The sequence below is a fragment of the Lepidochelys kempii genome, chromosome 13 (assembly GCF_965140285.1).
Source record: "Lepidochelys kempii isolate rLepKem1 chromosome 13, rLepKem1.hap1, whole genome shotgun sequence".
Taxonomy (NCBI): domain Eukaryota; kingdom Metazoa; phylum Chordata; order Testudines; family Cheloniidae; genus Lepidochelys; species Lepidochelys kempii.
In genome coordinates, this window is record NC_136392.1 from 37983325 (window position 1) to 38054059 (window position 70735).

Genomic DNA, 70735 nt, shown 5'->3' on the forward strand with positions numbered 1-70735 from the left:
AGGCCTTTACCGACAGGCCTGAATATCTATATCCTAACACTGGGGTTCCCCCCTCCTTGCTATTCCAAACAGCACAGCGTGAGAACAGGGGGATCCTCACTCCCTGAGACACCCCTTGCCCCCGTGAGCAGCTCTTCAAGGACAGGAGACGTCGTTACCTGCGGGGGACGCCAGCCTGGGGAGCATCTGTAGAGAGACTGGAAGAGAAGAGAAGAGAAGAGAAGAGAAGAGAAGAGAAGAGAAGAGAAGAGAAGAGAAGAGAAGAGAGCTCCGGGGAGGGGATGGGGATTCAGAGGGATGGAGGGATGTGGGGCAGGGTGGAGGAGGAGTCTCCAGACAGAGGGGTGAGGGCCGAGGGAGGTCACTTATGCAGCAGAGGCAGAAGGAGAGTTAGCGCCATGCTGAGCTGGTCGCTCTGGGCTGGGAGCTGGGTTCTCGGCTCAGCCACTGGCCCCGTCTGGGTGCAAGGAGGGGGCGGGGCCCCTCCCCTCTGATGGAGGCAGAGGAAGCCACATCCTCATTTGCAGCCACTGCTCAGCTGGGCGGCAGGACAGGCAGCAGCATCTCAGGTAAGGAGGGGCTGAGGGCAGCTGACCACTTCCCGCCACCTTCTCCAGTGTTTGCACTGGCTTTTGTACTTCAACGCAGAGCTGGGGGGAGGGGCCGGACCAGCCGCCCCCGAGGGCTGGATCTTCCCAGGGTAGCCCAGGGTTCCAGCTGGTGTAAAGAAATCTTCCTTGAGTTACACGGGTTTACACCCACTGGGGAGCTATGGCCCATTGACCCCAGCTGGGATCTGCCCCATTGACTCCAGTCGAGCTACAACCCATTCACCCCAGCTGGGGATCTGACCCATGGACCGAAGCTGGGGGTCTGGGCCATTTACAGTGATGAAATGGCTGTCACTGCTGGAGGGTTTTTTTCATTGTTTGATGTTCCCGATGTGCCCAAGGGTATTTCTGCCCAAAACGCAAGTAGAGAAATTGCAATATTATATCTTTGATGCAACCAGCCTCCTGGCCTGGGGCCAGCCCTCCTTACCAGGGCATAATTTGCATGTCTGTTGATCGAAGTAATCAGAGTCACTTTTAGTTCATCAGGAAGCTGTCATCTAGGGTTTGCCCTAGTGCAGCTTTGATGTCCGGTCCCGTTCATAGCGCTCTCAGCCTGGTAAGCATAAAGGCTCAATCGGAGCTGGAGATTTCAGTTGACTCAGTGCAAGCAACTATAGGGACATAGTTTGTCTCCCTTGGGACACCCTGAAAATACCAGGGTCCCCAAACCTCCCACTACTCCACAGTTGATACACGAGTGAAAAATGGCACCAACCAAACTGGGCCAGAAATAAGTTTAATTCAGAAGAGCATGGTTAGACGGGGGTATTTACCCATCCTTCACCAGCAGCTTTAACCACTGTACCCAAACTCCTCCCAAAGCTTGGGATAGAACCCATGAGCCCTGGTTCCCAGACCCCCCTGCTCTAACTACTAGACCCCACCCCCCCTCCCAGAGCCAGGGTAGAACCCAGGATTCTGGCCTTCCAGCTCCCCCGCCCCGCTCTAACCACTAGATCCCACTCTCCTCCCAGATCTGAGTCCTGCCTCCCACTCCCCTCACCCCACAAGATGAAAAGAACAAAACTGAGCTGTTTGCTGTGACAAAGGTTTGAGAGTGAGCAGAGCTTGAGGTCTGGGAATTCTCAGGCAATGGGAGCAGGGTGCTGCTGGGAAGTTGGGGGACAGGGATTAGAAGAGGGGTTCACTGTACACAACTTCCTCTGAGACCAAATTCCCTCCTTGCTGGTGGAACGTGGAGCTCCCCGGGCTCACAGGGGAGCACGTGGCTACAGCATACTAGGAAAGTGGAGAACAGAGAAGAATCAGGTCTGCCAAGAGCTTATGTTGTGCTGTAGAGAACTTTTGTTGTGCTCTCCCCTTGGAGTCAGTGCTGGCCCCACTGCCCCAGGGTGGCGCTAGGGGGCGCTGTGCTGCAGGGACCAGGGCCCTCAGTAGTGGACACTCGCCCCTTGGAGTCAGTGCTGGCCCCACTGCCCCAGGGCAGCACTAGGGGACACTGCAGGGAGTGGGGTGGGGGATCAGGGGTGCTCTCCCCTCACACTCAGAGCTGATCCCATTACCTCACTGCGGCACTAGGAGGCGTTGTGCTGCAGGGAGCCGGGTGAGATCTCAACAGGAGGCCCTTTCCCATTGTGGGGAATACTGACACCAGTGCTCCCGCATGGCACCAGTGGGTGCTGTGCTCCAGAGACTGGGGTGGGGCACTCAGCAGGGGGTGGGGGGCTCAGCATTCTCCTCTCCGAGTTTACCAGGGTTGTGCATCTTGCCCCGGTGCCTGCATCCTCTTCTCCCTTGCCTCTTTTCTTGGATTTCCCACCAGGGATGCTGGGTAGCCGCCGCTGGTTGTGCATCACCGGCTGATCCCACCCGTCATGGCTCCTTTGCTGCAGAGCTAATCACGTAACAGATTAGACCCTACTGCCTGGTCTCCCCTCCCCGCTGCCCTGGATCAGATCCTCCATCCCGCACCCGGTCTCCCCTCCCTGCTGCCCTGTGTCGGACCCTCCATCCAACACCCGGTCTCCCCTCCCTGCTGCCTTGGATTGGATCCTCCATCCAGCACCGATCTCCCCTCCCCGCTGCCCTGGATCAGATCCTCCATCCCGCACCCGGTCTCCCCTCCCTGCTGCCTTGGATTGGACCCTCCATCCAACACCCAGTCCCCCCTCCCCGCTGCCCTGGATCAGACCCTCCATCCCGCACCCGGTCTCCCCTCCCTGCTGTCCTGTGTCGGACCCTCCATCCAGCACCTGGTCTCCCCTCCCTGCTGCCTTGGATTGGATCCTCCATCCAGCACCGATCTCCCCTCCCCGCTGCCCTGGATTGGACCCTCCATCCAACACCCAGTCCCCCCTCCCCGCTGTCCTGGATTGGACCCTCCATCCAGCACCCGGTTCCCCCTCCTCACTGCCCTGCGTCAGACCCTCCACCCAACAGCCAGACTCAAGTCTCTTTTCTCCATGCTGAAATTCCCATTTTTGACCCACTAGCTGGCAACATAGTCTCAACATCATCAGTAGGGGAGCCGGAGTGTGTCAGTCAGAAATTCCCCTCTTAAAGGGGAAGTGGCCATGAGAAGGCCAATCAGACACCTCCCATGTACCGTGTCCCACCTCTGAGACCCCATGGGCTACAAAGTGGGAGAGAGTGTCTGGCGGGGAGCTGGGTGGTCATTACTCACCTAAATTGACCCCAGGGGCTCCGTTGACACCCAGGTAGCTGAAAGAGGCAGAACTATGTCTCAGTGATGGAGCTGGGAGGGTCAGAGGGGGGAATTATGGGCTCCTACCCCTAAGGGTTGGGAGGATTTGAGGAACAGGCTCCTGGAGTGTGATAATGGGTGAGGGTGGGAGTTTTGGGTGGGGCTATCATTGGCCAACAATGTTCTTGGTGGTAGCTTTTCTCTCTGCTTCATTCCTCCATTCCCGCTCATTCTCTCCTCTTTATTCATCACCTCCTTCTTTCCCTGACTTTCTCTCCCTCATTCCTCCATTCCTTTTCGCTATCTATTCACTGCGTCTCTCGCTTGTTTGCTCTGCTTCTCACCCTGGCCCCAAACCTCCTCGTACCAACTGGCAGAGGGCACTGGGATACATGGGGCTATGGGGAACCCACAGGGTCACCAATATAACATCACGTACAGTCTCTACTGAAAGCATGTGTCACACTGGCCATCATCATTAGACTGCTAATAATGCATGAACATTTAATTAAGCAATGGAGCACCAAGGGTTGTGGTGGATTCTTCATCATGGGCACTTTTCAATCCAGATTGGGTGTCTTTCTAAAAGTTCCTCTCTAGGAATTATTGTGGGGCAGTTCTCTGGCCTGTGTTATGCAGGAAATCAAACTAGATGATCACAGCGATCATTTCTAGACTTAAAATCTATCAAACGAGTATTGTATTGAACCTTTCCCCTCTGTCTGGTCCTATAATTTACTTTCTGCAATAAACCTGACTGAGATTGGTCATTTGGTCTCTTGAGCATGTTTCATAACAAACCAAAGTGCAGTCAAGCGATCGACTGGACGATTCTCCAGAAACAAATGGGGAAAATATTTCCAGAAATGTACAGATATGTAATGTAAGGGGAAAGGCTGTTTGAGAATCAAAGTTTGATCTGAAGATATTGATGTTGCATATTTTGGCATGTGGGGCTGACAATCTGGGCTGTACCAGATATAAAGCTTTACTTTTTTGAATCTTGGCATGGCCTGTCATTAAATAATTATTCTCTAAGCCCCCTGTTGTCTGACTTCTCCCTGGTAATTTCTTGCAACTGTGAAAAAATATATTTTTTGAATGCTTATTACCTGTTGAAATTATAACAAAATAATCAAAATTCTGCCAGGCCTAGGTATACACTTCTGATCATAGAATCATAGACTCATAGAAGATCAGGGTTGGAAGGGACCTCAGGAGGTATCTAGTCCAACCCCCTGCTCAAAACAGGACCAACCCCAACTAAATCATCCCAGCCAGGGCTTTGTCAAGCCTGACCTTCAAAACCTCTAAGGATGGAGATTCCACCACCTCCCTAGGGAGCCCATCCCAGTGCTTCCCCACCCAGCATTGGGAAGGACTTGGGGTGAAAGTGGGAGGGGACAGATAGTGGAAAATAAACATCTCATTGGCCCAGCCTTTTTTCCTTCTCTCCCATTCATTTATCATTCTCTCTTTCTCATATTCACTCATCTGTGCTCTCTCATTCACAGCCTGGCTCCTCACAGCTCGCTCCAGAGGGGAGAAGTTGGGGGACTAAGGCAGATGTTGTGGGAGGAGGCGGGTTCCTCTGCCGTAACAGATGGGATGGGCCAATGTGTTGGAGGGATATCGATTACCCTGTTGGGGGAGACAGACAGACAGGCAGCCTCCCACGGGGAGGAGGAGTGATACCTCTGAAAACCGGATATCTTACCCAGCGGCTGTCTTGCTGCTACCTGTGGAGAAAAGGTCAAGGAGAGATATTAAAAAGCTGTTTGGTTTCCCTTACCCACCCCCCCAAGTGTCTACCTCCACATGGGGCATGGAGCAAGTGCCTGGCACGGCTCTGACCCACAGCCTTCTTGATGCCAACAGACAGAGGGGCACACAGGGGTGCAGAGCTACCATGCATCCACCAAAGAACGTCACGCGAGGTCGCTAATGAAAGCCTGCATCACATGCATCGTCAAGACCATTGCGAGACAAGTGTATGGAAAATCTGCAAGGAGTTATGCGGAGATGCTGAATATTATTTTCCCTTGTTGTGGTTAAAGGGAGGTTGCTCCAAGGTAGTGTGCCATGGGACAAACAACTCCGGACAGGAGCTAGGAGATGCTTATGTCCATAGTGTACCACTGCGTGTCTCCCTGTACAAGTCTATCAGCATTCTGGGTCCAATGCCAACAAAGAGCTTGCGGAGAATCGGGGGCGATACTAACAGGAAGAGGTAAACAGCAGCTGGGGAAAACTTGTTCTCAGGTGGAGATCAAAGGTCTGATCTGGTACATTAGGGGGTGCAGAGAGATGCACCCTGGAAGCCTTCAATCTCTGAAGACAACCTGCCATGAGGTTTGATCTTAGGGAAGGAGGATCTCAGCCAACCTGACTGAAAATGATGGGACAACGCTATGACGTAGGAGACAGAGAAATGTCCTGGGAGTTCAGTTTAGGCTCTAGGAAGCATGTTACAATCTTGTTTGATATGAAACCATTTGTTTCCAATATTCTTCCTTGAATCTCTGGTCTCAGATGAGAGGAAGAAGAGGTCTGTATCACTCAAAAGCTTGTCTTGTTCCCCCTCAGAAATTGGTCGAATAAAACCTCACCCACCTGGTCGCTTTGATGATAAACTTCCCCTTGTTTTCTTTATAAACAGATCTAAGTGCCGCATGGTGAGTGGGGACCCCGAACTGAGCATCCAAAGTTGGAGTGTCCTATTCCTTTGGGGACAGCAGATTACCAGGGGGTAATCGTTACCCTGTACAGACAGCAAAGTTTCCAGGAGCATATGTTGCTAGCAGAGTCCGGGAGCTGATCCACAGCAGGACACAGACAAGAATCCGTCACACTAAGGGCTTGTGCCTCACAACCCTGGGGATCCCTGGACACCTGGGTCCCATTCTCCACCCCAGTCTTGTCCACCCTCCTCCAGAATTGCACAAACGAAACCCCAGCTCCCATTCCCCATCCAGGTTGCATTACCGGTACCTTTCTTATTCCTTCTGCAGCAGCAGCCAAGAAGAGCCAGTATCCCCAGAGCGGCTCCTCCACCACCGCAACCAGCCACCAAGGGGAGGGGCAGAGCCCAGCCTGCTTGAGAGAAGGGGGAAGAGCGACAGCAGGCGTTATGCCAGGATCTGCAATGTAAACGTTTCCCCTGCATGGCACTGTGGATTCTGCTATACCCCAGGCAGCCTGCAGAATAGGGACAATCTGCACCCTCCCCTTTAAGAAAGGAATTTCTGCATGCCAGATACAGGATGTGATCCTGACACCTATGGGTCCAAAATGGGAACTGCACTTCAGGGGAAATATTCCTTTTCATTCTGTTAATACTGTTGGGAGCCTCACCTCTCCAGCTGTAATTCCTGGTGACATTCCAGGTAACATTCACAGCCTGGCTCCTGGGGGACTGGATCCACCTCCCGCTCATGTTCTTCTCGTACCCACAGGTGAATTCCCCAGTGTTCTTAGGACCAGCCTGTGGGATGCTGAGCACAGAGATGTTCACAGAGCCGGAGACAGACTCCATGGTGCTGATCTCAGACCCCTCAACTCTGGGGATGATCTCGGTTCCGTCCTTGTAAAAGTGAAATCTCCATTCACCGAGGTCACCAGGGGCCATGCAGGCAATGAGCAGGGGGAGCCCTTCACTCACCTCTCCAGATGGGGGATCCATGCTCAGCAATGGCTGGGGAAGGGGGTCTAAGGGGAGTAGAAAAAGGGAGAGGTCAGCAGGGGAACCACAGTCCAGTATCAGGAAGGGACTGATATACTGTATAATGGGCACCAGAGGGCAGCAGAGGGTGAGGGGTGGGGAAGGGTTGGCTACACGGGATAATGGGCACAAGGGGGCAGCATAAGGAATGGGAGTTGAGTTAAGCAGCCATTCACTACACAGCGGCATCATTTCAACAACCGTTTTCCCCACTGCAGGACTCCAGAGTATATCTTCAATGGCATTTGTAGGACTAGGCGCATCCTCACCCTTCATGGTGACGTTCACAACCTGACTACTGGGGGACAGGATACACCTCCCCCTCACGTTCTCCTCATAGCCGCAGGTGAATTCCCCAGTGGTCACAGGACCAGCCTGTGGGAAACTGAGCATCATGAAGTCAGTGCTGGACTCCATGATGCTGAGCTCAGAGCCCAAGTCCCTGGGGACGATCTCGGTTCTGTCCTTGTAAAAGTGAAATCTCCGCTCACTGAGGTCACCAGGGGCCATGCAGGTGATGAGCAGGGGGAGCCCTTCACTCACCACTCCAGATGGGGGATCCATGCTCAGCACCGGCTGGGAAAGGGGGTTTAAGGGAAGCAGCAAAATACAGAGGTCAGCAGGAGAACCACAGCCCAGTGTCAGGAAGGGGCAGCTATACTGTATAATGGGCACCAGGGGGCAGCAGAGGGTGGGGGTGGAAAGGGGCGGCTATACTGTATAATGGGCACCAGGGGGCAGCAGAGGGTGGGGGTGGGAAGGGGCGGCTATACTGTATAATGGGCACCAGGGGGCAGCAGAGGGTGGGGACAGGGAAGGGGCGGCTATACTGTATAATGGACACCAGGGGGCAGCAGAGGGTGGGGGTGGGAAGGGGCGGCTATACTGTATAATGGGCACCAGGGGGCAGCAGAGGGTGGGGGTGGGGAAGGGGCGGCTGTACTGTATAATGGGCACCAGGGGGCAGCAGAGGGTGGGGATGGGGAAGGGCAGAGGACAAAGGGGTTTGTGGGCGGGTGGGGGGCATCTCTGCTCCCCGCAAGTCCCACTGCTCACCTGGCTGTCTAGCAGCACCTGAGATGTGGGAGAGACCCAGCGGGAACATCCCGGAGGTCAGAGCCTCACCTGACACTGGTACAGTGATGCTGTTACTGTTCTCAGATACAATCTCCTGCCCGGCCTCCCGTCTCCAGTACTGACAGGTGTAGGAGCCATCATTCCCCATCTGCGCCATGAGCTCCATCCCGGGCCCCCCGCTGGCTGCTGGCAGCTCTTCAGAGGCCTGATCCCCTCTGTGCTGGTGGAACCTGAACCCCGCAACCTCCTTGCCATGGGGGACTGAGCAGGTGAGGGTGACCTTCTCCCCGGGCAGGTACACAGGGAGCTTGGGATGCAGAGAGAGTTTGGGGGCCAGTGGAGGAGCTGCAATAGAGAGAAAGGGGTCAGTGCAGAGGGGCATCCCCCCAGAGTCAAGAGAAGTTGATACGGGGAGTCCAGTGATCCCCCAGCCTGTGAAATACCCCCCCAGCAAACACCGCACAGGACAGATGACAATCCCCAGTCTGAGTGGAACAGCATCTCACAACTGGCAGAGCTGTGGGGGAACTGCTACAGTGCCTAACCGAATAAGCACCTCAAAATACAACAGGAGAAATTCCTGGCGAGACTTTCGAGTGATTTACAATCAGAAGTGCTGAACTTTGAGCTGCTCAGCATAGAGCAAATGAGCCTGGACAAGCCCACATTTGGCAAAGGCAAGGATATGATGCCAGAAGGACCTGGTGGTCTCCATAAATTTCCCTACTCAAGAAAAATAAAGGTTACGATCCTGGATGACGGAGGACGAGACACAGGAAATGAGCTGTGGCGCTAAAGAGTGAGAAATGTGCTGAATGGTATAAATCAACTCTGTGGTTTGGTAGTGTAATACTAATCGTTCATGATGATGGATGTTGAATGGTCTTTTTCATCTTGTGTCCTCCACCACAAATGTACGTTTTCCCAGTGCTGGGCACATGCTATGGCCCAGTCTGCAGATCTTCCCCCAGGAGCCGGCAGACCAAGAGATGTTCCCTAGTTTGCATTGGCCGCAGTCACTTGTATCTGGGTCAATGGACGAGCCCCACTTCCACAGATTGACTTTGGACCTGCCAACGTTTGTTCGGAGATGATTTAAAGATCTCTAGGTCGACCAACCCTTCCCTCCTCTGGGGAGGCATTTGGCATATCACTGTACATTTTGACTAGCTTGGTGAGTACTTCAAGTCATGTGTGCCACGTTTCCAATTGTGTGGCCATGGATTTTTTTAAGCAATTCCATTGCAAATAGGAAGAATTCTGTGATTTCAGTGCCACCATTGGCCATGTATTGGATGTCTGGGATGGCAAACGCGTGCATATCACGGCCCATGTCAGACTGTCTCAATCTGCGAATCCTGCTGAACACCTACCACTGCAACATGTGGAATGGGAAAAATAAGGGCTGTTTTATTAGTTTAATCTTCCTATTCATGACAATGTACACTGAATGGCAAAAGAATCATGGAGTTATGCTGATGCAATGCCAATGATTTGTAACAATACAGAAGAATGAAAACAACTTATGAACATTTGGGTAAACGTATAACTGGAGACATGGGAAGACAGACATAGAAGGACAAATTAATGTATAAAAAGAAAGTGATGGAGGGCCCAAAATGGAGAACACTGGTCCAGAGACTGAGACAAATTTGGATACTTGGACCCCTGCCTGTTCAGTCCAATCTGTCTTATTGTTTGTCATGTGTGTATGATCAGAAATGACAAGTGTCAATGATTCAATCTGAAAATGTATAAATAAATGTGAAAAAATTGATGAAGCCAATATTGGGTGCCTCAGTTTCCCACCTTACAGTGGTCACTGAGATTCAACAGGTGGCCGTGAAGAGTCTGGAGTCCATGGAAGGAGTATGGCCTCTCTAGAACACACGCGGAAAGGGCAAAGGGGTGCTGGAGACAGGGCTGGACTCACCAGTCACAATGATGGAGACGGAGTCACTCTTCCGTGACAGGATCACTTGCCCAGATCGAATTATCCAGTAGGCACAGAAGTATGTCCCAGCATTCCCAGTCATAGCCGTGCGCTCCAGCCAAGCTCCCTCGTCCAGCTCAGAGATCTGCTCCTCTCTTTGATGGTAGAATCTGTATCCCCCCACCTGCTCACTGCCAGGAACTGAGCAGGTGAGCTTGACATGCTCCCCCTGAAAATAGATGTGTTTCGGGGGATACAGAATGATTTGGGGGGCCGGTGGGGGCAGTGAGACATCTGGAGAGAATGAAGAGCAGAGAAAGCAAGGAGAGAAATGGAGGGGCTCTGAATGAAGAGCACCTGGCTGATTGTGTAAATAAAATGGGGAGCTGTCATGTACCCCTTGGAGAAGCTACACCCCCACTTCTACCCTTCGACAGAAAATCCCTTCATATCTCCCATCCCTTGGTGGCCACCCACTTCACCCCAACAGTGAAGAGCAAATCGGAGCATTACTCGGCGCCAAACCCAGCCAGAAGTGTACAGACAAGCCAGGTGGAGAAAGAGCCCGAGATTGACTGTCCAGCCCCCTGAGGTTGACCACTCAGTTGCCTTGTCCCTGTTGCTCTTCTTGCCGTGGGATGCTGTGATAGCCAAAAGCATATCTGGGTTCCCAAAAGTACTGGATCCATCCATGGAGGACAGGTCCATCAATGGCTCTTAGACAAGATCGTCAGGGACACAACAACATGCTCGGGGTGAGGCTGAACCTCTGACTACTACAAGACATGATGGAAGCCTGGGCTGAATCCTTCCATAATTTCCCTGTTCTGTATGCGCCCCCTGAAACTCTGGTATGGGCCACCCTTGGAGACAGACTACTGGGCCAGATGGACATGGGACCAGCATGGCCGCTCTTATATTCTGATGCTGGTCCCTGCTATCACATTCTGAGAGAAAGGGGCCTTACCTGTGACTGTGATGGAGATGGGCTGGCTCTCTAGGGAGGAGATCTCCTGCCCAGGTTCGGCTACCCGGTACATACAGGTGTATGAGCCAGAATCCTCCATGCTGAGTCTGCCAATCTGGTAACTCTGAGAGTCCTCCAGCGCCTGTCTTGTGCATGCCACTTGTTCCCTGGCCTTGAGGAAGCAGAACCCCATCTTCTTCTCCCAGCTGGGAGCTGAGCACGTCAGGGTAACAGAATCTCCGGTGGTGAACTCAGGACCCGTTGGTGACAGCTGCAGAGTTGGCCGAAAGGTTTCCAGGAGCACGGAAGACCCTGAAGAGAGACAGTGGGGACTGAGCCCTCCAACAAACCCCAGTGCTATGGAGCTCCCTCCTCCCAATCCCAGGAGATGGCTGATGTGTCCAAAGGGAGACAACGCCCCAGTTCATTTGCTACCACACCGTATTTCCCTCCCTGGTCACTAACGTTCCTTCCCCACCCAGAGATGTTTTCTTTGAGGAGCATCAGCTCTGGGTTCACCCACTTTTCATTTACTCATTTTTCTCTGTTTTCTTGCCAATTTCAGGGAAGGTTGATTGGCCTTTAAAGACCATCAGGTGATGCTCCTGGCATAAGACAGGTGTGAGCCTTCAGCTAACCCAACAGGCCAACCTGTGCTCGGTCTCTTTGGAGGCAGTGAATTTAATAATTCCTGTGAGTCTCCCACCAGCAGGACTGGGAACTGCAGGGAGATGCCTCTGGGGACATCGACTGAGACCTGCAAGGCCAGGTTTGGACTGGCAGATCTCAAGAAGTTTGCCAGCAAGGCCGACAGGTGGGAATGTCAGGGACACATTCCCTGACAGACATTTCAGCAGCACCAAAGCTCTCCCTTGCTGAGGAGAACATCACAGGGACTTAGTTGCTAATACGATCTCCCTTGACAAACCAGCTATCCTGGACAGGAGCTCTCTGATTGCCCATAGCAAACACATTGCAATGGCCGAGCATTTTAACTCAATGACCCTCTTGTGCGATTCTGTTCTCACCTTCCTTTGGAAGTTCAGCCGAAGATGGAGATCAACTGACCACAGCAAAGGTAAAGAATCCCCCATCCAAAGTGGAGTCTTCAGTCTGGCCCAGATACCAACCCCCCAATATCAGACAGGATTCATCAGCTCTACAGACAGATTGCTCAGTTCATCGCAGACATACCGGTCAGTATCCCACAACCCTTCCAGTCTGCAGGCCGACGTCTGGACAGCCATTGCCTGACCCAAGAGGTGTAGATGGAAAGATGACTCACCTGTCAGATCCAAAGTGGAGTCTTCAGTCTGGCCCAGATACCAACCCCCCAATATCAGACAGGATTCATCAGCTCTACAGACAGATTGCTCAGTTCATCGCAGACGTACCGGTCAGTAGCCCACAACCCTTCCAGTCTGCAGGCCAACGTCTGGACAGCCATCGCCTGACACAAGAGGTGTAGATGGAAAGATGACTCACCTGTCAGATGGATTGAGAGGGGGGCACTAGGTAGTGACTGGATCATTCTCCCTGAGACATTGACCTCATAGCTGCAGGTGTAAGGGCCGGTAGCATCCAAATCAGATTGACGGAGCTGGAGACGGGCACCCAACTGTGAGACAATGACATGCCCCTGCCTCAGGAACTGGTACCTTTTAGCCACATGTCCCTGAGGGGCTGAGCATACGATGGTAACAGGGCTCTTCCCGGGGAAATCAGAAATTGCAGAGATGGATGGAGCAAGAGGGAAATCTGCAAACAGCAACAATAGGCGAGAAGAGGGAGCGTTAATGTACCAAGAGTGTAGAAATAGCAGAGCAATTGAGTATGAGAAAGTGGGGTCTAGAGGTCAAATCAAGGCATGGGCTGGGAGCCAGGACTCCTGGGTTCTATCCCCGGCTCTGAGAGTGAGTGAATTTCAGTTCTTGAAAACCTGACACAACTAGAAGGAGAAGAACCAGACAGCGAAACTGCGCTGATGCCCTTGACAGCAGCTAGATTGCTGGTTGTGTCTCAGTCACTGTAGGGGGAGAAATGCCCGTGACCCCAGCTCAACCAGCCCTAAGAAGCAGATGCACCAGTCGCTAGGGCCAAGCAGGGATGGCTGCGCTCCGAGATGGTTTCCCACCTAGACTCTGCTCCCCAGTACAGGCAGGTGTATGCTTTGGGGATCCCCATCACATCCGTGAGCCCCAGATGAGCACCCCTGTTCTGAGCGGGGAGATCTGCAGAGACCTGCACCCCGATTTCATTACAGAAGTCATATCTCCCTCCTGGGAGCCGAGCACCGGAGAGTAACACACTCCTGAAGAGAGAGACAGAATGCTTAGGGACTCGAGAGGGCGTGAGGGCTGGATGCCCCCTGCACCCCAAGGGGCTGGGAGAAAGCGTCCTAGGAGATGCTGGTTCAAACAGGGCTCCTTTAGGGCCTGGTGAGGTGAAGAGGAAGAGGCCCCCGGCTTGCACGCCAGAGGCTGTGCTCACGCAACGTGGCCGGCCCAGGGCTTGTGGTGTCACTAAACAGAGAAAATATACAAAGTAAATAGCCTGAAATAGATCTCAGTCGTCATTGTCCTTACTTTGCCGAGTGGTGAATTTCAGTTATGAAGGTTGGAAATATTTCTCTGTTGGTTTGTGTGTGGGCAGCAAAATCGGTGTTTACCGACAACAATCTAATACAGAACAGACCCCTGTTCCGGACTACATCTGCCAAGATACACAGAGGTCACCCCTCTCGTTGAACTGCTGCAATGCACATGGGGGGCTTAGTTCTGAGAGGGGGGCTGGCCAGGAAAGAAGAATGGGGGCCACGAAATATCAGAACTGAAACTCCCATCAGGCACGACAGCCACTCTGGGCAGATACAGGATACGAACAGAGCCAAAAATAAAGGATTTTGTTTCAAGAGGGAGGAAAATGTCTCATTCTGATCCACAATGTTTAAATGAAACATTCTGACGTGTCCGCAACGAATTTCAACCCTCCCCTCCCGTCCCATGCAAGGACTTTGGAGGACAGAGTGAGAATTCAAAGAACCACAAGCCCTATGGAACAATGTGCTGTATTTTCAGTCAAAGGCCAGAAGGGACCATCAGGAAGCTCCTTCAAGCCAGAATCAAACCAGCGACCTAAAACTTAGCCACGTCATTGAAATCTACAATCGGCCTCACCGCCAGCTTGGGTGCTGAAGGAATCTCTAGAGCTCAACATGTTTAGCTTAACCAAGGTGAAGGGGTGATTTGATCGTGGTCTATAAGTACCTAGTATGAGAAGAGAAATCTGATACTGAAGGGCTCTTCAATCTGGCATCCAAGGACCTAACATGATCCAAAGGCTGAACACTGAAGCTAGACAAATTCAGACTGGGAATAAGGTGGAAATTTTCAGCAGGGAGGGGAATTCATCACTGGAAGAACGTACCCACGGTTGTGGTGGACTCTATCACTGACCATTTTTAGAACAAGGTTGGATGTTTCCCTAGAAGATCTGCTCTAGTTCAAACAGGAATTACACTGGGGCCATCCAATGGAGTTGGGACTTGGTGATCACAGGGGTCCTTTCCGGTTTGAGAATCTGTGAAATGGTATTGGTTTGTTTTGGGGGGGTTTCATTTTTTTGGGGGGGTAAGTGGAGAGAAGACAAGGGACCATCCACCAAGAGCCAGAGACCCTGGGGGTTGAAGTGAGCAGACTGGTGACCCTCCCCCCACATGAGGGGTTGGGGTCTCACATGTGATGGGGACAGGAATCCTGTTAGACAGTAGGAGAAAGGGGACTCACCCATCACTGGTACCTGGAGAGGCTGGCTTCGTGCAGAGTAGATGGGCCGCCCGTCTCTCACTGCCCAATACTCACAGCTGTACGCCCCGGCCTTCCCCGTCTCAGCCGTCAGGACCAGCCAGGGCCCCCCGGACAGGCCGGTAGTTTCCGTGTAGACTCGCTCCCCCCGCTGATTGTAGAACTGGTAGCTGCTCACCGCCTCCCCACCAGGGGCCAAGCATCTGAGGGTGAGATGCTCCCCCGGGAAATACACAGCGTGCTGGGGGTCCATGATGACCCTTGGGGCTTGCAGGAGGGCTGAGGAAGGGCAGGGAGATTCAGCAGACATTACACTCCCCCCAGCCAAGTGCTGCCTCCCAATTCCTACCCTCATTGGCTGGAGCCAGCAGCCCCTTGCAGCTCTCCGTTCCTCCCACACAACAAGACACCTGGTGTCTGCACCCCACTGGCCCCAGAACTCTGGCTTCATCCCTCCTGCCGCACACACCCCCTGTGCTCCATGGGGACGCGGCAGGAGCCACTGTCACCTCTAGGGGGTTCTGGTTCCCACCTGGCCACGCCATACGTCACGGGCTCTGCCGGGCGTGGTGCAGCTCAGTCAGCTCTGTAGGGTGCTGTGACCGGACGGATGAGGGAAGTGGGAGTGGGGGTGGGGAGATGAGAGGAGATGGAAGCTAGGGAGAGAGACCTCCCCCCATGGAATCCCACAGGCTCAGATCCCACCCCACCTCCCAGCTTGCAGCCAGCCCTGCTGAGATTTCACTCTGCATGTGGCCCTGGGGCCAGAGCTAGAATCTGTTTTGGGGTGCTCCATTTCAAGCAGTTTAAATAGGCCTGGTTCTATCAGCCCTATCAAAGAATCCAGCCCCTATAAGTCTTCCAGGGGACCCCAGGAAACTGAGCCCCCCACAAATCACCAGTCACTTTGGGAAGTCTTGCCCAGGGCCCTGCAGGTCCCGAAGCTGGGAGCTGAGTGGAGCAGAACCAGAGAGAGACACACTCCGAAGTGGGGTGGGAGGATCCCTGCACACAATGCCTGGGCGGGGGGGTCTCTACACTCAGTGCCTGTGACCCCACAGTGAGAAGCCAGGCACATAAACAAATACTGGAATCAGTGTCCCCTGTCCATTCCCATTCCCCACCCCACTGACCAGCCAGTTCCTCTGCGGCAGGATCAGAGCCGGCGGCCCCTAGAGATGAAAGGCCCCATGTCCTATTCTCTGACCCAAGCAGCCAGACCCCCTACCATGGGGCCAGACTGGAACTGGAAGTCTGCCCCATGGGGTGACCCCTTTTCATGGAGGGGACCCACCTGAACGGACAGCTGGGGCATGTGTGTGGATCACGTCCCTCCTTACCTGCAGGTGACGCCAGCTGGGGAAGGATCTGGAGAGAAGCTGAAGGAGAGAAGAGGAGAGACAGGGAGTGAGAGCTCCGGGAACGGCACAGGAGGGAAGGGGGCTGCGGGACAGGGAATGTACTTTAGGGAGACGTGGGCCCAGGTGGATGAGCCTCAACATCTATTTCCCTAGTGGAGAGCAACAGACAGTCGGTGGATGGAAATGACCGTTGGAGAAAGACTAGGAGCTCGATACTCGAGTAAAGCCTTAGGAAAGCAGCCACCTGCTTACTGTGAGTGTATTTGCAGAAACCCGAGGCTCAGGGTTCGTGCTCCCTGCACAGAAAGGCCCCATAAGGAGACCCCGCGCAACTGGGAAATGCCAGACGCCCGCCAGACTGTTGCTGAATTGAGACTCGAGATGGAGTCTGGGGGACGAGAAGCCCAAAGGAGCTGGAGGTGGAAGGAGAAGGTGAGATGCATGCAGGGAAGGGGGGAAGGAGAGACAGGCTGAAGGAGGAGTGCAGGGTCACTCACCCAGGAGATGAAGGAGGACGCTGAGCTCCATGCTGGGTGTAACAGGATGCTGCTGCCAGGTGAATCTGCTCCTTCAATGGGCTATCTAAATAGCAACCGAGCTCTTACAAATATCTGTGATCGTCCGTCCCTTGGAGCCAGACACTTCCCCAAAGTCTGCACATCCGAGAGAGGAACCAGCTCCTGGAATGGGCCAGATAGTTTCTGAAAGGAGCACGGACGGGTGGTCACGATGCAGCCTCAAGACCTGCTGATGGCTGGGGAACCCTGGTGTCCGGGATGGAGAAACCTGACTGATTAAAGGGAGGGATGGAATGAAAGAGTGAGAGAGGGAAAGGGGGAACGAGACAGAGGCAAAGAGATGAATGAAGAGACAGGCTCCAAATAGAGGAAGTGAAAGGGAAGGAAAAAAAGAAAGGGAGTAAACAGATGAATGACAGAGCAAGAGTGAGAAAAGGAAAGGGTGAATGAGACAGTGAGAAAAGGATGAGTGAAGAGGGAGAAGAAGAGATAGTGCCTGAAGAAGAGGGGAGATGAAGATGGAGAGAGTGAAAGAGAAAGACACAGCAGGAGACGTGCAGAAGGAGGTCACTGACTGAGAACAAAGAGGACAGTCAGAAAGAGAACGACTGAACGAGACACAGCCAGGAGGAGGAGTGGAGAGGCGACTGTGGGGTGGGGCAGAGAGAGGGGGAATGAAAGTCAGACATATGGAGGGAACGTGTGAATGAGGGAGAGAGATGGAGGAGTGGGGAGGATGAAGAGGAGTGTGGCAGAGCGAGGAAGGGAAAGGGGGAGACAGAAGGAAGGCGTGAATGAGGCAGGCAGGGAAGGAGTGCAGGGTGAGTCATTCACCTGGCGCAGGGAGACACGTTTAGCTCCGTGCTGGGGGGACCAGTCTGAGCCTGGAAGCTGCACCCCCAACGCCTGTCTCCTGTGAGCCGCCTGCTCCCCTCTGATCACAGCCAGAGGAAGTCCTGCCTAAGGGACGCAGCCACCTCCCCGCCCCACCATCAAGGCACCACACGCTGTGGGCTGACCACAGCCAGGCCGGGGGTTCCCAGCATGCCTTGCAGCTCCCAGCCGCTCTGCAGGGCCTGGTCCAACAATAGCAGAGGGGTCAGCTACAGGGTAACCAGGTAACGGCTCCTCACTCCATCCATTTCCCTGGCCAGGTACACCAGGGCTCACGGGCCCAGCACCAAACCCGCGCTCCTGGCTGTGAAGGGCCATGGGGCCAGCACTGGGGCATGGGGGTCAGCCCTGATTGGGGGGAAGAGCGCCCCCTAGTGAGCCCCATCATGATCCCCACAGCAGAGCACCTCCTAGCACTGCCTTCGGGCATGGGGGTCAGCCCTGACTGGGGGGGAGAGCACCCCCTAGTGAGCCCCATCATGATCCCCACAGCACAGCGCCTCCTAGCACTGCCTTCGGGCATGGGGGTCAGCCCTGACTTGGGGGGGAGAGCACCCCCTAGTGAGCCCCATCATGATCCTCACAGCACAGCGCCTCCTAGCACTGCCTTCGGGCATGGGGGTCAGCCCTGACTTGGGGGGGAGAGCACCCCCTAGTGAGCCCCATCATGATCCTCACAGCACAGCGCCTCCTAGCACTGCCTTCGGGCATGGGGGTCAGCCCTGACTTGGGGGGAGAGCGCCCCCTAGTGAGCCCCATCATGATCCCCACAGCACAGCGCCTCCTAGCACTGCCCTGGGGCATGGGGGTCAGCCCTGACTTGGGGGGGAGAGCGCCCCCTAGTGAGCCCCATCATGATCCCCACAGCACAGCGCCTCCTAGCACTGCACTGGGGCTTGGGGGTCAGCCCTGACTTGGGGGGGAGAGCGCCCCCTAGTGAGCCCCATCATGATCCTCACAGCACAGCGCCTCCTAGCACTGCCCTGGGGCATGGGGGTCAGCCCTGACTTGGGGGGGAGAGCACCCCCTAGTGAGCCCCATCATGATCCCCACAGCAAAGCACCTCCTAGCACTGCCTTCGGGCATGGGGGTCAGCCCTGACTTGGGGGGGAGAGTGCCCCCTAGTGAGCCCCATCATGATTCCCACAGCACAGCGCTTCCTAGCACTGCCCTGGGGCATGGGGGTCAGCCCTGACTTGGGGGGGAGAGCGCCCCCTAGTGAGCCCCATCATGATCCCCACAGCACAGCGCCTCCTAGCACTGCGCTGGGGCTTGGGGGTCAGCCCTGACTTGGGGGGGAGAGCACCCCCTAGTGAGCCCCATCATGATCCCCACAGCAAAGCACCTCCTAGCACTGCCTTCGGGCATGGGGGTCAGCCCTGACTTGGGGGGGAGAGCACCCCCTAGTGAGCCCCATCATGATCCCCACAGCAAAGCACCTCCTAGCACTGCCTTCGGGCATGGGGGTCAGCCCTGACTTGGGGGGGAGAGTGCCCCCTAGTGAGCCCCATCATGATTCCCACAGCACAGCGCTTCCTAGCACTGCCCTGGGGCATGGGGGTCAGCCCTGACTTGGGGGGGAGAGCACCCCCTAGTGAGCCCCATCATGATCCCCACAGCACAGCGCCTCCTAGCACTGCCCTGGGGCTTGGGGGTCAGCCCTGACTGGGGGGGAGAGCGCCCCCTAGTGAGCCCCACCGTGAGCCCCACAGCACAGCGCCTCCTAGCACTGCCCTGGGGCATGGGGGTCAGCCCTGACTCAGAACATGTAACTGGACAGAGCTGAATTAGACCTGCACTTCTCTCCCAGCTCGCCGGTCGCCGCTCTCATGTGAATGCCACGTGGGCAGGGGTCACGGGCATGTCTCAGCCGGCAGCTGAGTCATGGAACGAAGACGGGGCCGGTGGCTGAGCTGAAGGAACAACCTCACGCCAGAGACTGTTCACGCTGACGCAGAGGTAGAGTTTGGCCTAAATTTGGGTGCCTCTTTATTTATCCCTCTGTCTCTCTGTCCTGTCTCTCAACCTCTCCTCCATTGTACTACAAAGGAAGGAACGCATCTCTCCTCCAAGGTCCTCTACCCCACACTCTCTCCCCCTTGCTCCCATCCCCCTACTGCATCCCCATCCCGCTCTCCAGCTGTTGTCCTGTTTTCAGTAGCATCACAGCTAATTTGGGGTGTGACAGCGGAGCCTGAGGTGGCTTTGCAGCTGTTTCTGGTGAGCTCTTCCCAACCATGGGGGGCAGGCTGGAGAAAGCACAACGGGACTTTTCTGAAAATTTCACGTGTGCTGTGCGGGTTGGCATCACGGGCAGATGCAACTCGCTGGGCTAGAGGCAGGGTTGGGGCCTGCAACAAACAGAAAACTGAAGCAAAACAGAGACTAGGGAGAAAGTTAAGAGGATTTAATTGGGGCTGGGAAATTTCCCTCCTGAGCTGCCCCCGAGAACCTGTGCCAGAGAGAAAGCACAGTAAAGGGAAGGCCCTGACTTCCCGGGATTAGCTCTGATGCTGCTGCCAAGATCCCGTTTACAGACTTGTTCCCTAAACACCCCAAATAGACTCATTAGTCCTGGCACCCTTTGAGACCCCCAACATGCCCCAAATTCCCCAGCTCCAATCAGAACCTCTTAATGTTCTGCCAAATTTTCAAACAACCCCTTTGATGTCCCCGCAGGGCTGTTATATCTGTGTCCGGCCAGTTTCTCAATATTATACCCAAAGAGAGGGACGCATTTGCCACAAGTCATTGGCTGGCTGATTACCTTGTCATTGCCTCTGCCCAGACCCCAGACTAGCTAAAGGACCCCCAGAATGGGGGGTTCTTGTGCAGAGTTGAAGCCAGTGTTCGAATGAGCTCCCCCTCGCCATCCAGCGATGAACTGGGAGTGGGGGCAGTCTTCGGGAGCAGAGCGTCTATTTGCATCAACACAGTTACTCTACCTGGGTGTTCAGTAACCAGGGCTGCTTTGCCAGTGATCAGCTGGGACCGTTCTGGGATGAAATTCCCTTTAGGATTGAATGCCAGGGTAATGAAACTTTGTGTCTTTAATTGTACGAGCAGAGGGCAGCAGAAGTGTCCTTAGCAGGCCTCTGATTGAGGGCATTACCAAGAGCCATGGTGGATTCTCCACCACTGGCAAGTTTTAAATCAGGAATGGGGGGTTTCCTAGTAGTTCTGCTCTAGGGATTGTTTTAGGGAGGTGTTACACAGGGGCTCAGCTGGGATGATCACAGATTATGAAGCCACAAGGGACCGTTATGAGTAGCCCCATGGCTATGGAAGTCATCTGGGGTGGAGAAGACCCAGGGTCAACTGCTTGACACAGACCAGAGACCTGAAACTGGGTTCTCCACATCCCAGAGCAGGCCTGTGAAAAGAAATTTGGGGCCCCGTACATCATATTCAATTGGGCTTCACTTTCTCCCCTGTTACAGACATTTGGGGGGCAATTCAAAACTCTGCCCCAATTGTTTCATCTGCATGCGGCAAAGAAAAATATTTGAAATCTCAAAACATTTTCCAGGCTGGGACAACCCTTTCCCACAGGCTCTAGAGGTGGGTTCAATTTCTGACTTGGGGAAATGGAGGCAAAGGGCAGGGACGTGCAAGAGTTTGGAAAGATCAACAAAAAAATTTTGGAGGGGGACTAGGAATTTATAATCCATATAGATCCCCCTCCCCTGGGAGGGTATTGCAAAGTCCAGAAATGACAACACAGGGGTGTCACTAAAAATCACTTATTTCATAGCACGTCTCAGGTTTGATTTTTTTCTCCTCAACTTTATGAGAACTCTAGTCAGCTACTAGGGATCTCGCTGGATTTGAAGGAGTCAAATAATTCAGGATCCTTGTTGCACAGGGGTGACATTGGAGAGAGGCTGGAATTGAGAAGATATGAGAACTCAAGGGACGGGAAAGAGAGAAAAAGGCAGGGGATAAACAGAGAGTCAGCCACTGACCAAGAACAATGAGAACACATTCAGTCCCCGCAGCAGATTGAATAACCTGTGGTTTGAGGTTGTGCTTTGCACTCAGATGACTGCCCTGTCTCTGCTCTCATAAAAAAGCAACAGCTGCTTCCCCTTCGGGCCATTTGGGGATGAAATCACCCCAGCCCCAGGGACCACAGACACATGTTCCTGGTTAGCGCTCCCCGCTGAGACACAGCGGGGCACAAAATAGCACGCCCTGCAAATGTAACATACGTCTGAGATCTGCAACCGCAAGACTGAAGTGACTACCTTAGCTTAAACTAGGATGTCTTGCAAAACAGGCTACTTTGCAGGTTGGGGGAGGGGTCTCAATGCTGGCTCCAATGTCCCACTGCAACACTAGAGGGTATTGGATTGCACATCGCAGAGAGTCGCTCTGTAGGGGGCGCTCTCTCCTCACACCCAGTCCTGGCCCCCATGTCCTCATTCAGTGTTGGGGGGCACTGTGCTGCAGAGAGTGGCTAGGAGGCTCAGTAGGAGGTGCTGTCCCCTACGAATCAGCATTGAGACCCGTGCCCTATTTAATACAAACAAGTACTTCTTCTTGTTCGTGTTAAACCTGCAGCCTCTTCATTTCATCGAGTCCCCTCTGGTTTTTGTGTCCTGGGAAAGGGTAAATAAGACTTCCCTACTCCCCTTCTCCACACCATTCCTGATTCAGAAACCTCTGTCATATCTCCCCTGAGTCATCTCTTTTCTCATTTGAGCAGCCCTAATCTGTCCTCTTATGGAAGCTGCTCCACACTCTTAATCATCCTTCTTGCACTTTTCTGAATCTTCTCTGGTTCCTTTTTGAGATGGGGCAACCAGAACTGGAAGCAGCATTCAAGGAGTGGGTGTACCAGGGATTTATATAGTGTCATTATCCCGTCTCCTTTTCTTATCCTTTTCCTAATAGTTCCTAACGAACTAGTAGCCTTTTGAACACCCCATATGGGAGGCTGTTCAGAGCAGGCCTGATGGGGATTAGGCAGGAAGTAGAGTGGCAAGAGAGTAATGGAGATATGGGAGATTGGCTGCAAATACCTGAAAAGGCTGGCGAGGGTGTGGTGTGGGAATAGCATGGATGTGGGCTTCAGGTTATGGTGCTATGGAATTGCACAATTAGCAGCTGGGATTTCCCCATCAAGAGGCATGGGGAATCATGGCTTGGAATCAGGGTGAAAGCAGCACCCTGGAGCTCTTGGGATGACCCTGCAGACTGCAGGGCTAGGGTGGGATGAGAAGCTGTACTATACTGTTTATTTGTCAATATTATTAATTAATTAGCAGTCTTAAGGGAGAACCTAGAGGCCGTGACCAAGATGAGGGCCCCACTGAGCACACCGGATGCTGCCCAGATCCCCACTGAGATCAGGCCTCCACTCCATAATGCTAGCTATGGCACACACTTCGACCAGGATGCCCCCCTCTCATACCAGGCACCCAGACACTGACTGAGTTCAGGGATCCCCCCTTATTGTACCAGGCACTGCACAGTTCCCCCCCGCAACTGAGATCAGGCCCCCTCCAATTGTCCTGGTGCCACACAGGCCCTGACCCAGATCACCCCCCGCAGTCCCCTACATGCTGGGTGCTTCACATAGCCCAGGGGGTGTGGAGTGGGGATGGAGACATGTAGTTCTCCCCAGCACTTCCTTGACTTTTGCTTCACCTTTTGGGTCCCCTCCTTTCTCAGCCAACCTCAATCACCTTCCTCAGGAGGCTGCCAGCCAACCTCACTTGCCCGACCACCACCAGCGCCCACATTGAGTTGGATTTCTAAAAGTCCCACATGCATAAAAGGGAGCACATCCAGATGAGATACTCTGCTTCAGGGGGCACAGCGCCAGTCAGGCCTTATTCTTTAGGCTGAGGAAAAGAGCACATGGGCAGTGGCTGGTGTCTCAGAGAAATGAAACCTGGGAGATCTTTGAAAGTGGGCAGGAACCTGCAAGGACATTTGCTGGCTCCTACCAGACAATCCCCACCAAGTGGCATCTCTGCAGAGTAACGGGGCCTCATGGTCTTGGATAGGTGTAAATGCAGTCTCCTAGGAGTACCCAGACATCAGCAGTGTCAGTTCTCTGAATTCATGTAGATGCTGGATGGAAGGGGGACCAGAATGACCTCTAGGATTCCTGGGTCCAGGTCTCAGCTCTAGGAGACAAGTATCAGATAACGTTCAGAGAACTCAAAACTGCTGGTCCCTCCCTTATCCATGCCCATTATACAGTACAGCCACCCCTTCCCCACCCCCACCCTCTGCTGCCCCCTACTGCCCATTATGCAGTACAGCCGCCCCCTTCCCCGCCCCCACCCTCTGCTGCCCCTAGTTCCCATTATATAGTATAATCACCCCTTCCCCACCCCCACCCTCTGCTGCCCCCTGGTGCCCATTATACAGTATAGCAGCCCCTTCCCCACCCCCACCCTCTGCTGCCCCCTGGTGCCCATTATACAGTATAGCCGCCCCTTCCCCACCCCCACCCTCTGCTGCCCACTGGTGCCCATTATACAGTATAGCCGCCCCTTCCTAACCCCCACCCTCTGCTGCCCCCTAGTGCCCATTATACAGTACAGCCGCCCCTTCCCCACCCCCACCCTCTGCTGCCCCCTAGTGCCCATTATACAGTATAGCCGCCCCTTCCCCACCCCCACCCTTTGCTGCCCCCTAGTGCCCATTATACAGTATAGCCGCCCCTTCTCCACCCCCACCCTCTGCTGCCCCCTGGTGCTCATTATACAGTACAGCCGCCCCTTCCCCACCCCCACCCTCTGCTGCCCCCTAGTGCCCATTATACAGTACAGCCGCCCCTTCCCCACCCCCACCCTCTGCTGCCCCCTAGTGCCCATTATACAGTATAGCCGCCCCTTCCCCACCCCCACCCTTTGCTGCCCCCTAGTGCCCATTATACAGTATAGCCGCCCCTTCTCCACCCCCACCCTCTGCTGCCCCCTGGTGCTCATTATACAGTACAGCCGCCCCTTCCCCACCCCCACCCTCTGCTGCCCCCTGGTGCCCATTATACAGTACAGCCGCCCCTTCCCTCATAATTTTCTCGTCAATGTTGTCAGCATTGTCTGTGTGAAGTTATAAGTTGCCCCTGTATGAGTTTCCACACGTTCCAAACCCCACACCCTGACCAGACAGAAGTCTGCAAACAGCTCTGTCTCCAACAAAGGAGCATGTGTTTGCTTAATTTGCATTTTGGCGGGAAACAGAGTCATGAGGCAGGAAGGGAAGACAACGGAAGTTCAAACGGGTGAAAAAACCAGCAGGGAACATCCTTCCACAGGGACTCTTTGGCTCCTGGTTCTCATCTGGAAATGCTTGTCAAGAGGGAAATGGAAAAGGGGGGACAAACACCCCATAGCACCTCTCTTTCTCTACCTCTGCCCCTGCCCCTCTCAAGGTAGGTGAGGTGATTGCTTTTATTGGCCCAGAGTCTTTCACCAATGGAAGTTGGTCCACTACAAGACATTTCCTCACCCACCTTGTGGCTCTGTAATGAAAGAAAACTCCATTAACATCTTGGCAGCAGCATCAAAGCTAACCCCAGGGAGTCACGGCCTTTCCACACCTGTCCTTTCTCTCTGGCACATTTGCTCAGGTCACCTCAGGAGGGAAATTTCCAGTTCCATTTAAACCCTCTTAACTTTCTCCCCATCTCTGTTTTCCTTCCATTTCCCTGCTTCCCCGGCTGCCTTAATGTTACAGGCCCCAACCCTGCCTTTAACCCAGTGAGTTGCATCTGCCCACGATGCCAACCCGCATGGCCCATGTGAAATTTTCAGAGAAGGCCTTTTGTGCTTTCTCCAGCCTGCCCCCAGCACTTAGGAGGAGCTCCCCAGAAACAGCCATGAAGCTACCTCGGTCTCCACCCTCACGTCCAAAGTTATTTGTGATGCTGCAGAAAACAGGACAATAGCTGGAGAGCAGGATGGAAACTCAGTAAGGGGACAGGAGGAAAGGGGAAGGTGTGTGGGGCACAGAACCCAGGAGGAGAGTCGCCTCGCCCATTGTACTAGAAAGAAAGGAAGAGGTTGAGGGACATGAGAGACAGAGAGACAAGGGGATGAATAAAGAGGCCTGCACTTACCCAGAATTAGGCCAAACTCCACCTCCGTGTCAGCTTGAATGGTCTCTGGCATGAGGTTCAGCGCTGTCGCCGTTCCTTTAAAAAGTAACAGCCACTTCCCCATCGGGCTGTGTGGGGATGAAACGCCCCCAGCATGATGGACCATACAACCCAGCTCCTGTCTAATCTGAGACACGTCCGCCAGCCCTGCCCACGCTGCATTCGTCTGAGAGCCGTGACCGCAGGGCTGCGGGGAGAAGTCCAAGTCTAATTCTGTCTCTTTGCAGCTACGTGTTCTGAGTTGGGGCTGACCCTGGGACCCTGGTGTGATGCCAGGGGACGCTGTGCTGCAGGGACCGTGTTGGGGGCTAAGCAGGGGGTGTTCTGCCCTCCCAGTCAGTGCTGACCCCCATGCCCCTGTGCAATGCTATGGGGCGCTGTGCTGCAGGAATCATGGTGGGAGTTCAGTCAGGGTCACTCTCCCCTCCCAGTCAGTGCTGATGACCATATCCCAGTGCTGGCCCCATAGGCCTGCAGAGCAAGGAGCATGGGTTGACTACTGGGCAGCACCCTTGTGCAGCACTGGTGTCCTGGTACCCGGCCAAGGTAAGGGATGGAATGAGGAGCTGTTACCTGGTTACCCTGTATCTTCAGGGCTCCTTCACTGGTCTGGTCTGCCATTGTCAGCCCAGGCCCTGCAGAGCAGCTGGGAGCTGCAAGGTATGCTGGAAACCCCCAGGCCTGGCCACGGTGAGCCCACAGGACATGATGCTTCGGCAGTGGGGCAGGGAGGAGGCTGCATCCCTTAGACAGCACTTCCTCTGGCTGTGATCAAAGGGGAGCAGGCAGCTCGAAGGAGACGGGCTGGGGATGCACCTTCCGGGCTCCACCTGGCCCCCACAGCACAGAGCTTAAACATCTACCTCCCTGCACTGGGTGAGCAACTCCCCCGGCACCCCTCCTTCCGTGTCTGCCTCATTCACTCCTTCCTTCAGTCTCCCCCTATCATAAATATAAAGGGAAGGGTAAATCCCTTTAAAATCCCTCCTGGCCAGAGGAAAAATCCTCTCACCTGTAAAGGGTTAAGAAGCTAAAGGTAACCTCGCTGGCAACTGACCAAAATGACCAATGAGGAGACAAGATACTTTCAAAAGCTGGGAGGAGGGAGAGAAACAAAGGGTCTGTGTCTGTCTGTATGCTGCTTTTGCTGGGGATAGACCAGGAATGGAGTCTTAGAACTTTTAGTAAGTAATCTAGCTAGGTATGTGTTAGATTATGATTTCTTTAAATGGCTGAGAAAAGAACTGTGCTGAATAGAATGACTATTCCTGTCTGTGTGTCTTTTTTGTAACTTAAGGTTTTGCCTAGAGGGATTCTCTGTTTTGAATCTAATTACCCTGTAAGGTATCTACCATCCTGATTTTACAGAGGGGATTTCTTTACTTCTATTAAAAGTCTTCTTGTAAGAAAACTGAATGCTTTTTCATTGTTCTCAGACCCAAGGGTTTGGGTCTGTGGTCACCTGTGCAAATTGGTGAGGATTTTTACCAAACCTTTCCCAGGAAGTAGGGTGGAAGGGTTGGGAGGATTTTGGGGGGAAAGACGTGTCCAAACTACGTTTCCTAGTAAACCCAGTTTGAGTTTGGTGGTGGCAGTGGAGATCCAGGGACAAAGGATAAAATTAATTTGTACCTTGGGGAAGATTAACCTAAGCTGGTGAAAGTAAGCTGAGGAGGTTTTCATGCAGGTCCCCACATCTGTACCCTAGAGTTCAGAGTGGGGGAGGAATCTTGACACCCCCTTCCCCTGCCTCGCTCCTCTTCATTCTCCCCAGTCCTCCTTCTGTCTCTTCCTCATTGACTTTCATTCCCCTCTCTCTGTGCCTCCTTCTCTCACGGTCGGCCTCTCCACTCCTCTCGTTCAACCCTTCTTTCTGTTTCTATCCTCCTTGGTTAGCATCCTCCTTCTGCACGCCTCCTGCTCTGTCTTTCTCTTTCACCCTCTGCATCTGCATCTCTCCTCTTCTTCAGGCACTGTCTTTTCTTCCCCATCTTCACTCTTCCTTTGGTCAGTGTCTCATTCACCCTTTCCTTTTCTCACTCTTGCTCTGTGTCACTCATCTGTTCACTCCCGTTCTTTCACTTCTTCGATTTGCGAAGAAGCCTGTCTCTTCATTCTTCCATTTGCCTCTGTCTCAGTCCCCCTTTCCCTCTCACTCTTTCATTCTTTCACCCACGTTAATCTTTCAGGTTTCTCCATCCCAGACGCCAGCGTTCCCCTGCTAGCAACAGGTTTTGAGGCTGCAGTGTCGACACCCTCCCTGCTCCTTTCAAACTCTGATTGGCCCATCCCGGGAGCTGGTTCCTCTCTCAGATGTACAGACTTTGGGGAAGTGGCTTTCACCGTGGGTCAGATGAGATGGCTCGGTTGCTATTTATATAGCCCTTAGAAGTAGCAGATTCACGCAGGAGCAACATCCTGTTACACCCAGCATGGAGCACAGCATCCTCCTCCATCTCCTGGGTGAGCGATCCTGCACTCCTCCTTCAGCCTGTCTCTCCTTCCCCCCTTCCCTGCATGCGTCTCACCTTCTCCTTCCACCTCCAGCTCCTCGGGGCCTCTCATCCACCACACTCCATCTCCAGCCTCAATTCAGGGACAGTCCGGCGGGCATCCTGCATTTCCCAACCGCGCGGGGTCTCCTTATGGGGCCTTTCTGTGCAGGGAGCATGAACCCTGAGCCTTGGGCTTCTGCAAATACACTCACAGTCAGCAGGTGGCTGCTTTCCTAGGGCTTTACTCAAGTATCGAGCTGGTCTTTCTCCAACGGTCATTTCCTTCCACCGACTGCCTGTCACTCTCCACTAGGGAATTAGATATTGAGCCTCGTCCACCTGGGTTCACATGCCCCTAAATTACATTCCCTGTTCCCCAGCCTTTCCCTCCTGGGCCATTCCCGTAGCTCTCACTCCCTGTCTCTCCTCTTCTTTCTTTCAGCTTCTCTCCAGATCCTTCCCCAGCTGGTGTCAGCTGCAGGTAAAGAGGGACCCAATCCACACACATACCCCAGCTGTCTGTCCAGGTGGGTCCCATTAGGCAGACTTCCAGTTCCAGTCCAGCCCCAGGGTGGGGAGAGTGACTGGTTGGCTCAGGGGGTCATGGGGCCTTTCACCTCTAGTGGGCACTGGCTCCGTTCCCATCCCAGATGGACTGGCTGGCTCAGAGGGGTGGGAAATAGGACCAGACAGGGGACACTGGTTCCAGTATGTTCCCGTGTGCCTAGCTTCTCATTGTGGGGTCCCAGGCATTGTGTGCAGGGACACCCCACCCCCACCTCTGAATGCATCTCACTCTGTTTATGCTCCACTCAGCTCAAGATTAGGGATCCACAGAAGGCCCCGGCCAAGACTTCCAAAAATGACTGTTGATTTGTGGGGGACTGAATTTTCTGGAGTCCCCCGGAGGCCTTAGTGGGGCTGGATTCCCTGATAGGGCTGAGTTTCCACCTCCTTAAAACCAGACCCCTTTAAGGGGCTGCAAATGAAGTACCCGAAAACCAGACACTCTTGACCCTATCCCTGCCCCCCCGACCCCCGGTCCACGTGCTGTGTAGTGCTGGCTGCAAGCTAAGGGGGAGAGTCTGGGGGGCTCCCTGGGGAAAGTCTCTCTCCCTAGCCACCATCTCCTCACCCCCACTTCTCTTGTCCGTCCAGTCTCAGCCCCCAAACGGAGACCACCCTGCTGCACCGGTCCCTGCAGAGCCCGTCACACACAGCACAGCCAGGTGGGAACCAGCACCCCCTAGAGGTGACAGTGGTTCCTGCCCCTTTCCCCATGGAGCCCAGGGTGTGTACGAGGCTGGGGGATGCAGCCAGGGCTCTGGGGCACAGACACATGGCATCAGGCATCTTGCTGTGTGGGAGGAACGGGGAGCTTTGAGAGGCTGCTGGCTCTAGCCAAGGGGGGCAGAAATTGGAGAGCGTAATTTCTCCTGCCCCTCCTTTTCCTTCCTCAGCCCCCCTGTCACCTCCTACAGTCATCATGGACCCCCAGCACCCTGTGTATTTCCCGGGGGAGCGTCTCACCCTCAGATGCTTGGCCTCCGGCATGGAGGCTGTGAGCAGCTACCAGTTCTACAATCAGCGTGGGGAGGAAAAGACTGGGCAGATATCGAATGCTGTTGAAATGAAAATGTTAAGATGAATGCTTGGAGTTGCAAGTATGGGCCATGCTCGGAACGAACGAACCAGGGGAAGCATTTAGGTGGTACCGGTTATCGAAAAGCTGAGGGACTCCCGGCTTGGATGGTTCGGACATGTGAAAAGAAGAATATATAGGAAAGAGGGCATTACGTTTTGAAGTAGAAGCTTAGACAAGGGTTGGAAGACCCAAAACTAAATGGAAGGATGTTATATGAAAGGATTTGATTGGCTGCGGAGTTTCTAAGAAACTGCTACACGACAGCCTGGAATAGAGAAGGACTAAAACAGTCGACCCCATGTAGATGGGACTAAGGCTAGGAGAAGTTAGAGCTGGCTGGGAATTTATTGACAGAAGTTTTTCCCACCCAAAAATGCACATTCATCAAAACTGACACCCTTTGCACACCGTTTGAAGCAAAGCAATGAAATCCACATCTATCCATCCATCCCCATACTCCCCATATACCCCCTCTATCTATCCTCATCCTCAAAGGAAACCTGGCCAGCACCTTCAAACAACGAGCCTCGGAACTTAATTCCTAACCTGTTGGACACGACAAACCAGGAACTGAATAGAGACACTGATTTCGTGGCTCATTACCGCAAACTGTAACCCTCGCTATTACCTGCTAACCCTCGGCTGCCCACTTCATGGTCTACTTTAGCATGTGTGAGCCCCTTATGCTTAATCTGTTCCACCTTGTTTGTAGCTCAGACATTCTGGTTCCCCTCTGCGGACCCGAGGAAGAGCTCTGTGGAGCTCGACAGCTTGTCTCTTTCACCAGCAGACATTGGTCTAATAAGAGATATCACCTTGTCTCCCTAATATTCTGGGACCAACGTGGCTAAACCAAGACTGCAAATATCAGTATATACACATCCATCCATCCATCCACAGACACACCCCTCCATGCATCCCCATACACCCCCATCCATCCATGCATCTCTTCATCAATCCAACAACCCATCCATCCCCATACAGACTCCTTCATCCATGTATGCATCTATTCATCCATTCATTGCCCTGCACACCCCTCCATCTATCCTCATACATGCCCCCCTCTATCCATCCATCCCCATACACTCCCCTCTGTCTAGCAAACCCTACACACACATATGTAGAAGTGGAAGATTGGACAAATGACCAGGGAAGAGTATAAAAATACTGCTCGGGCATGCAGGAGTGAAATCAGGAAGGCCAAATCACACCTGGAGTTGCAGCTAGCAAGAGATGTTGAGAGTAACAAGAAGGGTTTCTTCAGGGATGTTAGCAACAAGAAGAAAGTCAAGGAAAGTGTAGGCCCCTTACTGAATGAGGGAGGCAACCTAGTGACAGAGGATGTGGAAAAAGCTAATGTACTCAATGCTTTTTTTGCCTCTGTCTTCATGAACAAGGTCAGCTCCCAGACTACTGCACTGGGCAGCACAGCATGGGAGGAGGTGACCAGCCCTCTGTGGAGAAAGAGGTGGTTCGGGACTATTTAGAAAAGCTGGACGTGCACAAGTCCATGGGGCCAGATGCGCTGCATCCGAGAGTGCTAAAGGAGTTGGCGGATGTGATTGCAGAGCCATTGGCCATTATCTTTGAAAACTCATGGCGATCCGGGGAGGTCCCGGACGACTGGAAAAAGGCTAATGTAGTGCCCATCTTTAAAAAAGGGAAGAAGGAGGATCCTGGGTTAGTCAGCCTCACCTCAGTCCCTGGAAAAATCAAGGAGCAGGTCCTCAAGGAATCAATTCTGAAGCACTTAGAGGAGAGGAAAGTGATCAGGAACAGTCAGCATGGATTCACCAAGGGCAAGTCCTGCCTGACTAATCTAATTGCCTTCTATGATGAGATAACTGGCTCTGTGGATGAAGGGAAAGCAGTGGACGTGTTGTTCCTTGACTTTAGCAAAGCTTTTGACACAGTCTCCCACAGTATTCTTGCCAGCAAGTTAAAGAAGTATGGGCTTGAAGAATGGACTATAAGGTGGATAGAAAGTTGGCTAGATTGTCGGGCTTAACGGGTAGAGATCAATGGCTCCGTGTCTAGTTGGCAGCCGGTATCAAGTGGTGTGCCCCAAGGGTCGGTCCTCGGGCTGGTTTTGTTCAATATCCTCATAAATGATCTGGAGGATGGCGTGGATTACACCCTCAGCAAGTTTGCTGATGACACTAAACTGGGAGGAGAGATAGATACGCTGGAGGGTAGGGATAGGATACAGAGGGCCCTAGACAAATTAGAGAATTGGGCCAAAAGAAATCTGCTGAGGTTCAACAAGGACAAGTGCAGAGTCCTGCACTTTGCACGGAAGACTCCCATGCACTGCTGCACACTAGGGACTGAATAGCTTGGCAGCAGTTCTGCAGAAAAGGACCTAGGGGTTACAGTGGACGAGAAGCTGGAAATGAGTTCAACAGTGTGCCATTGTTGCCAAGAAGGCCAATGACAATGGCATTTTGGGATATATAAGTAGGGGCATTGCCAGCAGATCGAGGGACGTGATCGTTCCCCTCTATTCGACATTGGTGAGGCCTCATCTGGAGTACTGTGTCCAGTTTTGGGTCCCACACTACAAGAAGGATGTGGAAAAATTGGAAAGAGTCCAGCGAAGGACAACAAAAATGATTAGGGGACTGGAACACATGACTTACAAGGAGAGGCTGATTTAATTGGGGATTGGTCCTGCTTTGAGCAGGGGGTTGGACTAGATACTTCCTGAGGTCCCTTCCCACCCTGATATTCTGTGATTCTATATATATGGCAGTATCCAAAGGGCAGGACCCACGCCAGCCCAGCCACGCAACCCCTGGTGGTGGGAGGCAGTACTGCACCCACCGCAGCCGCACTGTAATTACTGCAGTGGCTGAGACTTTCCAAGTCGCTGAATGCGTTCGGGATAATCGCTCCAGGGAGCCGGGCCGGCAGTGGCAGCATTTGGCCCATGGTGGCTCCCTGCAAAGCTCAGCTCCTGGGCTCCTAGCAGCATTGCCGCCCATCAGGCTGGAGGGCAGGGGGTCGCCCCGCTGGGCGGGGTTTGCATTTCACGTTGGCTTTTCCTTTGTCACCAGGGCTGGGCGACTGAGTCACCTGCCAGGGGTCCCCACACACTGCCTCGAGGCCACCTGCCATTGCATGGGTTGCAGGTGCCTAACACCGCCACCAGGGGCGGCTTTGGCATCTAAGCCGGGGGCTGCAGCCCGGCAGAGCTGGGGGATCTGGGATATATCACTGAGGCTGTCCCAGCTCCTCTCCCTCCAAGCCCCTCTTCCGATATTGATAGACATTGTTTGTCTTTTCCAGCACCACCTGAAGCCCCATCCTTCTCCCTGAGCCTCCAATTTACCGTGTACCACCCAGGAGAGACTGCTGACCTCACGTATTCGGTCCCTGCAGGAGCTCACACGGCAACAGGATTCCAGTTCTCCAAGGACAGCGGAAGGAGGGTACTGCCTGGAAGCAGCAACACACATGCCCTGAGCCTCACGGGGCCGGGGACTCCGGCTCTTACATCTGTGCATACTGGATACACCCATCCAGCTGGGGGATCCTATCCAGGGAGAGCCAGCCAGTCTCCATCTCTGTCACAGGTGAGCATTGTGTCGATGCCAACTCTCCTGGGATGGTTTCAAGGAGATCCCATGAATACTGGGAGACTCCAGACCTGGCTGTGATCTGCCCCCAACCCCACAGATAAATCTGAGTGGCCCCACTCACCCCAAGTGTGGCTGCTATTGGTGGATGGGTGGTTCTCTTCAAATTGCCCTGTTAAGTCCCCCCTGTCCCCGCCCAGCTCTGGTATTGGCCACTGTTGGAGACAGGCTCCTGGGCTAGATGGACCATGGTCTGACCCAGTAAGGCCATTCTTATGGGGGTGCAAATCCTTTGGTGACTGAGAACTCAGAGACTCCGATTCCAAGGCCAGAAGGAACCATTGTGATCATCTAGTCTGACCTCCTGTGTCACACAGGCCAGAGACCTGCCCCACAATAATTCCTAGGGCAGATCTTTTAGGAAAACATCCCGCCTAATTCGATAATTGTCACTGATGGAGAATCCACCATGATCCTCCATCAGTTGTTCCAACAGTTCATTACTCTCACCATTGAAAATGTACCCCTGTATTTGTTTAGCTTCAACTTCCAGCCATTGGATTCTGTTAGACCTTCCATTGAAGATTGAAGAGCCCATTATCAAGTAGTGGTTCCCCATGAAGATACTTAAAGAAGGGGATCAAGCCACCCCTTAACTTTCTCTTTGTTGAGCTACGTAGACTGAGCTATCACGGTAAAGCAAGTTTTGGAATCTCATGGCTGACCCCTCTCCAATTTACCTTCTTTAGGGTTGCCAACTTTGTAATGTTTAAAAAACGGACACTTCAGCTGGAGTACCAGAACCTCCCCTGCCCCGTCCCCTGAGGCTCTGCTCCTGGCCCTTCCCCTTCCCCTCAGGCCCCATCCTTGCCCCGTGTCTTCCCCCAATCCCTGCTCCTGCCCCTCCCCTTCCCCCTGAGGCCCCACCTCCCATTCACTCCACTTTCCCCCTCTCTCCATTGCTCACTGCTTTTCCCCGCATCCCTGTGTAGGTCAGGAGGGACTCACCTGCAGATCCAGGGCTGGGAGCTGCAGCCACCTGATGCAGGTAGGAGGTGGCCCTGGCTGAGTAGGGTCTGACACGGGTGATGACTTGGTACCTCCCCACCTGCAGTAACTGGACTTTGGCCCTGCCCACGCCCCGAAGCTCCCTCATGGTTCCCTGATCTTCCCCCTTGGCCCCGCCCAGGCTGGGACTCGGAGTGACTGGTGCAGGGCTCCTCCGGCCGTGGGGAGGGGGGCTGGGGCTCTGGTGGGGAAGTGGGGTGGAAGGGGTGGGCTGGGGTCTAGCCTCCCCGAACGGATGGATCCATCTGCCCAGCTCGGCAGGCCCAGCACGTGCAGCTGGACAACCCAGCATGCAGCACGCTGGGGCTAGGCAGATGGTCGCACTGAGTGCACTGGCCTAGGGCTGCTGGCAGGTGCTGCGCGGCCGAGGGTTAGAGATTTTTTAATGCAGGATGGGGTTAACAATGCTGCATTTGGTGGGACACTTCTGAGAGTACCAATTCAGGACAAATTGCTTAGAGCAGGGCAGTTACAGCCCAAGGCTGGGGTTTCTCCACTTCTAAGGCACACCAAAAACGTCAGCCAGAGAGGACTTTGGTTTTACCCCACTGGCTAACCATAAGTCATATAAGCAAATCCCTTAGACACTCCAGTTTCCCAGTATCCCCACCAGTGCCAATCGTTATGGGCATGAATGGTTATGAAAACCAATATCCCAGTAAAAGAAAAAAGGTTCTCTCGATCCCAAAGGACCAAGCCCCAGACCCAGGTCAATATACAGATCAGATCTTACCCACCAATCACGCTGCTGCCAATTCTTTAGAATCTAAAATCTAAAGGTTTATTCATAAAAGGAAAAAGATACAGATGAGAGCTAGAATTGGTAAAATGGAATCAATGACATACAGTAATGGCAAAGTTCTTGTTTCAGGTTTGTATCAGTGATGGAATAAACTGCAGGCTCAAATCAAATCTCTGGAGTATGTACATCCATAGCTGGTATGGGTCATTCAGTCCTTTGTTAAGAGCTTCTGTTTGTAGCAATGTTCCTCCAGAAGTAAGAAGCAGGATTAAAGACAAAATGGAGGGGTTTCAAGGGCTTTTTATATCCTCTGCCATGTGGAAGGACATTCCTCCTTTCTTACTGTGGAAATCACAGCCGCAAGATGGAGTCTGGAGTCACATGGGCAAGCCACATGTCCATGCATGACTCAGTTGTTTACAGGCCGACGCCATTGTTTACATGTTGGTTTGAATGTTCCCAGCAAAGCTCAGATGTGGATTGGAATCTCCCAAAATTCATTGTCAGTTAATTGCATGGTGACAGGTTTCAGAGTGGTAGCTGTGTTATTCTGTATCAGCAAAAACAACGAGGAGTTCTTGTAGCACCTTAGAGACTAACACATTTATTTGAGCATAAGCTTTTGTGGGCTAAAACCCACTTCATCAGATGCATGGAGTGGAAAATACAGTAGGAAGATATATATATATACAGAGAACATGAAAAGATGGGGGTTGCCATACCAACTTTAAGGAGACAAATCAATTAAGGTGGGCTATTATCAGCAGGAGAAAAAAACTTTTGTAGTGATAATCAGGATGGCCCATTTCAAACAGTTGACAAGAAGGTGTGAGTAACAGTAGGGAGGAAATTAGCATGGGGAAATAGTTTTTAGTTTGTGTAATGACCCATCCACTCCCAGTCTTTATTCAAGCCTAATCTGATGGTGTCCAATTTGCAAATAAATTTCAGTTCTGCAATTTCACGTTGGAGTCTGTTTTTGAAGTTTTTTTGTGGAAGAATAGCCACTTTTAGGTCTGTTATTGAGTGACGAGGGAGATTGAAGTGTTCTACTGGTTTTTGAATGTTATGACTCCTGATATCAGATTTGTGTCCATTTATTCTTTTGCGTAGAGACTGTCTGGTTTGGCCAATGTACATGGCAGAGGGGCATTGCTGGCACATGATAGCATATATCACATTGGTAGATGTGCAGGTGAACAAGCCCCTGATGGTGTGGCTGATGTGGTTAGATCCTATGATGGTGTCCCTTGGATACATATGTGGACAGAGTTGGCACCAGGGTCTCAGGGTTCCCTCCCCACTCTGAACTTTGGGGTACAGATGTGGGGGCCTGCATGAAAGACCCCCTAATCTTATATTCCCCCAGCTTAGGTTAAAAACTTCCCCAAGGCACAAATTCCTTTCCTTGTCCTTGCATGGTATTGCTGCCACCACCAAGTGATTTAAGCAAACATTCAGGGAGGGGCCACTTGGAGCCCTATCCCCCCCCTCCAAATATCCCCCCAAGCCCCTTCACCCCCTTTCCTGGGGAGGCTTGAGAATAATATACTAACCAAATAGGTTAACAAGGTAAGCACAGAGCAGACCCTTGGATTTTTAGGACACTAAAAACCAATCAGGTTCTTTAAAAAAAAAAAAGTAAAAGAAGCACCTCTGTAAAATCAGGATGGAAGATAATTTGACAGGGTAATAAAAAGTTTTAAAACACAGAGGATTCCCCCACTAGGCTCAACTTCAAAGTTACAAAACAGGAATAACTTGGCATAGGGAAAATTCAGAAGCTAAAACAAAAGATAATCTAATGCATTTCCTTGCTATTACTTACAATTTCTGTAATTTTGGAAGTATAATTTCAGTAGGAGCTGGATTACCCGCTTGGTCTCTCTCCTTGTCTCAAGAGGGAACACACACACAAAAGAGCACAAACAAAACCTTCTCCCACGCCTCCAGATTTGAACCTATCTTCTTTCCCCATTGGTCCTTCTGGTCAGGTGCCACCTAGGTTAGAGTTTCTTAACCCCTTACAGGTAAAGGTGGGATTTTATGCTACCCTTAGTTGTATGTTTATGACATGCCCCCTAAATCACAGACGGTGCTGGACAGCCTGTTCCACACTGGCTGTGATTTCTTCCTGGAGCTCAAGGAGAAAACAGAAATAATAAGACACATGCACCTTTAGATATACTACCGATTATATAAAAACTAACAATATTTCCCACAATTCAAGGATGATTTTAACGGGAAACTTTCACAGGAGAGTGCATCAGCCACTTTGTTAGAAGCTCCTGAGATGTGTTGTATTTCAAAATCAAAATCTTGGAGAGCTAAAGTCCACCGAAGAAGTTTTTTGTTATTGCCCTGAATGATACGAAGCCACTTCAGCGCAGCACAGCATGGTCGGTTTGCAGGTGGAAACACCATCCCCAAACGTATGGGCTTAGCTTTTCCAGGGCGTAGACAATGGCATAACATTCTTTTTTGGTGATTGACCAGTGGCTTTCCCTCTCAGACAGTTTTTTGCTGAGAAACATGACAGGATGGAATTCTTGATCCGGTCCTTCCTGCATTAAAACTGCTCCCACACCACACTCGGATGCATCTGTGGTTACTAGAAATGGTTTGTCAAAGTCTGGGGCCCTTAGCACAGGGTCAGACATGAGTGTCGCTTTAAGCTGGTTAAAGGCCTTCTGACACTCTTCAATTCACTGAACTGCATTTGTCTGGGTTTTGGTTTGTTTCTTTTTTTTGGTTAGGTCTTTCAGTGGGGCAGCGATTTTGCTGAAGTGCAGTACACATCGCCTGTAATACCCAGCCAAGCCTAAGAAGGATTGGACCTGTTTCTTTGACTTTGGGACTGGCCAATTTTGGATAGCATTCACTTTGGCCTGTAGGGGGTTGATAGTTCCTTGACCCACCTGGTGTCCACGGTAAGTCACTCTGTTTGTATGTGACACTTCTTAGCTTAACAATTAGTCCTGCCTCCCTTACATGCTCGAAGACTTTTTGTAGATGCTCCAGGTGTTCTGCCCATGAATCAGAAAATATGGCCACATCGTCAAGGTAAGCAACTGCAGATTCTCCCAGTCCCACTAGGAGACTATCTACAAGTTTTTGGAAGGTGGCGGGTGCATTCCGCAGCCCAAAAGGGAGTACATTAAATTCATACAGCCCAACATGGGTGGTGAAGGCTGACCTTTCCTTGGCAGATTCATTTAGCGGTACCTGCCAGTACCCCTTGGTTAAGTCCAAGGTAGAGATGAACTGGGCCTGTCCCAGTTTCTCTAATAGTTCATCTGTGCGTGGAATTGGATAGTTGTCTGGGCGAGTTACTGCATTTGGCTTACAGTAATCCACGCAAAAATGTATCTCCCTATCTGGTTTGGGAACTAGAACCACTGGAGATGCCCATGCACTGCCAGAGGGGTGGATTACCCCCATCTGTAGCATATCCTGGATCTCCCATTCTATAGCAGTTTTGACTTGAGGAGACACCCAATAAGGTTGGGCTCTAATTGGGCGAGCATTACCTGTGTCATTGAAGTGGTATTCCCGTTCGGTCCATCCTGGGGTGGCTGAGAATGTCTGCGCGAAGCTAGTGCACAGCTCCTTGATCTGCTGTTGCTGTGTACATTCGAGGGTCATTGAGAGGTTCACTGCTTCCACGCCACCATCACTTTTCCCTTCATAGTAGACACCTTCAGGGCATTTGGCGTCATCTCCTCCCTCTGCTGTAAACTGACAAACCTTTAATTCTCTGAAATAAAAGGGCTTTAGAGAATTAACATGGTACACTTTAGGCTTTAGGTTTGAGGTGGGGGATACTATGAGATAGTTAACAGCTTCCAGGCACTCTTGGACCATAAATGGCCTTTCCCACAACGCTTCCATCTTGTGGGCCTGGAGCACCTTCAAGACCATGACCTGGTCCCCTACTTTGAAAGAACGCTCTCTGGCATGTTTATCATACCAGGCCTTTTGCTCTTCCTGAGCATCTTTTAGGTTTTCTCTAGCAAGGGCTAAAGAGGTTTGGAGGGTGTTTTGTAGGTTGTTTACAAAGTCCAGAATGTTAGTTCCTGGAGAAGGTGTAAATCCCTCCCATTGCTGCTTCACCAACTGTAATGGCCCCATAACCTCACGGCCATACACAAGTTCAAATGGTGAAAACCCTAAACTGGGAGGTGGTACAGCTCTGTAGGCAAAGAACACCTACTGTAACATTAGGTCCCAATCATTGGAGTGCTCTTTTATGAATTTATGTATCATGTCCCCCAAAGTTCCATTAAACTTCTCCACCAGGCCATTTGTTTGATGGTGGTAAGGGGTGGTAACCAAGTGGTTCACCCTATGAGCTTCCCAAAGGCTTTTCATGGTACCTGCCAGGAAATTAGTTCCGAAATCCATAAAGGTGTCAGAGGGCCAACCTAAGCTGGCAAAAATGTCTGTTAATGCCTGGCACACACTTTTAGCCCTGATGTTGCTTAGAGCTACTGCTTCTGGCCATCGGGTGGCAAAATCCGTGAAAGTCAGTATGTACTGCTTTCCTCTGGGTGTCTTTTTTGGAAAAAGACCCAGAATATCCACAGCTACTCACTGAAATGGAACCTCAATTATGGGGAGTGGCTGGAGAGGGGCTTTGACCTGGTCTTGGGGTTTTCCCACTCTTTGGCACACCTCACAAGACTGGACATAAGTAGAAACATCCTTGCCCATTCCCTCACAGTGAAAGGACTTCCCCAAATAGTCTTTGGTCCTGTTTACCCCGCATGGCCACTAGGATGATGGTGGGCTAAGCTCAAGAGCTTTACCCGGTACTTAGTTGGAGCTACCAACTGTCTCTGAGGATGCCAGTCTTCCTGGTGCCCACCAGAAACAGTTTCCTTGGATAAAAGTCCTCTTTTTACAAGAAACCTGGATCGATTAGAAGAGCTGAGAGGCGGTGGGTTGCTCCATGCCGCCATCCAAGCTCCCTGGAGGCTTTCATCTGCTTTCTGTTCAGTCTGGAACTGTTCCCTTGATGCTGGAGCCATCAGTTCCTCATTGGATTGTGGACTTGGGCTTGATCCCTCTGGAAGCGATGCAGGTGATGGGGCTGTTTCCGTTGACTGTGAACCGCTCTCCACTGGTGCACTATGGGGTATTTCAGGCTCTGGCTGAGCCTCTTGTGCAGGGTCATCTGCTGCTGCTGCCAGTGCGGGCTCAGTGGTGCCCTCTGGCGTTGGAGCTGCAGACGGGGTTGCAAGCGCTGGGCTCAGTGCTGGCAATGGTTCTGGTGCTGGTTGCTTTGCCAGTTCCTGTTCTGGGACTGGCTCTGGCTGGGTCTCTGCGACTGGATGCTGTCGCAGACGTTGGCCTGGGGTCCAGTTCCACCACCTCCATCTGGGTCTCTAGTAACACCAACGGGGCCCTTGTAGAAGGCTCAGAAACAGAGCTAGGCATGACGGCTTGATTAGCCTGGCTGCGGGTGACCATTCCTACCCTCTTGGCTAGCTTCACATGGTTGGCCAAGTCTTCCCCCAACAGCATGGGAATGGGATAATCATCATAGACTGCAAAAGTCCACGTTCCTGACCAGCCCTTGTACTGGACAGACAACTTGTCTGTAGGCAAGTCAAAAGAGTTTAACTTGAAGGGTTGAATCGTCACTTGGGCCTCTGGGTTGATGAATTTGGGGTCCACTAAGGATTGGTGGACAGCTGGCACCTGTGCTCCAGTGTCCTTCCATGTGATAACCTTCTTCCCGCCCACACTCACAGTTTCCCTTTGTTCTGAGGGTATCTGGGAGGCATCTGGGCCTGAGGACCTTTGTTGTGACCCCGGTGCAATGAACTGTAATCTGTTGGGGTTCTTGGGGCAGTTGGCCTTTACATGCCCCAGCTCGTTACATTTAAAACATCCCCCAGCTGACTCGTCAGTGGGGCGAGGTGGGTTGCTGGAGAATGGTGTGGTGGGATGATAAGTTGTCTGGGGTTTTCGTTGGGGTGTAGGTGGGGCCTTGGGCTGCCCCCGATGGTATGGTGTGGTCTCGGGGTGTCCCTTCTGGTGTCTGCCCAAACTACGACAGGGGTTGTTCCTCTCTGCTACTTCCACCTGTTTTGTTCCAATTTGCCCCGCCTCTCTGGTGCTCTGGGACTGCTCATATTGATCAGCATAAGAATCAAGACTTTCTGCTGAGTCCATTTTCTTATCCCATAAGCACTGTTTTACATCATCATTGGTCATAGTCAGCAACTGCTCCTGCACAACCAAATCACACATTCCTTCAAAGCTAGTTACACCCCTTCCTCTGACCCATTCATCTAACAGATCCTTCATCTGGTTTACATAAGCCACATTACTTAGTCCAGCCCCTCTCTTTAGGGGTCTAAATTTTACTCTGTAAGTTTCAGGTGTAATTTGAAATTGTTTCAAAACCAAATCCTTAAATTTACCATAGTCAGAAGCATCCTCAATAAGCATCTTGTTGAATATGTCCAGAGCTCTTCCAGTCAATTTTGCTACCAATGTGGTCATCTTGTGATCTTCAGGAATTGCATGGAGGGTGCACAGTCTCTCAAAGGTGATGAAATATTCAGCAATATCACTGGATTCATCATACTGTGGACATAGTCGCTCCCATTTGTGGATTTTTGGGGAAGTGGAGCCAGCTGCTGAAGGGTTCTGTCCTTTCAACTCCATAACAGCCAGTTCATGCTTCTGGGCTGAAATCTGGGCCTCAATCTGGGACTGTATTTCTTTGTCTTTTAACTCCAGGGCTCTTTTATGGGCAGCCTCCTCCCTGGCTGTTTCTGCCTCCAACTCCAAGCGCTTTAAGGCCATTTGTCTTTCATGTTTTTTCTGTCTCTCTTCAGCTTCCAATCTGGCTAATTCTAGTTTCTTTTGGACCTCACTTTCCGTCATCCTAGCCTTCCTGCACTTAGCCTAGCCTAACCCAAGAGCTAGAAAGGAAAAAAAAACAGCTTGTGAATTCTCTTGCAGGAACTTAATGACTCTGCCTCCAGGCAAAGAAAAAAAACTCCAGCTGCTCTCATCTTAAAAAAAAAAGTGTCCTTTTTAAAAAAACCCACCCTAGTTTTCAATCAGCCAAAAGAAAAAATGCTTTTAAAATCCTGAGGGCTGTGCTTCTGGTTCAAAATGATCCCACCTCTCACACCATGTGGGGCCATGTGGGTACCCATAGAAGTGCCGCTGACTTGAAGGTATACATTGTCCCCAAATCTGAAATAGTTGTGGGTGAGGATAAAGTCACAAAGTTCAGCCACCAGGTTCGCCGTGATGTTATTGTGGATGCTATTCCTGATTGCTTGTAGTCCATCTTTGTGTGGAATGTTGGTGTAGAGGGCTTCTACATCCATAGTGGCTAGGATGGTGTTTTCTGGAAGCTCACCAATGGATTGTAGTTTCCTCAGGAAGTCAGTGGTGTCTCGAAGGTAGCTGGGAGTGCTGGTAGCGTAAGGCCTGAGGAGAGAGTCTACATAGCCAGATAATCCTGCTGTCAGGATGCCAATGTCTGAGATGGTGGGGTGTCCATGATTCCCAGGTTTATGGATTTGGGGTAGCAGATAGAATACCCCTGGTCGGAGTTCTAGGGGTGTGTCAGTGTAGATTTGTTCCTGTGCTTCTTTAGGGAGTTTCTTGAGCAGACGGTGTAGTTTCTTTTGGTAATCCTCAGTGGGGTCCTGTTTTTACTTCTTCCCTCCCTCTTTAACTGTTGGTTCTGAGAGAGGAAATATTCCATGTAATGGCTTCTTCTCAATTCCCCACACACACACACACACTTCTAAGTTCTTCACACTAGGCCTTGGGGGAAATCTGTGGGTTTTTGGGTAGGTGCGTTTTTCCCCTCCAAGTTTCCATTTCCCCCTGGCCCTCATAATCTGTAGCCCCACCTCCCGCGATGCCCCTCCCCAGATTAGCATTTCCAGAAGGTAGAGTGACCAGATGTCCTGATATTATTGGGACCATCCTGATATTAGGGGCTTTGTCTTGTAGAAGCATCTTGACCCCCCGTCATACCCCAATTTTTCACACTTGCCATGTGGTCAGTGTGGCTTGAATGGGTCTCCGTTTGGGGGAGAATCTGGAGGGGGTGGGTTGGGGGTTACGGGGATGGGCTGCTCAGGACAGGGGGAGGTCACTTACCCAACACCAGGAGGAGAGCTGGCGAATGCTGAGCCAGTCCCACTGGGGCGAGGAGCTGGATTCTTAGCTCAGCCCCTGGCCCCATCCTCTGCCAACACCACTGAAGAAACAGGGAACTTTGCTACAAATTGAGCCTCTGAAAAGAGGACTGAATGACCCATCCCAGCTGTGGATGTACTCCAGAAACTTGATTTGAATCTTCAGTTTATTCCATCACTGCTACAAGCTTGAGCCAAGAACTTTGCCATTACTGTATGTAATGGACAGTCCTGGACCCTCCCCGCTCCTAGCCACACAATCCCAAGGAATTTCACGGATCGGCTGGTGGGCTGTACTATGTTGGCCTGCATGTGGGTGGTGAGCACCTGCAAGGTTCGGTCCACTACATCATGATCCATCCCCGAATCATCAAATCATCAGTATAGTGATGAATTGTCACTAATTCTTCAGGGGTAAACATCTGGAGGTCACATGCCACCAACCCATGGCACAACGTGGGACTGTGGACATATCCCTGTGGCAATCACGTGAAAGTGTACTGGCACCCGCCCCAGGTGAAGGCAAATTGAGCTTGTGCCTCTTCAGCAGTGGGAATTGAGAGAAAGGCGTTGGCCAGGTCAGGGATCGGTTTTGGGACCAATCTTATTTAATCTTTTTATTACTGACCTTGGCACAAAAAGCGGGAATGTGCTAATAAAGTTTGCAGATGACACAAAGCTGGGAGGTATTGTCAATACAGAGAAGGATGAGAATATCATACAGGAAGATCTGGATGACCTTGTAAACTGGAGTAACAGTAATAGGATAAAATTTAATAGTGAAAAGTGCAAGGTCACACATTTAGGGATTAATAACAAGAATTTTTGTTATAAGCTGGGGACTCATCAGTTGGAAGTAACAGAGGAGGAGAAGGACCTCCGAGTTTTGGTTGATCACAGGATGACTATGAACCGCCATCTGAGCCGCCAATGTGATATGGCCATGAAAAAGCTAATGCGGTCTTGGGATGCATCAGGCGAGGAATTTCCAATAGAGATAAGGAGGTATTAGTACCATTATACAAGGCACTGGTGAGACCGCACCTGGAATACTGTGTTCAGTTCTGGTCTCCCATGTTTAAGAAGGATAAATTCAAACTGGAACAGGTACAGAGAAGGGCTACTAGGATGATCCGAGGAATGGAAACCCTGTCTTATGAAAGGAGACTCAAGGAGCTTGGCTTGTTAAGCCTAACCAAAAGAAGGCTGAGGGGAGATGTGATTGCTCTCTATAAATATATCAGTGGGAAAAATACCAGGGAGGGAGAGGAATTATTTAAGCTCAGTACCAATGTGGACACAAGAACAAATGGATATAAACTGGCCAACAGGAAGTTTAGACTTGAAATTAGACCAAGGTTTCTAACCATCAGAGGAGTGAAGCTCTGGAACAGCCTTCCAAGGGGAGCAGTGGGGGCAAAAGACATATCTGGCTTCAAGACTAAACTTGATAAGTTTATGGAGGGGATGGTACGATGAGACAACCTAATTTTGGCAATTAATTGATCTTTGACTATTAGCGTTAAATAGGCCCAATGGCATCTGATAGGATGTTAGATGGGGTGGGATCTGAGTTACTACAGAGAATTCTTTCCTGGGTGTCTGGCTGGTGAGTCTTGCCCACATGCTCAGGGTTTGGCTGATCGCCATATTTGAGGTCGGGAAGGAATTTTCCTCCAGCGCAGATTGGCAGAGGCCTTGGGGGGATTTCACCTTCCTCTGTAGCATGGGACATGGGTCACCTGCTGGAGGATTCTCTGCGCCTTGAAGTCTTTAACCCATGATTTGAGGATTTCAATAGCTCAGACATAGGTTAGGGGTTTATTACAGGAGTGGGTGGGTGAGATTCTGTGGCCTGTGTTGTGCAGGAGGTCGGACTAGATGATCATAATGGTCCCTTCTGATGAATCTATGAATCTATAACAGCATACCATTCCCCCTCGGTCCACCCGATGGCTTCAATTAAAATCACAACTTCAGGAATGGCAGCCATGACGGGGGGCACCTCCTTGTTCAGGGCCCAGTAGTCTACCGTCATCCACCAAGACCCACTGAGGGAGAAACCCACCACCTGAAAGGTATTGACCTGGAGGTAGGGTAACATAGCCAGGGGGCCAATGTCCTCCCTGGCCGGGCCAGTGGAAGAGTAGGTGTCTTCTCCACCCAACCGTTGTAAATTCTGTGTCAGGGGCTTCCCTGTGGCAAGGACCCACAGCAGCCCTGGGAGCTGCAGTGAATGCATCAGTGGAGCAGGGATTAGCGGGTCCCAGCATGGGGAAGGAGCTGGAAGGAGCAGCCTCCTGGTCCCATGCGACCCCCATGCTATCAGACCTGTGCAAGAGGGACACCTCACCTGTCAGTGACACAGAGACGAGTGGACTCCGCCCAGAGGGGATCCATCGTTCAGACCAGTATAACGAATACCTGCAGGCGTACCTCCCGCCGGTCCCTAGCTGAGCACGAAGCTCCAGCCAGGCTCCCTCCTTGGCGGCTGCAGGAAGCTCATTTGGGTTCTGCTCCTTACTTTGGTTGAAGAATCTGTACCTTACCTTCTCGTTCACCTGTGGGGCCATGCGCAGGAGGGCAACATGCTCCCCTCGGAGATACATGGGCTGTGGGGGATCCAGGACTAAAGTGGGGGGCGGCGGGGGAGTTGGAATAGAAGAAGGGGGTGGAAGAGATGAAAGGGAGGAAACGAGAGAGCTTAGAATGAGAAATACTCCCTCGGTTAACAAGTGATCCCACAGGGCGTGTCTTCAAGGCACGCTGAGTTGGCATCTGCGGGACCTGGCCTGGTGGACTCTGTATCCAAGCCCATGTGTGAGCGTCCGCCCTGCATCGCAAACCTGGGTTTCCAAGGGCTGGGCCCGGATCTCTCTGTCATGCTAACATGTCTGTATTGCACCATGCAGAGCTTGGGCCGTGTCCGCACTGCAAAGCGACAGGGCTGGGACCCAAATCGCTGTGAGACTTGGCCTCTGCCCACGCTCCCAGCAGGGCCCTAGGACCTGGGTCAGGCTAATTTGTGTGTGGACGGAAGGGGAGCTTGGGCTCACAGCTGAATCAGAACCCAGCCTCAGTGTGCAGTAGAGACGCACCCAAAAGGCCCTGCCATCCCCCCCTCATCATGTCCTTGTGTCCCCCAACAGTGCCCCTGTACTCCAACCCACTCTTCAACGCATCTCTGCTGCCTTGTGGCAAATGGTATCATTCACCCCATGAGCACCTCCTACTGGGTGCCCTGTGGCCTAAATCAGAATTGGGGATGGGTGGGAAGGGGTAGTACGGGCGGACAGGGTTAGTAACTGCCAGGGTCTTGGGCACAGAGAGTAGGGAAGGCGATATCCAATGGAGCGTCCATCACTAGGACATAAGGCGGGTGCCCGATCTACCCTGAGTGCCAGGTATGGCAGCAGGCAATAGCCACGTCAGAGTGTTCTTCGGGGCCCTCCCCTCACATTTGGCACTGGCGTGATGGCTACTGGAATATGGTGTACAGCATAGGGTGTCCACCTGTTTGTTTTTTTACTGGAAAATCCAGTCAAAAAGGGGACCTGATGGGGACCAGATCTACTGAATGGACACCCAAAGACCAGTTACTGGAGGTGGGGAGGCACTGAGTCATCACCCGTGTCAGCCCCTACTCAGCCAGGGCCACCTCCTACCTGCAGGAGGTGGCTGCAGCTCCCAGCCCCGCCTCTGCAGGTGAGTCCCTCCCGACCCACGCAGGGAGGGGGGGAGTGGGGAAAAGCAGTGAGCAATGGAGGGAGGGGGAAAGAGGAGTGAACGGGGGTGGGGCCTCAGGGGGAAGAGGCAGGGCAGAAGTAGGGATTCAGGGAAGAGGCAGGCAGGGATGAGGCCGGAGGAGAAAGGGGTGGGGCCTTGGTGGGTGGAGCAGGGGAGATTCCGGTACTCCTGCTGGAGTGTCCAGTTTTTAAACAAAGTTGGCAACCCTAAGGAAGGTAAATTGGGGTCAGCCATGGGATTCGAAATCCTGCCTTACACTGATAGACTCCAGAGGCTCAGTCTATGTAGCTCAACAAAGAGAAAGTTAAGGGGTGGCTTGATCCCCCTCTTTAAGTATCTACATGGGGAACCAATACTTGATATGGGCTCTTCAATCTAGCAGTGGAAGGTCTAACACAATCCAATGGCTGGAAGTTGAAGCTAAACAAATACAGACTGGAAAGAAGGGGTACATTTTCAATGGTGAGAGTAATGAACCATTGGAACAACTTACCAAGGATCGTGGTGGATTCTCCATCAGTGACAATTATCGAATTAGGCGGGATGTTTTCCTAAAAGATCTGCCCTAGGAATTATAGTGGGGCAGGTCTCTGGCCTGTGAGACACAGGACATCAGACTAGATGATCACAATGGTCCCTTCTGGCCTTGGAATCGGAGTTGCTGAGTTCTCAATCACCAAAGGGCTTGCACCCTCTTAAGAACAGCCAGAGTGAGTCAGACCATGGTCCATCTAGCCCAGGAGCCTGTCTCCAACAGTGGCCAATACCAGAGCTGGGCGGGGACAGGGGGGACTTAACAGGGCAATTTGAAGAGAACCACCCATCCACCAATAGCAGCCACACTTGGGGTGAGTGGGGCCACTCAGATTTATCTGTGGGGTTGGGGGCAGATCACAGCCAGGTCTGGAGTCTCCCAGTATTCATGGGATCTCCTTGAAACCATCCCAGGAGAGTTGGCATCGACACAATGCTCACCTGTGACAGAGATGGAGACTGGCTGGCTCTCCCTGGATAGGATCCCCCAGCTGGATGGGCGTATCCAGTATGCACAGATGTAAGAGCCGGAGTCCCCGGCCCCGTGAGGCTCAGGGCATGTGTGTTGCTGCTTCCAGGCAGTACTCTCCTTCCGCTGTCCTTGGAGAACTGGAATCCTGTCGCCGTGTGAGCTCCCGCGGGGACCGAACACGTGAGGTCAACAGTCTCTCCTGGGAGGTACACGGTAAATTGGAGGCTCAGGGAGAAGGATGGGGCTCCAGGTGGTCCTGGAAAAGACAAACAATGTCTATCAATATCGGAAAAGGGGCTTGGAGGGAGAGGAGCTGGGACAGTCTCAGTGATATACCCCAGATCCCCCAGCTCTGCCAGGCTGCAGCCCCTGGCTTAGATGCCAAAGCCGCCCCTGGTGGTGGTGTTAGGCACCTGCAACCCATGCAATGGCAGGGGGCCTCGAGGCAGTGAGTGGGGACCCCTGGCAGGTGACTCAGTCGCCCAGCCCTGGTGACAAAGGAAAAGCCAACGTGAAATGCAAACCCCGCCCAGCGGGGCGACCCCCTGCCCTCCAGCCTGATGGGCGGCAATGCTGCTAGGAGCCCAGGAGCTGAGCTTTGCAGGGGGCCACCATGGGCCAAATGCTGCCACTGCCGGCCCTGCTCCCTGGAGCGATTATCCCGAACGCATTCAGCGACTTGGAAAGTCTCAGCCACTGCAGCAATTACAGTGCGGCTGCGGTGGGTGCAGTACTGCCTCCCACCACCAGGGGTTGCGTGGCTGGGCTGGCGTGGGTCCTGCCCTTTGGATACTGCCATATATGTGTGTGCGTAGGGTTTGCTAGACAGAGGGGAGCGTATGGGGATGGATGGATGGGGGGGGCATGTCTGAGGATAGATGGAGGGGTGTGGATGGGTAGATGGATTGATGAATAGATGTATACATGGATGGATGGAGGGGTGTGCAGGGCAATGAATGGATGAATAGATGCATACATGGATGAAGGAGTCTGTATGGGGATGGATGGGTTGTTGGATTGATGAAGAGATGCATGGATGGATGGGGGTGTATGGGGATGCATGGAGGGGTGTGTCTGTGGATGGATGGATGGATGTGCATATACTGATATTTGCAGTCTTGGTGTAGCCACGTTGGTCCCAGAATATTAGGGAGACAAGGTGGAGGAGGTGATATCTCTTATTGGACCAACGTCTGTTGGTGAAAGAGACAAGCTGTCGAGCTCCACAGAGCTCTTCCTCGGGTCCGCAGAGGGGAACCAGAATGTCTGAGCTACAAACAAGGTGGAACAGATTAAGCATAAGGGGCTCACACATGCTGAAGTAGACCATGAAGTGGGCAGCCGAGGGTTAGCAGGTAATAGCGAGGGTTACAGATTGTGGTAATGAGCCACGAAATCAGTGTCTCTATTCAGTTCCTGGTTTGTCGTGTCCAACAGGTTAGGAATTAAGTTCCGAGGCTCGGCGTTTGAAGGTGCTGGCCAGGTTTCCTTTGAGGATGAGGATAGATAGAGGGGGTATATGGGGAGTATGGGGATGGATGGATAGATGTGGATTTCATTACTTTCCTTCAAGCTGTGTGCAAAGGGTGTCAGTTTTGATGAATGTGCATTTTTGGGTGGGAAAAACTTCTGTCAATAAATTCCCAGCCAGCTCTAACTTCTTCTGGCCTTAGTCCCATCTACATGGGGTCGACTGTTTCAGTCCTTCTCTATTCCAGGCTGCCATGTAGCAGTTCCTCAGAAACTCCGCAGCTAATCAAATCCTTTCATATAACATCCTTCCACCCCTTCTTTAACCTTCTACTTCTAAACATAACACCCTGTTTCCTATATATTCTTTTTTTCACACACCCAAACCATCCAAGCTGGGAGTCCCTCAGCTTTTTGATAACCTGTACCACCTACATGCTTCCCCTGGTTCATTCGTTCTGAGCATGGCCCATCCTTGCAACGCCAAGCATCCATCTTAACATTTTCATTTCCACGGCATTCAAGATCTGCCCGGTCTTTTCCTCAACCCCCAACATTTGGAGCCGTGCAAATGTAGAGGCCCAATTACCATCTTGTGATCCTACTGTTCAATTTGAGAGGCATTCTCCTATCTCAGATCGCTCCCCTTACTTCTCTATTTCCGGCTCTGCTTATAAGTTCATCGTTGAGTTTCCCACTATCCTGCCATCCCTAACTGCATTACAGAAATACAAATAATAATAATTATAATAGTACAGTAGTAGCATATTTTAAAATGGCCCAGGCATCAGTAAAATTAGAAAATGAAGTAGCAACAGAAGCCCTAGGAATTTAGTAGGTGACTACCAGAGCTGGTGGAAAAAAGGTCCTCAAAACCTTTTATTAATCAAAAATGGCTTTTTGACCAAATTCAACATTTTCACCGGGGAAAAAAAATTCATTATGGCCAAAATGTTCTCGACGTTTTTGTTCAGCGAAACCAAATCTTGAAATTGTTCGGCAAAAAGTAATTCAGCAAAGTAACTGAAGGGTTTTTTGTTTGGTTTGTTTTTTTTGGAAACCAGCCATTTGAACTGAAAACATTTTGACAAGAGTGTGATCAGATTTTCCTAGAAAAAGTGAAACCTTGTTGCAGGAATGTTTTGCGGTGGAAAAATGAAATTGTTTCAAAATTTCACACCAAATATAATCAGCATTTTCCAAACAGCTCTCTCAATGCCCTCCGGAGAAATATCACAGGGATGCGATGGTTGAATGTACTTCATCACCTGGCAAATGGATTAAGAAGGGAGAACTCAGATATGACTGGTTTCAGAGTAACAGCCGTGTTAGTCTGTATTCGCAAAAAGAAAAGGAGGACTTGTGGCACCTTAGAGACTAACCAATTTATTAGAGCATAAGCTTTCGTGAGCTACAGCTCACTTCCTCAGATGCATATCGTGGAAACTGCCTACTAACCAATTTATTAGAGCATAAGCTTTCGTGAGCTACAGCTCACTTCCTCAGATGCATATCGTGACTGCGTCTTCCTCACGGATATGTCTATCTCGTAGCTACAGCAGTAGGAGCCAGCAATGTCTGGATCGGCCGTATGGAGCTGGAGACGGGCCCCCTGCGAGGAGGGGTGGATACCCACAGCACAATGTGCCCATTCTTGAGCATTTGGAAGGTTGTAGACATGTAGCTACCGGGCAGTGAGCACGCAATGGTGACAGAGTCATTCCAGGGACCACCTGCAGTCGCAGAGATGGACAGGGCTGCTGGACGATCTGAGAGTAGAAATGAAAGGAGAGCAGGAGGAATGTACACGAGTGAAGGTAGAAATAGCAGAGCCCATGACAGGTCTTGGGAGGGTCGAGTGTTTAGAGCAATGGGCGGAGTTAGGCTGAGAAGCAGATGGAGCAGAGACAATGGGACTATCCACGAAGGGCAGGAGATCCTGGGGGTGGAAATGAGCAGGCTGTTGACCCTCCCCACACATGAGGGGCTAGGCTGGGGTCTCTCACATGATGGGGATGCAGCAGGGAAATCCCTATTAGGCAGCAGGAGAAAGGGGACTCACCCATCACTAGTACCTGGACAGGCTGGCTGCGTACAGAGCAGATGTGCCGCCCATGTCTCACTGCCCAGTACTCACAGCTGTACGCCCCAGCCTTCCCCATCTCAGCTGTCAGGACCAGCCAGGGCCCCCCAGACAGGCCGGTGGTTTCCATGTGGACCTGCTCCCCCCGCTGATTGTAGAACTGGTAGCTGGTCACTGCCTCCCCACCAGGGGCTGAGCATCTGAGGGTGAGACGCTCCCCCAGGAAATACACAGGGTCCTGGGGATCCACAACGACCCTGGCGGGTGGCAGGAGGGCTGAGGAAGGGAAAGGAGAGGCAGGAGAAGTTATGCTCTCCAATTTCTGCCTCCCTTGGCTAGAGCCGGCAGCCCCTCACAGCTCCCCATTCCTCCCACACAGCAAGATGCCTGATGCCACATGTCTATGCCCCAGAGCCCTGTCTGCATCCCCCTGACCTCACAACCACCCTGCACTCCACAGGGCTAGGGGCAGGAACCACTGTCACCTCTAGGGGGTGCTGGTTCCCACCTGGCTGTGCTGTGAATGACAGGTTCTGCAGGGACCGGTGCAGGGACTGGGTTGCCTCTGTTTGGAGGATGAGACTGGACAGAGAAGGGAAGTGGGGGCAGGGAGATGGTAGCTAGGGAGAGAGACGACCGGGGGCCAGGGAAAAGGTCAAGAGTGTCTGGTTTTGGAGTGCTTCGTTTGCAGCTACTTATAGGGGCCTGGTTTTAAGGGGATGGTGGTTCAGCCCTATCTGGAAATCCAGCCCTGCTAAGGCCTACAGGGGACCCCAGCAAATTCAGTCCCCCACAAATCAACAGTCACTTTGGGAAGTCTTGCCCGGGGGCCCCTGCGGGTCCTGAATCTGGGAGCTGAGTGGAGGATAAACAGAGTGAGACACACTCAGAGGTGGGGGTGGGGGATCCCCACACATAATGCCTGTCACCCCATAGTGATAAGCTAGATACACAAGGGCATACTGGAACCAGGGTCCCCTGTCTACTCCTATTTCCCGTGCCCCTTAGCCAGCCAGTCCCTCTGGGGTGGGAACGGAGCCAGTGATCCCTAGAGAGGAAAGGCCATTTGCCCCCTTGAGCCAACCAGCCACTCTCCCCACCCTGGGGCTGGACTGGAACTTGAAGTCTGCCCAGTGGAACCCACCTGGACGGACAACTGGGGCATGTGTGTGGATCAGGTCCCTCCTTACCTGCAGGTGACACCAGCCGGGGAAGGATCTGGAAAGAAGCTGAAGGAGAGAAGAGGAGAGACAGGGAGTGAGAGCTCCGGGGACGGCACAGGAGGGCAGAGGACTGGAGAACAGTCCTATGTATTTTAGGGAGATGTGGGCCCAGGTGGACGTGGCTCATCATCTATTTCCCTAGGGGAGAGCAACAGGCAGTAGGTGGAAGGAAATGACTGTCGGGGAAAGACCAGGAGCTTGATACTTGAGTAAAGCCCTAGGAAAGCAGCCACCTGGTGATTGTGAGTGTATTTGCAGAAACCCGAGGCTCAGGGTTATTGCTCCCTGCACAGAAAGTCCCCGTGAGGAGACACACACACACACACACCACGGCTGGGAAATGCCAGACATCCCCCAGACTGTTGCTGAATTGAGGCTGGAGATGGAGTCTGGGGGATGAGAGGTCCCAAGGACCTGGAAGTGGAAGGAGAAGGTGAGATGCATGCAGGGAACAGGGGAAGGACACAGAGGCTGAAGGAGGAGTGCAAGGTCACTTACCCAGGAGATGGAGGAGCTCCATGCTGGGTGTAATAGGATGCTGCTGCCGGGTGAATCTGCTCCTTCAATGGGCTACCTAAATAGCAACCGAGCTCTTATGAATATCTGGCCATCTCATCCGACCCGCCACTTCCCCACAGTTGGTACATCTGAGAGAGCAGGGACAGGTGTCGACAATGCAGCCTCAAAACCTGTTGCTAGCAGGGGAACCCTGGTGTCCAGGATGGAGAAACCTGAAAGATTAACGTGGGTGAGAGAATGAAAGAGTGAGAGGGAAAGGGGGACTGAGACAGAGGCAAATGGAAGAATGAAGAGACAGGTTTCTTTGCAAATCGAAGAAGTGAAAGAACAGGAGTGAACAGATGAGTGACACGGAGCAAGAGTGAGAAAAGGAAAGGGTGAATGAGACTGACCAAAGGATGAGTGAAGATGGGGAAGAAAAGACAGTGCCTGAAGAAGAGGAGAGATGCAGATGCAGAGGGTGAAAGAGAAAGACAGAGCAGGAGGAGTGCAGAAGGAGGATGATAACCAAGGAGGATAGAAACAGAAAGAAGAGTTGAACGAGAGACAGGCAGAGGGAGGAGTGGAGAGGCCGACCGTGAGAGAAGGAGACACAGAGAGAGGGGAATGAAAGTCAATGAGGAAGAGACAGAAGGAGGACGGGGGAGGATGAAGAGGAGTGAGGCAAGGGAAGGGGGAGATTGAAGGAAGGAGTGAATGAGGCAGACACGGAAGGAGGGGTTGCCAGGGGAGTTGCTCACCCAGTGCAGGGAGGCAGATGTTTAAACTCCGTGCTGCAGGGGCCAGGCAGAGCCCGGAAGGTGCATCCCCAGCCCGTCTCCTTCGAGCTGCCTGCTCCCCTCTGATCACAGCCAGAGGAAGTGCTGTCTAAGGGACGCATCCTCCTCCCTGCCCCACTGCCGAGGCATCCTGTCCTGTGAGCTCACCATGGCCAGGCCTGGGGGTTCCCAGCATACTTTGCACTCCCAGCCGCTCTGCAGGGCCTGAGCTGACAATGGCAGACCAGACCAGTGAAGGAGCCCTGAAGATACAGGGTAACCAGGTAACAGCTCCTCATTCCATCCCTTACCTTGGCCGGGTACCAGGACACAAGCGCTGCACAAGGGGTGCTGCCCAGTAGTCAACGCGTGCTCCTTGCTCTGCAGGCCTATGGGGCCCGCACTGGGGTATGATCATCAGCACTGACTGGGAGGGGAGAGTGACCCTGACTGAACTCCCACCGTGATTCCTGCAGCACAGCGCCCCATAGCATTGCACAGGGGCATGGGGGTCAGCACTGACTGGGAGGGCAGAACACCCCCTGCTTAGCCCCCAACACGGTCCCTGCAGCACAGCGTCCCCTGGCATCACACCAGGGTCCCAGGGTCAGCCCCAACTCAGAACACGTAGCTGCAGAGAGACAGAATTAGACTTGGACTTCTCCCCACAGCCCTGCGGTCACGGCTCTCAGACGAATGCAGCGTGGGCAGGGCTGGCGGACGTGTCTCAGATCAGACAGCAGCTGGGTTGTACGGTCCATCGTGCTGGGGGCGTTTCATCCCCACACAGCCCAATGGGGAAGTGTGTCACGGAGTCCCCAGGCGATGCTCTGGAACTGCTCCCCATGAAGCCAGTCAGGACTCTGGGGTAGTCGCCTTTCTGTGAGCAGCCTGTCTTCAGGACACACAGCTCACCCAGCTTCCACCTTCCTGGGTCTGACCTCGGAGTATTCAGCATCCTCTGCCCCTCCGTGTGCTTCCCCCCAGCGAGTCCGCTCAGGCAGGGCTCCTGGGGAAGCCAGAGGGTCCTGCACCCCAACTTCGCAGTCAGACGTGACTCTCAGCCAGCCAGTAAAACAGAAGGTTTATTAGACGACAGGAACATGGTCTAAAACAGAGCTTGCAGGTGCAGAGAACGGGACCCCTCAGCTGGGTCCATTCTGGGGGGCAGTGAGCCAGACAACCACGTCTGCCCTTCACTCCATGTCCCAGCCAGCCCCAAACTGAAACTCCCTCAGGCCCCTCCTCCTCTGGGCTTTGTTCCTTTCCCGGGCCAGGTGGTCACCTGATTCCTTTGTTCTCCAACCCTTTAGCTCTCACCTCGCAGGGGGGAAGGGCCCAGGCCATCAGTTGCCAGAAAACAGGGTGTCGGCCATTCTCTGTGTCCAGACTCCTGCACACACCGGCCCTCTAGGGCTCTGCAATGATCATACACCCTTACCCCACCCCCTAGATACTTAAGAACTGCATAGGGGAAACTGAGGCACCCCCACAATATTCGGAGGAAACATTAAGAACAGGCCCACTTCGTCACATCTCTCCCCCCTTCGAGATCGAACTGAGCGGGGTCACTTTACCCGGTGACCTGGGGAAGTTCGAAGCCACCAATGTTCCCATGGATGCCCCAGCATCTCTCCCATTCCTTGGTAGGAGTTACACCAGGCCCTTCCAGTTTCACGCCCTCCCTTAGGTCGGGGGTGGTCGATAGCACTAGCAGGCTGCATGTGGGAAGGTTTCTGCAGCCCATGCCCTTTGGCCACCCCAAAACCCCAGGGGGTCAAACTGGGATTGGGTTTTCTCCGAGTGCTCCAGTCTGGAGGGCTGCAATTCGGGCTCTCTTGGTTAAGGGCCCCCATCTTGACCTGGGCCACATACTGTTCACTTACAGAACTAGCATGGAGACATCCCTTTCTCCACAGCCTTGTCTCCCCAACAAGCTGGCCAAACACAGCCACTTGGTTATAGGACGGTGTACCTTTCTTAACAGCTTTCACTCCATCTGAGACCTTCTCAAAGCTCTCCACACTGGATCTTTCAACAGGACAGTCAGTGGATCCATTCACAACAGAAAATTTCTGGCTGTTAGGAACTGAAACTTTCTTGATTAAATCATTTTCACACCCTTCAGTTGCAGTAAACTGCTTGCAAAGACTCCATGAGGATTCCTTTCCCCAAGGGCTTTTCTATGCAACAATTCACCCCTCCCAGAAATTCTGCTCTTACCCTCTTTACCTAGGGCTTGCTCTAGGGGAACACTTTCCTGAGCAGCAACAGACTCTTTCTGGGTCTCCCTTACATCCAGAATCACCTCTGGCCCATCCGGTGGATTCCTACATAATCCCCTTTGAGGCAAACTTACAGACTTCCTAGATAAAAGGTTAGAAGCATTCTCCTTCCCTTTGCCACACACAAGTTCAGGAATCTTTTCCTTCTTGCGACAGGTTTCCACACCCTCAGTAGGTAACACAATCACACACCTTCATGCTCTCCTTGTGCCCTGGCTAGGATCTCACCCTGATTAGACAGAGTTGCTACACCCTTTCCAACAACACACTAGCAACAGGCAAAATACAAGCACCAGAATTGTCTGGTCTCTGGGATTTTACATAGACCCTAACTGGATGCGACCTAGTTACAGGGCCATTCTCCCGAGCAGACAGAAACTTAGGACCCTTCCCTTCCTGGGCTTTAGCTGAATCCAGAACCAGCTCTGAGACAACTGCACGACCCTCAACCATCACAGGCTGAAAGGCCCCTTCTGTCTGCTCCACAGACAAAGAAGAGCCGGACACACTTTCTCCTTTACCAGACACACAGGTTGGGATCTCATTCCCTTTGTCCCAGCACACAAGGCTGGTCACAGACAACTGCTTGGAGATCAGGGTAGCTCCCTCCATAGGCAAGTCAATACCCCTGACAGACACAGGCACGTTTCCTTCACTGTCACACTTCTCCACACAGCTAACAGGTAAGGTCCAGGGACTCTCATCTTCCACTCTCCTCGCCTTCCCACCCTGCTGACTGGACACAGCCATCAGATCACAAGGCTGCCTAGGCTCATCCAAACTTTCCTTACCAAGCACCTTGCCACTCCCCACAGATCCCCTGCCCTGCCTGTGTCTCCCCCCACTCAGCTGGGGTCTCAGCTCCCACTGTGCTCAGCACTGCCCTTGCTGTCCCAGTGGGGCAGGCCACTGCTTTCCTCAATGCATCAGAGCCAGCGAGAGTCACCACTCTGGTGTGCAAGGGGGCAGGGAGCATCTCTCTGTCCCACCCAGCCCCAGGGGTCTGGTTACAGGCAGGCAGGTAGCCTGAGCCTAGCGGCTCCTCCCTGCTGCCAGCCAGGTCATCTGCATTTTCACTGACCATTTCCCTCTCCGCCGATTGGTTCCCTGGATTCAAATTCAAACCCTTGGCAGTTACAGGAACAGGGCCTGGATCCTGTCCCAAAGAGACACAGTCACCCCACAACAGAGTCTCGCAGCTGGTGTCCTGGGGCACCCCAACGACCAGCCAGCCCCACCCCTCCTGGGTCTGCACAGGGATCTGGACCATAGGGAAGGCGAGGGGCTTCGTCCCTGGGACCCTCACCCAGCTCACACAGCCCCTCAGCATCTGAGGCTGCACCACCCAGGGTCTGACAGCAGTTCTCTCTGTCCCAGGATCTCGCCACCCCAGGAATGTCTCCCCATTGACCATCACCTTCTGCTCCCACTGGGGGTCCGAGGGGCCTGGCCCCAGGAAACTCCACACAGACATATAGGTTGGGGTCAGGAGTGGGAGCGTGTCCACCTCCCCACCCATCTGGCTGATGGAGTCTGTGGCCTTGGGACCCAGCAAGGGAGCTAGACACCGGGGCTTTTCCGCAGGGTCCCCCTGGTTCAAATCGCCAGCCTGCTCAAAGGCAGTGAGGTGGGCATCCACACCCCCCCCTCCTTAACTAGGGGCAGCAATTTAGTCTCGAGGTTCCCTGCGGAACTGGCCCCCCGGGGTCTATCCCCACTCACCCCTGGGGGGTCCCCTAGGCCTCTCCACCCCACCACCGCCAGTTCATGCTGCTGCTGCTTCTGCAGCTCTTTCTCGGGCTCTCGCTGTCTCCCACAGTCCTCTTGCTCTCCCGGACTCAGCTCCAATCCCGTCTGTCTCCGATCCCCCGATGGGGAACCCGATCGTGAAGACCCCCGTCTGGTCGGGGACAGGAGTCTTGGCGATGCCTGGCTCCCACTCCAGCTGCTCGATTAACTCTGCTTTGGTGAACTTTCCAACGCTCAACCCTCTCTTTTTGCACAGGGTTACAATGTCCTTCTTAAGGAGACGGGGACAGACCATCACTCCGCTCCTCCCAAGGTGTTGTGGACTCACAGGCCCGTGTGTTCTCAGCTCCCCACGGTTTCCAGGGAGAACCCCTAGTGTGCCAGCCCTTCTCGAGGTCACCACCTCTTTGCCAGGGTCGAGCTGCAGACTCCTCCGCCCCTTGGACTGCTCGCTGCAATCCCCAGGGGAACCCTGTTACTGCACAGTCCTTCTCGCTGGTCACACACTCCCAGGGGTTAACCGCCCCCCGAAACCGCTCCTCTCCGAGCCTTCAGCAGGCCTGGTCCTCGGCAATCCCCCTTCGTGTTACTGCTCCCCAGTCACTTACTGCAGGAAGCGCCATCCACGGGGTGCAGTACATCCCACCGCTGCCACCAGTTGTCACGGAGTCCCCAGGCGATGCTCTGGAACTGCTCCCCATGAAGCCAGTCAGGACTCTGGGGTAGTCGCCTTTCTGTGAGCAGCCTGTCTTCAGGACACACAGCTCACCCAGCTTCCACCTTCCTGGGTCTGACCTCGGAGTATTCAGCATCCTCTGCCCCTCCGTGTGCTTCCCCCCAGCGAGTCCGCTCAGGCAGGGCTCCTGGGGAAGCCAGAGGGTCCTGCACCCCAACTTCGCAGTCAGACGTGACTCTCAGCCAGCCAGTAAAACAGAAGGTTTATTAGACGACAGGAACATGGTCTAAAACAGAGCTTGCAGGTGCAGAGAACGGGACCCCTCAGCTGGGTCCATTCTGGGGGGCAGTGAGCCAGACAACCACGTCTGCCCTTCACTCCATGTCCCAGCCAGCCCCAAACTGAAACTCCCTCAGGCCCCTCCTCCTCTGGGCTTTGTTCCTTTCCCGGGCCAGGTGGTCACCTGATTCCTTTGTTCTCCAACCCTTTAGCTCTCACCTCGCAGGGGGGAAGGGCCCAGGCCATCAGTTGCCAGAAAACAGGGTGTCGGCCATTCTCTGTGTCCAGACTCCTGCACACACCGGCCCTCTAGGGCTCTGCAATGATCATACACCCTTACCCCACCCCCTAGATACTTAAGAACTGCATAGGGGAAACTGAGGCACCCCCACAATATTCGGAGGAAACATTAAGAACGGCGACAGCGCTGAACCTCATGCCAGAGACCATTCAAGCTGACACGGAGGTGGAGTTTGCTCTAATTCTGGGTAAGTGCAGGCCTCTTTATTCATCCCCTTGTCTCTCTGTCTCTCATGTCCCTCAACCTCTTCCTTTCTTTCTAGTACAATGGGCGAGGCGACTCTCCTCCTGGGTTCTGTGCCCCACACACCATCCCCCTTCCTCCTGTCCCCTTACTGAGTTTCCATCCTGCTGTCCAGCTATTGTCCTGTTTTCAGCAGCATCACGGATAACTTTGTGTGAGACCGAGGTAGCTTCACGGCTGTTTCTGGGGAGCTCCTCCCAAGTGCTGGGGGCAGGCTGGAGAAAGCACAAAAGGCCTTCTCTGAAAATTTCACATGGGCCATGTGGGTTGGCATCATGGGCAGATGCGACTCACTGGGTTAGAGACAGGGTCGGGGCCTGTAACGTTAAGGCAGCCGGGCAAGCAGGAAAACGGAAGGAAAACAGAGTTGGGGAGAAAGTTAAGAGGGTTTAAATGGAACTGGAAATTTTCCTCCTGAGCTGCCCCTGAACAAATGTGCTAGAGAGAAAGGACAGCAGTGGAAAGGCCCTGACTCCCTGGGGTTAGCTTTGATACTGCTGCCAAGATGTTAATGGAGTTTTCTTTCATTACAGAGCCACAAGGTGGGTGAGTAAATATCTTGTAGTGGACCAACTTCCACCTAACTTTGGGCCAATAAAAGCAATCACCTCACCTACCTTGAGAGGGGCAGGGGCAGAGGCAGAGAAAGAGGGGTGCTGTGGGGTGTTTGTCCCCCCTTTTCCATTTCCCTCTTGACAAGCATTTCCAACTGAGAATCAGGAGCCAAAGAGTCCCTGTGGAAGGATGTTCCCTGCTGGTTTTTTCACCCGTTTGAACTTCCGTTGTCTTCCCTTCCTGCCTCATGACTCTGTTTACTGCTTAAATGCAAATTAAGCAAACACATGCTCCTTTGTTGGAGACAGAGCTTGTCAAGGTTCCTCCCCACTCTGAACTCTAGGGTACAGATGTGGGGACCTGCATGAAAACCTCCTCAGCTTACTTTCACCAGCTTAGGTTAAAACTTCCCCAAGGTACAACTTAATTTTATCCTTTGTCCCTGGATCCACTGCCACCACCAAACTTTAACTGGGTTTACTGGGAAACATAGTTTGGACACGTCTTTCCCCCCAAAATCCTCCCAACCCTTGCACCCCACTTCCTGGGAAAGGTTTGGTAAAAATCCTCACCAATTTGCATAGGTGACCACAGACCCAAACCCTTGGATCTGAGAACAGTGAAAAAGCATTCAGTGTTCTTACAAGAAGACTTTTAATAGAAGTAAAGGAATCACCTCTGTAAAATCAGGATGGTAGATACCTTACAGGGAAATTAGATTCAAAACATAGAGAATCCCTCTAGGCAAAACCTTAAGTTACAAAAAAGACACACAGACAGGAATAGTCATTCTATTCAGCACAGTTCTTTTCTCAGCCATTTAAAGAAATCACAATCTAACACATACCTAGCTAGATTACTTACTAAAAGTTCTAAGACTCCATTCCTGTTTTATCCCCAGCAAAAGCAGCATACAGACAGACACAGACCCTTTGTTTCTCTCCCTCCTCCCAACTTTTGAAAGTATCTTGTCTCCTCATTGGTCATTTTGGTCAGGTGCCAGCAAGGTTACCTTTAACTTCTTAACTAAACTGGGAGGAGTGGTAGATACGCTGGAGGGCAGGGATAGGATACAGAGGGACCTAGACAAATTGGAGGATTGGGCCAAAAGACATCTGATGAGGTTCAATAAGGATAAGTGCAGGGTCCTGCACTTAGGACGGAAGAACCCAATGCACAGCTACAGACTAGGGACCGAATGGCTAGGCAGCAGTTCTGCGGAAAAGGACCTAGGGGTAACAGTGGACGAGAAGCTGGATATGAGTCAGCAGTGTGCCCTTGTTGCCAAGAAGGCCAATGGCATTTTGGGATGTATAAGTAGGGGCATAGCGAGCAGATCGAGGGACGTGATCGTCCCCCTCTATTCAACATTGGTGAGGCCTCATCTGGAGTACTGTGTCCAGTTTTGGGCCCCACACTACAAGAAGGATGTGGATAAATTGGAAAGAGTCCAGCGAAGGGCAACAAAAATGATTAGGGGTCTGGAACACATGACTTATGAGGAGAGGCTGAGGGAACTGGGATTGTTTAGTCTGCGGAAGAGAAAAACGAGGGGGGATTTGATAGCTGCTTTCAACTACCTGAGAGGTGGTTCCAGAGAGGATGGTTCTAGACTATTCTCAGTGGTAGGACAGGACAAGGAGTAATGGTCTCAAGTTGCAGTGGGGAAGGTTTAGGTTGGATATTAGGAAAAACTTTTTCACTAGGAGGGTGGTGAAACACTGGAATGCGTTGCCTAGGGAGGTGGTGGAATCTCCTTCCTTAGAAGTTTTTAAGGTCAGGCTTGACAAAGCCCTGGCTGGGATGATTTAATAGGGGATGGTCCTGCTTTTGAGCAGGGGGTTGGACTAGATGACCTCCTGAGGTCCCTTCCAACCCTGATATTCTATGATTCTATGATTCTATGAACCCTTTACAGGGGAGAGGATTTTTCCTCTGGCCAGGAGGGATTTTAAAGGGGTTTACCCTTCCCTTTATATTTATGATAGGGGGAGACTGAAGGAAGGAGTGAATGAGGCAGACACTTTATATTTATGATAGAGCTGTTTGCAGACTTCTGTCTGGGCAGGGTGTGGGGTTTGGAAAGTATTGAAATCTTATAACTTCACACACAATGTTGCCACATATTTTATGCTGACAACATTGACCAGCAAATTATGAGGGAGGTGGCAGCTGTACTGTATAATGGGCATGGATGCAGGAGGGACCAGCAGTTTTGAGTTCTCTGAACGTTATCTGATACTTGTCTCCTAGAGCTGAGACCTGGACCCAGGAATCCTAGAGGTCATCCTGGTCCCCCTTCCATCCAGCATCTACATGAATTCAGAGAACTGACACCGCTGATGTCTAGGCACTCCTAGGAGACTGCATTTACACCTCTCCAAGACCATGAGGCCCCGTTGCTCTGCAGAGATACCACTTGGTGGGGATTGTCTGATAGGAGCCAGCAAATGTCCCTGCAGGTTCCTGCCCACTTTCAAAAATCTCCCAGGTTTCATTTCTCTGAGACACCAGCCACTGCCCATGTGCTCTTTTCCTCAGCCTAAAGAATAAGACCCTGACTGGCCCTGAGCCCTCTGAAGCAGAGTATCTCATCTGGATGTGCTCCTTTTATGCATGTGGGCCTTTTAGAAATCCAACTCAATCTGAGGGCTGGTGGTGGTCGGGCAAGTGAGGTTGGCTGGCAGCCTCCTGAGGGAGGCGATTGAGGTTGGCTGAGAAAGGAGGGGACCCAAAAGGTGAAGCAAAAGTCAAGGAAGTGCTGGGGAAAACTACATGTCTCCATCCCCACTCCACACCCCCTGGGCTATGTGAAGATCCAGCATGTAGAGGGCTGCGGGGGGTGATCTGGGTCAGGGCCTGTGTGGCACCCAGGACAGTTGCGGGGGGGTCTGTGCAGTGCCTGGTACAATAAGGGGGGATCCCTGAACTCAGTCAGTGTCTGGGTGCCTGGTATGAGAGAGGGGGCAATCTGATCGAGGTGTGTGCCATAGCTAGGATTATGGAGTGGAAGCCTGATCTCAGTGGGGATCTGGGCAGCATCCAGGGTGTTGGGTGGGGCCCTCGTCTTGGTCACGGCCTCTAGGTTCTCCCTTAAGACTGCTAATTAATTAATAATATTGACAATAACCAGTATAGTACAGCTTCTCATCCCACCCTAGCCTTGAACTCTGCAGGGTCATCCCAAGAGCTCCAGGGTGCTGCTTTCACCCTGATCCCAAGCAATGATTCCCCATGCCTCTTGATGGGCAAATCCCAGCTGCTAATTGTGCAATTCCATAGCACCATAAACTGAAGCCCACATCCATGACATTCCCACACCACACCCTCACCAGCCTTTTCAATTATTTGCAGCCAATCTCCCATGTCTCCACTACTCTCTTGCCTCTCTACTTCCTGCCTGATCCCCATCAGGCCCACTCTGAACAGCCTCCCATATAGGGTGTCCAAAAGGTTACCAGTACATCAGGAACTATTAGGAAAAGGATAAGAAAAGGAGACAGGATGATGACACTAATATAAATCCCTGGTACACCCACTCCTTGAATGCTGCATCCAGTTCTGGTTGCCCCATCTCAACAAGGAACCAGAGAAGGTTCAGAGAAGGGCAAAAATGATGACTAAGGGTATGAAGCAGCTTCCATATGAGGATAGATTAGGGCTGCTCAAATGAGAAAAGAGATGACTCAGGGGAGATATGACAGACGTTTCTGAATCAGGAATGGTGTGGAGAAGGGGAGTAGGGAAGTCTTATTTACCCTTTCCCAGGACACAAAAACCAGAGGTGACTCGATGAAATGAAGAGGCTGCAGGTTTAACACAAACATGAAGAAGTACTTGTCTGTATTAAATAGGGCATAGGTCTCAATGCTGATTCGTAGGGGACAGCACCTCCTACTGAGCCTCCTAGCCACTCTCTGCAGCACAGCGCCCCCTAGCACTGAATGAGGAAAGGGGGGCCAGGACTGGGTGTGAGGAGAGAGCGCCCCCTACAGAGCGACTCTCTGCGATGTGCAATCCAATACCCTCTAGTGTTGCAGTGAGACATTGGAGCCAGCATTGAGACCCCTCCCCCAACCTGCAAAGTAGCCTGTTTTGCAAGACATCCTAGTTTAAGCTAAGGTAGTCACTTCAGTCTTGCGGTTGCAGAGCTCAGACGTATGTTATATTTGCAGGGCATGCTATTTTGTGCCCTGCCGTGTCTCAGCGGGGAGCGCTAACCAGGAGCATGTGTCTGTGGTCCCTGGGGCTGGGGTGATTTCATCCCCAAATGGCCCAAGGGGGAAGCAGCTGTTGTTTTTTATGAGAGCAGAGATGGGACAGGCAGCTGAGCATAAATAACCTCAAACCACAGGTTATTTAAGGCATCACGGGGACTGAACGTGTTCTTATTGTTCTGGGTCAGTGGCTGACTCTTCGATTATCCCCCTGCCTTTCTCTCTCTTTCCCATTCTGGAATTCTCTTCTCTTCTCACGTCCAGCCTCTCTCCAGTGTCATCCCCAGGCAACAAGGATGCTGATTTATTTGACTCCTTCGAGTCCACTGAGATCCCCAGCTACTAACTAGGGTTCTCATAAAGTTAAGGAGCAAAAGTTCAAATCTGAGATACGCTACAAAATAAGTGACTTTAGTGACACCCCTTTGATGTCTTTCTGGACTTGGCAATTCCCTCCCGGGGGAGGGGGATCTATATGGATTATAAATTCCTAATCCCACTCCAAAATATTTTTGTTGATCTTTCCAAACTCTTTCACTTCCCTGCGCCTTGCCTCCATTTCCCCCAGTCAGGAATTGAACCCACCTCTAGAGCCAGTGGGAAAAGGTTATCCCGGGCTGGGAAATGTTTTGAGATTTCAAATATTTTTCTTTGCCACATGCAGATGAAACAATAAAGGCAGAGTTTTGAATTGCCCCCCAAATGTCTGTAACAGGGGAGAGAGTGAGGCCCAAGTGAATGTGATGTATGGAGCCCCCCAATTTCTCTTCACAGGCCTGCTCTGGGATGTGGAGAACCCAGTTTCAGGTCTCTGCTCTGTGTCAAGCAGTTGACCCTGGGTCTTCTCCATCCTAGATAACTTCCATAGCCATGGGGCTACTCATAATGGTCCCTTCTGGCTTCATAATCTGTGATCATCCCAACTGAGCCCCTGTGTAACACCTCCCTAAAACAATCCCTAGAGCAGAACTACTAGGAAACCCCCCATTCCTGATTTAAAACTTGCCAGTGGTGGAGAATCCACCACGGCTCTTGGTAATGCCCTCAATCAGAGGCCTGCTAAGGACACTTCTGCTGCCCTCTGCTCATACAGTTAAAGACATCATGTTTCATTACCCTGGCATTCAATCCTAAAGGGAATTTCATCCCAGAACGGCTCCAGCTGATCACTGGCAAAGCAGTCCTGGTTACTGAACACCCAGGTAGAGTAACTGTGTTGACGCAAATAGACGCACTGCTCCCGAAGACTGCCCCCACTCCCAGTTCATCGCTGGATGGCGAGGGGGAGCTCATTTGGACACTGGCTTCCACTCTGCACAAGAACCTCCAATGACTCTGGGGGTCCTTGAGCCAGTCTGGGATCCAGGAAACTCAGCCAGTCAGTGGCTTGTGGTATATGCATCTCTCCCCTTGTGTGTAATATTCAGAAACTGGCCAGACGCAGATATAACAGCCCTGCCGGGACTCCAAAAGGCTTGTTTGAAAATTTGGGAGAACAATAAGAGGTTCTGATTGGAACTGGGGAATTTGGGGCACGTTGGGGTCTCAAGGGGTGCCAGAGCCCATAGAGGGTGTTTTGGGGAGCAGTCTATAAGCAGGATCTCGGCAGCAGCATCAGAGCTAACGCCAGGAAGTCAGGGCCTTCCCTTCACTGTCCTTTCTCTCTGGCGCAGGTTCTCAGGGGCAGCTAAGGAGGAAATTTTCCAGCCCCAATAAAACCCTCTTAACTTTCTCCCTAGTCTCTGTTTTGCTTCAGTTTTCTGTTTGTTGCAGGCCCCAACCCTGCCTCAAGCCCTGCTAGTTGCATCTGCCCGCGATGCCAACCCGCACAGCACACGTGAAATTTTCATACAAGTCTCTTTGTGCTTTCTCCAGCCTGCCCCCCACTCTTGGGAAGAGCTCTCCAGAAACAGCTGCAAAGCCACCTCAGGCTTCACCGTCATATCCCATATTAGCTGTGATGCCACTGAAAACAGGACAACAGTAGGAGAGCAATATGGGGACTCAGTAGGGGAATGGGAGGAAGGGGGAGGGCTTATGGAGCAGGGGACCTGGGAGGAGAGACACCTCGTCCATTGTACTACAATGAATAAGTTTGAATATGAACAAGAGGCTGCTAGGCAGCTGTCTAACTCCACATACTACAGGCCATTATCCTCTGATCCCACTGAGGATTACCAAAAGAAACTACACCATCTGCTCAAGAAACTCCCTGAAAAAGCACAGGAACAGATCTGTGCAAACACATGCCTAGAACCCCAACCAGGGGTATTGTATTTGCTACCCAAGATCCATAAACCTGGAAATCCTGGGTGCCCCATCATCTCAGGCATTGACACCTTGACAGCAGGATTGTCTGGCTATGTAGACTCTCTCCTCAGACCCTACTCTACCTGCACTCCCAGCTATCTTCGAGACACCACTGACTTCCTGAGGAAACTACAATCTGTCAGAGATCTTCCAGAAAACACCATGCTGGCCACTATGGATGTAGAAGCCCTCTACACCAACATTCCACCCAAAGATGGACTTCCATCCGTCAGGAACAGTATCCCCGATAATGTCACGGCAAACCTGGTGGCTGAACTTTGACTTTGTCTTCACTCACAACTATTTCACATTTGGGGAGAATATATACCTTCAAGTCAGCGGCACTGCTATGGGTACCCGCATGGCCCCACAGTATGCCAACATTTTTACGGCTGACTTAGAACAACGCTTCCTCAGCTCTCGTCCCCTAACGCCCCTACTCTACTTGCACTACATTGATGACATCTTCATCATCTGGACCCATGGAAAAGAAGCCCTTGAGGAATTCCACCGTGATTTCAACAATTTCCATCACACCATCAACCTCAGCCTGGACCAGTCCACACAAGCGGTCCATTTCCTGGACACTACTGTGCTAATAAGTGATGGTCACATAAACACCACCCTCTCCAGGAAACCTACTGACCGCTATGCCTACCTACATGACTCTAGCTTCCAGCCAGGACACACTACATGATCCATTGTCTACAGCCAAGCTCTAAGATACAACTACATTTGCTCCAATCCCTCAGACAGAGACAAACACCTACAAGATCTCTATAAAGCATTCTAAAAACTACAGTACCCACCTGCTGAAGTGAAAAAACAGATTGACAGAGCCAGAAGAGTTCCCAGAAGTCACCTACTACAGGACAGGCCCAACAAAGGAAATAACAGAACGCCACTAGCCATCACCTTCAGCCCCCAACTAAAACCTCTCCAGCGCATCATCAGAGATCTACAACCTATCCTGAAAAATGATCCCTCTCTCTCACAGATCTTGGGAGACAGACCAGTCCTCGCTTACAGACAGCCCCCCCCAACCTGAAGCAAATACTCTTCAGCAACCACACAACAAAAGCACTAACCCAGGAACCTATCCTTGCAACAAAGCCCGATGCCAACTCTGTGCACATATGTATTCAAGGGACACCATCATAGGACCTAATCACATTAGCCATGCCATCAGGGGCTCATTCACCTGCACATCTACCAATGTGAATATGCCATCATGTGCCAGCAATGCCCCTCTGCCATGTACATTGGCCAAACCCGACAGTCTCTATGCAAAAGAATAAAGACACAAATCTGACATCAGGATTCATAATATTCAAAAACCGGTAGGAGAACACTTCAACCTCTCTGGCCACTCAGTAAAGGACTTAAGGGTGGCAATTCTGCAACAGAAAAGCATCAAAAACAGACTCCAACGAGAAACTGCTGAGCTTGAATTAATATGCAAACTAGATACCATGCACTTGGGTTTGAATAGAGACTGGGAGTGGCTGGGTCAGTACACATATTGAATCTATTTCCCCATGTTAAGTATCCTCACATCTTCTTGTCAACTGTCTAAATGGGCCATCTTGATTGTCACTACAAAAGATTTTTTCTCCTGCTGATAATAGCTCATCTTAATTAATTAGCCTCTTACAGTTTGTATGGCAACTTCCACCTTCTCTGTATGTATGTATATATATATATATATCTTCTTACTATATGTTCCATTCTATGCATCCAGTAAAGTAGGCTGTAGCCCACGAAAGCTTATGCTCTAATAAATTTGTTAGTCTCTAAGGTGTGTGACCAGATGGCTACAGGAGAGTGATAGAAGGCAGATATATTAGCCCCAAGTTAAGTAGGTCCCTTTTCCCTGGGTAAGGTAACAGGGAAGGTTCCAGAACAATCATACACCCTTACATACCTTGTAATCATACAAGGTTCTGGAAACAATTAAGACAAACAGGCTGATTAGAACACCTGCAGCCAATCAAGAAGCTGCTAGAATCAATTAAGGCTGGCTAATCAGGGCACCTGGGTTTAAAAGGAGCTCACTTCAGTTTGCGGTGTGCATGTCAGGAGCTGGGAGCGAGAGGCACTAGGAGCTGAGAGTGAGAACGCGGACTGTTGGAGGACTGAGGAGTACAAGCATTATCAGACACCAGGAGGAAGGGCCTATGGTGAGAATAAAGAAGGTGTTGGGAGGAGGCCATGGGGAAGTAGCCCAGGGAGTTGTAGCTGTCACACAGCTGTTCCAGGAGGCACGCTAGACAGCTGCATTCCACAGGGCCCTGGGCTGGAACCCGGAGAAGAGGCCGGGCCCGGGTTTCCCCCAGACCTCCCAACTCCTGGTCAGATGCAGGAGGAGTTGACCTGGACTGTGGGTTCACGAAAATGGCCAAGCTGAGGGCTGCCGTGAAGCTCCAAGGCGAGCAAATCCACCAATAAGCACAAGACCCACCAAGCTAGAGGAGGAACTTTGTCACAACTGGTGTCAGCAGTGGGATTTGACGTGCACAGCATGGTGGAAGAAGGAGGGTGTTTGGAAAAAAATTTTTTAAAAAAGGGAGAGGGTTTATTTTTATTTTTTTCACCACAATGGAGGAGGTGTGTGGGCACTGATACAAGCCACGGCTGCCCAGCAGGAGGCTACCCGTGTCCAGGCAGCCGCCCAACAGGAGGCAGGGCGGCTGCAGCAAGAGACTAATCGCCTGCTTGATGGACCAGGCTGCTCAAGTCTGGGCTATGTTGCGGAAACTGGTAAACCAGGTAAAGGCCCTTACAGAGCTGAACCGCGGCCATGATGGGACGTAGATCATGCGGGCCAGCAATTGGCTGCAGAAAATGATGCGGGAAGATGATGTAGAGGCATACCTCCTGGCCTTTGAGAGGACAGCCCTGCGGGAGGCTTGGCCCCGAGAACAGTGGTCTGGCATCCTCTCTCCATTCCTGTGTGGGGAGGCCCAGAAGGCCGCCTATGATTTGCCTGAAGAGGCTGCGGCAGACTACCCCCAGCTGAAAGCAGAGATCCTGGCCAGATCTGGGGTAACGACCGCAGTGCGGGCCCAGCGATATCATGAGTGGAGGTACCAGGAAAACAAAACCCCGCGGTCCCAATTATATGACCTCATCCATCTTGCATGAAACTGGTTACAAACTGAGTCCTGGCGTCCGGAGGAGATACCAGAGGTTCTGGTCATCGACCAGTACATGAGAGGGCTACCGCCAGACCTTCACGCCTGGGTAAGCCAGAACGAATCCTCCCCCTGCGACGAGGTTGTCGCGTGGGCAGAAAGGCGAAGGACGGCGAGGGAGCTGACCCGACCCGTTAAGGAAGAAGCAACCCGGGTTAAACTAGCAGCACTAAGCCCTAGTTCTCGGGTGACTGGGCCACCAGGAGGGCCCAGGTGGAAAAAGAGAGGGGCTGAAGGCCACCAGAAGCCACAAAGAGTTGGAGCACTGAGGGGGAAGAGGATCGTGAGGTTAGACTGCCCAAACCAAGAGACCGGGGAACACCTAGGGCTCCATACAGAAGTTACGCCTGTGGGGAGTGGGGACACATGGCTGCACAGTGTCCCAATGCTGAGGAGACTATGCAGTGTAACCTGGGGAAGTGGGCAGACCCATGCTCCCTAATCCACCTTGTGGGGGTCTCACTAACCCCACATTTGTACACCAGACCAGTGAAGCTAAATGGGTAGAGACCATGGCACTGATTGATTCAGGGAGTGCTATCACACTTGTCTCGAGGAAGCTCGTGAAGCGTAGTCAGCTGCTGTGGGCTAAGCATACGGGGACAGTTGGTTATTACCCCACCATCCCAGTAAAAATCGAGATTCAGGGGAACACTACTGAGGTAGCAGCAGGTGTAGTCCCTAAACTCCCATACCCGGTGCTCATAGGGAGGGACTTCCCAGGTGTGACAAAGTGGGAC

At 52.2% G+C, this 70735-nt stretch overlaps 1 protein-coding gene and 1 long non-coding RNA gene across 5 annotated transcripts; both read right to left on the minus strand.

The window, feature by feature from the left end:
* Window positions 1-1574: 1574 nt before the first annotated feature.
* Window positions 1575-16924, minus strand: LOC140896651 (Fc receptor-like protein 5). Of its 4 annotated transcripts, none has more exons than XM_073308598.1 (13): window positions 16639-16924; window positions 16121-16159; window positions 14763-15059; window positions 12463-12735; window positions 10978-11289; window positions 10011-10304; window positions 8126-8422; window positions 6634-6987; window positions 6271-6375; window positions 4997-5018; window positions 3259-3296; window positions 2327-2469; window positions 1575-1853 (listed from the first exon to the last, which is right to left on the minus strand). In XM_073308598.1, the coding sequence occupies exons 1-13, from the start codon at window positions 16667-16669 to the stop codon at window positions 1746-1748; spliced, it is 2313 nt and encodes a 770-aa protein (XP_073164699.1). In that variant the 5' UTR covers window positions 16670-16924; the 3' UTR covers window positions 1575-1745. The 4 variants fall into 4 exon arrangements, with proteins under 4 accessions (XP_073164699.1, XP_073164700.1, XP_073164698.1 ...); XM_073308599.1 differs by having other exon boundaries at window positions 1762-2469; window positions 6634-6862; window positions 6941-6987; XM_073308597.1 differs by having other exon boundaries at window positions 1762-2469; window positions 6271-6372.
* A 34075-nt stretch (window positions 16925-50999) lies between these two features.
* Window positions 51000-54236, minus strand: LOC144929197 (uncharacterized). Its single transcript, XR_013634515.1, has 4 exons — window positions 54169-54236; window positions 53408-53640; window positions 52877-52915; window positions 51000-51372 (listed from the first exon to the last, which is right to left on the minus strand). It is a non-coding gene; the product is annotated as an uncharacterized LOC144929197 (long non-coding RNA).
* Between the last annotated feature and the right edge of the window lie 16499 nt (window positions 54237-70735).

Excerpts from the sequence above, each read along its gene's own strand:
- LOC140896651 (XM_073308596.1), bottom strand. The coding sequence starts at position 16,669 with ATGGAGCTCAGCGTCCTCCTTCATCTCCTGG. Across the intron at positions 8,423-10,010 it reads CGTCTCCATCATTGTGACTG|CTCCTCCACTGGCCCCCAAA; the intron begins GTGAGTCCAGCC and ends TCTCTATTGCAG. Across the intron at positions 6,376-6,633 it reads CAGGAATTACAGCTGGAGAG|CAGGCTGGGCTCTGCCCCTC; the intron begins GTGAGGCTCCCA and ends CCTTCTCTCAAG.